This window comes from Schistocerca americana, chromosome 11, assembly GCF_021461395.2.
Source record: "Schistocerca americana isolate TAMUIC-IGC-003095 chromosome 11, iqSchAmer2.1, whole genome shotgun sequence".
NCBI classification, from domain to species: domain Eukaryota; kingdom Metazoa; phylum Arthropoda; class Insecta; order Orthoptera; family Acrididae; genus Schistocerca; species Schistocerca americana.
In genome coordinates this window covers 131,120,698-131,192,786 of record NC_060129.1, presented here as the reverse complement: position 1 = coordinate 131,192,786, position 72,089 = coordinate 131,120,698, and the positions used below count along the sequence as shown (strand labels likewise).

The 72,089-nt window shown below is 41.7% G+C and overlaps 1 protein-coding gene across 3 annotated transcripts; it reads left to right on the top strand.

Annotated features, from left to right (window-relative positions):
- Window positions 1-22,066: 22,066 nt before the first annotated feature.
- On the top strand, window positions 22,067-69,446 carry LOC124553687 (THAP domain-containing protein 2-like). 3 transcript variants are annotated; one of them, XM_047127585.1, is made up of 9 exons: window positions 22,067-22,256; window positions 22,350-22,448; window positions 22,744-23,013; window positions 23,364-23,592; window positions 34,303-34,368; window positions 36,330-36,395; window positions 52,361-52,453; window positions 67,444-67,536; window positions 68,209-69,446. In XM_047127585.1, exons 1-9 carry the CDS (start codon window positions 22,234-22,236, stop codon window positions 68,305-68,307), a joined length of 1,038 nt encoding a protein of 345 aa, XP_046983541.1. In that variant the 5' UTR covers window positions 22,067-22,233; the 3' UTR covers window positions 68,308-69,446. The 3 variants fall into 3 exon arrangements, with proteins under 3 accessions (XP_046983541.1, XP_046983542.1, XP_046983543.1); XM_047127586.1 differs by lacking the exon at window positions 52,361-52,453; XM_047127587.1 differs by lacking the exons at window positions 22,067-22,256; window positions 22,350-22,448 and adding an exon at window positions 22,493-22,575.
- Window positions 69,447-72,089: the final 2,643 nt, after the last annotated feature.

The following is a 72,089-nucleotide window of genomic DNA, read 5'->3' as shown; positions in this document are numbered from 1 at the left end:
ACCGACACTGCATTCTGCAGTTATTGGTGGACCTTCTGTAAACTGAAAAAAACGAAAACAATAAATCATCGTCAGTTCAGATGGTTACATACATTTACATTTACCATTGGCTTTTCTAACAGTCACAATTTGCAACAGGTGTGTGGTACTTCTTATGTTTTGAGTTACGTGCTGGTGCATTTAGCCCAAATATGGGCTGCACAGGTAATGTTTAATGCTCTGCCCAACAACTACAGGAAGCATCACTTGAAAAAAAAAATGATGTTTATTGTTAGTTCCAGCTGAGCCTGAACAAAAATGTGTCCTTCCAGAAAGGAACAGGTATGCCTGCTGTCGTGTGCAAGGTTGTACTACTGTCTCGACACAACAGGTGAAATTGAAAATTCTTCAGGTTTCACTGTAAACAGCGATGGCTATCCTCAAACTGAAAATTGTAGCATACTGATCACATTTGGGTGAACTGCACCAACACATAACAAAAAACATATTACATATATTGCAAAAAACCTGAGGAAATATAAAACACCTATTAGGCAAGAGACATTAGACATTGTTTAAGGAGGGAATCACTCAGAGAGAGAGAGAGAGAGAGAGAGAGAGAGAGAGAGAGAGAGAGAGAGAGAGAGACCTCATGCACGCTTTAGAGAACTTTACATTATATCAAACTAAAAAAAATACAATACTTTCCTTTATTATTATTAATTTAGTAATATGAAGTAGGTCACTCACTCATTCACACTCTCTCATGTCTTTTAAGCAATTGCCTCAATATTTCTGTGGCTTAATGCAAAAGCAACCAACATCAATTTTTCATACATTACCTAATCAGCTAAGAAAGTTACCATGTCCAATATGTAAGAATAACCAAAGTCTAACTTTAAAGGCAATGATGGAATGCGACTTCTGGAAAGTCAATGTCATTTCATGAACTTGGAAGTACTTCATGCAACAATAACAGATGAATATATTGGCGCAGGGTCTTCCTCATTTTTCACTGCTACAACAGCCGATGTCAACTTTGGTTAATGACATTATAACTGACTCATATGTGTTTATTCTTTGACTTCAACTTTTTATTGTTTCATCTCTGACTGATATAATAATAATTGTGAATGTTTGTAAACATGTTTTTATTGAGAGGAAGATGTATTGCAGAGGTTAGCAGACATTCTGTAGGCAAACAATGTTTTCAGTTTTTCCTATGAAGAAAATTCTGTGTGTTATGAGTTAGATTAAATTAATCTCAAAATATGAGAGTTAGTTTGATTAAGTTTTACTAGATTCTGGTTTGAAAGTGACTTCAGACAAAGGTGTTTATTTTTCCAGTGATGGTTTTTATGAACACTCCAAACATCAAACTATTTCTGCAGACTTGCCTGCACCCTCTATGTCTGAAACTGATGCAACTAATCTAACAAAAGAAAAGGAATTAATCCCCGTGTCCAATGCAAAATATTTGCATGACATAACTGCATCTGAAACTGCCAGTTCTATGGTTAATTTTTTTCAGACATTGCGTCTGAAAACATCCCAACAGCAAGTTTCAATTCTTTTGATTTTGCCATTTTAACATGCAACAATAAACTAAAAGAAAATAATGGCAATGCTGAGATACATTGCCAGCTGACAGAACAGCAGGACAAAATTTTCCAAAGAACAAGCACACAAGAAAGACAACATCTCATCCAGAAAAATGGGTTCATAATGTAAAAAAACAGGCAGGATACAAGGGAAACAATACATTTTGACAACAGGAGTACAACAGCCAGTTAAGAGAGAAACCAACTGTGTAAATGTTGTTGAAAATGCTTTGATATCAGAGAAGGAAAGTTGCTACTCACAGTATAGTGGAGATGCTGAGTTGTGATAGGCACGATTAAAAGATTCACACAATTGTGGCTTTCAGCCATAAAGGCCTTTGTCAGCAGTAGACACACATGCACACACAGACTCATGCAAACACAATTTGCACACACGTCTGCAGTCTCAGAGAACTGAAACCACACTGCGAGCAGCAGCACCAGTGCACGATGGGGGTGGCGGCTGGGTGGGGGTAAGGAGGAGGCTGGGGTGGAGAGGGGGAGGGACAGTATGGTGGGAGTGGTGGACAGTCAAGTGTTGCAGTTTAGACGGAGGGCAGGACAGAAGGTGCGGAGGGGGTAAGTAATGGAAAGGAGAGAAATAAAAAGAAAGCGTGTGGGGGTGAAATGGCGGCTGTGTAATGCTGGGATGGGAACAGGGAGGGGGCTACATGGGTGAGGACAGCAACTAACAAAGGTCGAGGCCAGGAGGGTTACGGAAACGTAGGATGTATTGCAAGGGAAGTTCCCACGTGCGCAATTCAGAAAAGCTGATGTTGGTGGGAAGGATCCATATGGCACAGGCTGTGAGACAGTCATTGAGATGACGGATATCATGTTTGGCAGCATGTTCAGCAACAGGGTGGTCTGCTTGTTTTTTGACGACAGTTTGTCGGTGGCCATTCATACGGACAGACAGCTGGTTGGTTGTCACGCCTCCCGCCTCCACACCTTCTCTCCTGCCCTGCATCTAAACTGCAATACTTCACTGTCCACCACTCCCACCATACTATCCCTCCCCCTCCCCACCACAGCCTTCCTTATCCCCACCCAGTCACCATTCCCATCATGCACTGGTGCTGCTGCTCGCAGTGTGGTTTCAGTTCTCTGAGACTGCAGACGTGTGTGCAAATTGTGTTTGCGTGAGTCTATGTGTGCGTGTGTGTATGTGTGTCCACTTCTGATGAAGGCCTTTATGGCCAAAAGCTATAATTGTGTGAATCTTTTCGTTGTGCCTATCGCGGCTCAGCATCTCTGCCATATAGTGAGTAGCAACTTTCCTTCTCTGGTATTGTTACTTTCCATCCGGGATTTTCCATTGTTTGAAAATGATTTGAGAAATTTAATGAACAAGAACGGGATCATACTTTCATCAAATTTTACAAACTACTGGATGAGGCGCAAAATCAACAAATATTATGCACTATACAGGAAAACCCTAAGAAAACTGTTTGCTTAAGAGAAAAGGATATAGTAGATAGCAGTAGAGGCCACTTTTCAACAAAATATGCTTCTTGTAAAAACCTGGCATGGAAACAATCAAGGCATGCCAGACAACATACCAGGTGGTTATAATTAAAGTGCAGCTACTCACCGAGGTCCGTGTGCAAATCTGGCATTATGCAGCATCTTGTCAACATCTGCAGTGTTCATATTGAACAAACTGTTTAAGCAGTGCTTAAGAATGAAATCAACATTACGCCTTTCTCTCTTGTTTGACCTGTTCCGCATATGTGCCAGTCCTAATGCATTATACAGGGTGCTTCACAAGTGATGTTCAGTATTCAGGGATATGACAGGAAAGATCGTTCAAACCAAAAATGTCAAGTAAACGAGCACTCTAAAACGCATACCTTGAGAGCTACGAGCAATCCTCGATCTTCGACACTGTGAAACAAATTTCTTCCACTGCAAGGTCTTTGCTGTCCGTATGTTGGGAAGTGGTAACATGGACCAAAACAAGAAAAAATGTCCAGTAAACATATGCTCTAAAATGCGTACCGTCAAATGGGGTGATTTCGGACACCGGGGCGAATTCGGACAGTATGGCTTATTTGCTTTCTGCCAATGCATAGAAACAAAGAGTTACTTATTTTAACACCTGTGTGACAGTTATTTTGAACACAAGATTGCATTTTTAGTCGAATTAAGTCGGGTGATGCTGAGGGAATTAGATTAGGAAATGAGACACTTAAAGTAGTAAAGGAGTTTTGCTATTTGGGGAGCAAAATAACTGATGATGGTCGAAGTAGAGAGGATATAAAATGTAGACTGGCAATGGCAAGGAAAGCGTTTCTGAAGAAGAGGAATTTGTTAACATTGAGTATAGATTTAAGTGTCAGGAAGTCGTTTCTGAAAGTATTTGTATGGAGTGTAGCCACGTATGGAAGTGAAACATGGACGATAACTAGCTTGGACAAGAAGAGAATAGAAGCATTCGAAATGTGGTGCTACAGAAGAATGCTGAAGATTAGATGGGTAGATCACGTAACTAATGAGGAAGTATTGAATAGGATTGGGGAGAAGAGAAGTTTGTGGCACAACTTGACCAGAAGACGGGACCGGTTGGTAGGACATGTTCTGAGGCATCAAGGGATCACCAATTTAGTATCGGAGGGCAGCGCGGAGGGTAAAAATCGTAGAGGGAGACCAAGATATGAATACACTAAGCAGATTCAGAAGGATGTAGGCTGCAGTAGGTACTGGGAGATGACGAAGCTTGCACAGGATAGAGTAGCATGGAGAGCTGCATCAAACCAGTCTCAGGACTGAAGACCACAACAACAACAACAACAACAACAACAAGATTGCATTTATCATTTTCCACAACTTTTATTTTGCATCAATTGTTTCCCTAGGTGAATAATTGATGAATAGTCTCCTTGTTAAAAATCCATGCATCATCATAGTGGAAACTTTGTATTGTTGCACCGAGCGGGAAGTTATTGTAACCATAATTGTTGACGTGCTCAGTAGCTACCAGCATTGAGACAATTTCTGTACAAATTTGTCAAGTTTCTCGTGCAAGGTTATAAAACAATGACAATTTTTGTAAACCTGTGTACTGGGGTGATTTCGGACAATGCCAAGAGCGTATAAGTGCAGGAGAGGTGCTACAGTATGGTGTAATTATGACCCAGAACTTTTACATAAAGCTGTTAATGATATACAGAGTGGTAAATTATTGTATAGAAAAGTGTGTGATTTGTATGGTATACCTAAATCATGTGCGGAAAGCACATCCGAAAAAAATGGGAAGACAGCCAGTGCTAAGTAAAGAAGAAGAAGAAATGTTGAAGCAAGGCATCTTGAGGGCTGCACTTTGGGGATTTCCCTTCACTAAATTGGATATTAGATATTTAGTTAAAGGCTACCTTGATAAATCTGGCCGAAAAGAGAAGAAATTTCATAATAATTTGCCAGAAGAAGAATGGGTGCATTTATTCCTCAAACGACAGTCAGTAGATCTTTCCGTTCGCTTAAGTGAAAATATTAAACGAGCTTGTGCAGAACTTATCCGTAATATATCAAATTCATTATATCATTCCGTATCACTTATTTGTAACATAAGGCTACCTTAAAATGTGTAAAATGACACCAAAATCAAATAAAAAGCATGTCGAATTTGAGAAAAAAAAGGCAGTAACTGTCCAAATTCGCCCTCTATATACTGTAACTTCGGCAGAGATTTTAAAAACACACGTGTCCGAAATCACCCCAATCCATAGAGTGACTTCGGACACTGCCTCAGATAAATGTACCTACACATACACTTTCTGGTTCTGGGATATTTTATTCGTTACACATATACCCCACCACCTCCATAACATTCAATTTAATCTAACAATGTATACAAAAGTTACAATCAAAATAACGACAAAACTGTTCGAAATCACCCCGTTTGACGGTACCTTAGTAGTTATGATCAGTTGTTCATGTTTGCTAATTTGAAACAACTCTTCCAATGAACAAGTGGTCATAATTTTTAAAGTATGTGTTTTAAAGTACATGACTTTCTCGTTTTGGTCCGTACTACCACTTCCCAAAATATGGAAAGCAAAGAGCTTGCAGTAGAAGAGGTTTTTTTCAACAGTATCAAAGATCGAGAATTGCTCATAGCTCTGGAGGTAGGCATTTGAGACCCCATGTCCACTTGACTTTTTTGTTCCAAATGATGATGCCTGTCATATCCCTGAATACTGACCATCACTTCTGAAACAGACTGTATACAGAAAAATTTCTATACACGTTTCTTGCATTCACAGCACCAGATTAGCACACGGTGGGCAACAATGCTACAAATATTTTTCCAGTGTAAACCAGTTCTGCATTAATGAATTAGAATACCACCAAATTCTGCTGCCATACAATAATTACAGCCCACATTCGGCCTGTCAGTAGCTGCTCCCCATACAGCCATGCTTCTTGGTTACTGTACTCGTCATTCAGGATAACATGCAGAAAATAAATACTTAAATTCTGACTTATCTATGTCAGAGATATACAGGTTACATTAAGACATGTTATGAAGAACAGTGTTTACATTTTGAGTCAGAGATTATTTACCATGAACTACTTGCCTAAAATTTTAACTTTTACATCCATCAGCCATGTATGAACTCGAGCAACAACAACTGATAATGAGTAAGAAAAACAATCAAAGTATAAAAAGAGGAGAAGGTTCATTTAAATTTAGCAGAATCTAGCTACGAGTGAAAGTACGTCAACAAAGATGAAAGTAAGGAAAATCAAAGCATTTTTTCTCTATCCTTTCATTTTCAAAAGTGGTTACCAGAACCAATTACACACAAAGGGATAGTTTTCTATAAACACTTGCTCTTGACTCTGTGCACTGTGGAAGCAACAATCACAAATCCATTCAGTTTAATATTATCTTTGACCTCTTCCATTTGGTCCGTGTTTGCATAGAAATACAGTAATATCGGAAATTGAGTCCGCCTTGATGCAAAACACCTCGTTATTCATTTATTTATTTATTATCCCAAACTAGTTTCGGCGACAAATATCACCATCATCAGTGGGTTTTTTTAATCTAAAACATGCAGAAAATGGCATGGTTGTACAAACACAGTAAAACATTATTACATTTTTACAAATCGTATTTTGAAATAGAGTTTTATTTCGATACTTTCATACTACTTTATTTATTGTATGTTACAGCATTTTTTAAGCAATTATTGGTGCTGTTAGCGACATATTTTCTGTGCTGGCGAGGTGGCGCAGTGGCTAGCACACTGGACTCGCATTCAGGACAACGACGGTTCTATCCCACGTCCGGCCTTCCTGATTTAGGTTTTCCGTGATTTCCTTAAATCACTCCAGGCAAATGCCGGGATGGTTCCTTTGAAAGGGCACAGCCGACTTCCTTCCCCGTCCTTCCCTAATCCGATGAGACTGGTGACCTCACTGTCTGGTCTCCCTCCCCAAACAACCCAACCTGTCTTAGTAAGGCTGGGGCTTGACAGTCAGCATTATCAGAAGAGAGTGTTAATTGTATGAACTAGGAGGGAACATTAAAACTCTTGAGGAACAATGGAACTCAAGTTATACGAGTTTAAACAAGTGCATCACGCTAACAACAGAAATTTGAATGGAGAAAAAAAATCTGTATAAATAAGTTTTAGATACACTTACAAATTTGATGCACATAGTTCTCTGTAAAATACATATTATTAATCCAAAATTACAAAACATAGGCAATAACTCTTTCTTTTTGGGTTCATTAATTGATGTCTGGTCTGAAATGGATGGAACAGGACCCATGTCAATGGTGGTGTACAAGGAATGTCACCATCTCCTGCTAATACTGATATTTTTCTAAACTTCTGGCTCCTCAGATGTGAGATGCACATTTATGAAGCTGAAATCAGTTTTTGACATCCTGATCTGAGAGATGGTGGTGAGCTAAGGGAAGGTTTCTCAATAGTGCCATACTCTGTCACAAAGAATAAAAGAGTATCTGGACACCAGAATTTAAAACCATCTGTTTCAAAGTTGTTATAAACCACAACCTCATGGAGCTAGTTGTAACGCTTTATTTATACCCATGGAACAAATACTAGGCTCAGGGTGTGTAAAAAGAGTCAAGTATAGCAAAACTTGCCATCACAGACTTTTTATGACCCATGTGTTTACAAATGTATCTCAGTACTTTAAACAGCCTATGGTTGAAACTGTGTAAGAGGGTGCAAGCATGCGCATTTGTTTGTGTGAAAACAACTAAGGTCATACATGCCCAAGTCAGAACCTTAGAATACTAATATGAAAAAGGAGTTAAAAATGACCACATGTTAAGCCCAATCAATGAAAGGAAAGACAGCTAAGAAGGACTTCCTCTTGGAGGAAGAGCCACAAAATATGCCTTAGGAACGACTGTGCCGCTAAAGCGGAGTTATTGAACGCAGTTTTCCGAAATTCCTTAACCAGGGAAGACAAATGGAATATTTCAGAATTTGAAACACGAACAGCTGCTAGCATGAGTTTCTTAGAAGTAGATACCTTAGGGGTTGCGAAGCAACTCAAATCGCTTGATACGGGCAAGTCTTCAGGTCCAGATTGTATACCGATTAGGTTCCTTTCAGATTATGCTGATACAATAGCTCCCTACTTAGCAATCATATACAACCGCTCGCTCACCGATAGATCTGTACCTACAGATTGGAAAATTGCGCAGGTCGCACCAGTGTTTAAGAAGGGTAGTAGGAGTAATCCATCGAACTACAGACCTATATCATTGATGTCGATTTGCAGTAGGGTTTTGGAGCATATACTGTATTCAAACATTATGAATCACCTCAAAGGGAACGATCTATTGATACGTAATCAGCATGGTTTTAGAAAACATCGTTCTTGTGCAATGCAGCTAGCTCTTTATTCGCACAAAGTAATGGCCGCTATCGACAGGGGATCTCAAGTTGATTCTGTATTTCTAGATTTCCGAAAAGCTTTAGACACTGTGCCTCACAAGCGACTTCTAATCAAGCTGCGGGCCTATGCAGTATCATCTCAGTTGTGCGACTGGATTTGTGATTTCCTATCAGGAAGGTTGCAGTTCGTAGTAATAGACGGCAAATCATCAAGTAAAACTGAAGTGCTATCAGGTGTTACCCAGGGAAGCGTCCTGGGACCTCTGCTGTTCCTGATCTATACAAATGACCTCGGTGACAATCTGAGCAGTTCTCTTAGGTTGTTTGCAGATGATGCTGTAATTTACCGTCTAGTAAGGTCATCTGAAGACCAGTATCAGTTGCAAAGCGATTTAGAAAAGATTGCTGTATGGTGTGGCAGGTGGCAGTTGACGCTAAATAACGAAAAGTGTGAGGTGATCCACACGAGTTCCAAAAGAAATCCGTGGGAATTCAATTACTCGATAAATAGCACAATTCTCAAGGCTGTCAATTCAACTAAGTACCTGGGTGTTAAAATTACGAACAACTTCACTTGGAAAGACCACATAGATAATATTGTGGGAAAGGCGAGCCAAAGATTGCGTTCCATTGGCAGGACACTTAGAAGATGCAACAAGTCCGCTAAAGAGACAGCTTACACTACACTCGTTCGTCCTCTGTTAGAATATTGCTGCGCGGTGTGGGATCCTTACCAGGTGGGATTGACGGAGGACATCGAAAGGGTGCAAAAAAGGGCAGCTCATTTTGTATTATCATGTAATAGGGAGAGAGTGTGGCAGATATGATACGCGAGTTGGGATGGAAGTCATTAAAGCAAACACGTTTTTCATCGCGGCAAGATCTATTTATGAAATTTCAGTCACCAACTTTCTCTTCCGCATGCGAAAATATTTTGTTGAGCCCAACCTACATAGGTAGGAAAGATCATCAAAATAAAATAAGTGAAATCAGAGCTCGAACAGAAAGGTTTAGGTGTTCGTTTTTCCCGGGCGCTGTTCAGGAGTGGAATGGTACGGAGATAGTATGATTGTGGTTCAATGAACCCTCTGCCAAGCACTTAAATGTGAATTGCAGAGTAATCATGTAGATGTATATGTAGATGTAGGAACAATGTCCTTTGCCATACTACTACAATGGATAAAAAATAAATCTGGTTGACAGCCCAGGCATCATTTGCTAAAATGGCTGATAACTCAGACTGCAAACATACATTAGAATGTAAGTGGCTGAAAAAGGGCATTCAGTCATGCAATGGCAATCCGTCAAAGGTTTACGACAGTGAGCACGAAATGGTAAGGGATCACCACCTAACAAACGGCTAAAACAACAGTACGCAATATGCAACCTACCTAAAATGAGCTGCTCACAGCGAGACAACCGTGAGGAAGACGACTAAGTCACTGGGAGAGGTTTAATGCTCTGGAGCTTGTTTCCCTGTAGGGAAAACCAGTGATGATGTCAAAGTGATACCACCTGCTCACAGATGGCAACACGGAGATAATCGGAAGGAACGGAAGAACTAGAAGGACCGAGGCTTCGGCAGCAGCGTCAGTAGCCACGTTTCTCATCAGACCGACAAAAGGGACCCACATAAACACCGCGGTGGCTCCATCAAGAATGAGCAGGAGGAAACTTTCTTGAACCCATCACACTAAGGGATGGACGGTGTACAGCACAGACAGTCAACTAAAGGCCATCAGTGTACACAAAGATACCTTCGCTGAGCTCCAACTGAAGGTCGAGAATCTTAAAGTGATAGATCGAATCTGGGGTAGTTTCTTTAGGAAGCAAATGGAGTCCAAGGTGAGCACGAGCCACCACATGAATCCAAGGTTGTTGCAACCAAAACCAACTGCGAGAACGCCTTGGGCTGCAGATCGGAGCTGCCAGGGGGGGGAAGCCGCCGGTGGTGGAGCACGCACCACCCCGTAAACACAAGGACGAGTCGGACGACAGACCAACGACAACTGACAACAACCGACCATGACTGACTATGACTGACTCAACAAGGAAGAGATAAACAACGGAGGCTTGTGGAAACCACAACACCAAACACCAACAGTAAATCCACTCGGAACCAGAGCCAGGCAAATGTCACAACGAACAACGACCTGAATGCAGTACCGCCGAGATAGAAACGAAATCCAGAGTGAGTACCAGACTGGCTGGACTAGGGTAGAGCAGGTCCCTATATACGAAACTGGAGGGAGCGGCTATTGGCCGCTGTCTGCTCGTGGCGTAACGGTGGTGTCCTCGCTGCGCGAGAGCCATTGTGCGGAATAGCCACCGCGGCGGCAGAGCCCTCTATGGGCTGACCACGTCCATTTGTTCTGGCGCGTGTTCGACTTCCGCAGCAGAAGGTACTAGAAAGGTGGTGAAGGGTTCACACCCATTGGGGAAACTGGCAGGTAGTGTGAAATTAAGCTGCCAGAGCAAATGACGAAAGCGAACTCCAGGGGGTTACAGAGAAGAGGGAGGTGTCCCCACCCTGACAGTCACAGGAGTCATGAAGGAGGAGGCATAGGATGGGCGGCCAGGCACGGCAGACAAACGGCACGCGTATCTGCTGGTAGAACATCACACCAGTATGACAGCGGTAGTTCGGCAGCTTCTGCATAGAGATTTTCAACCGGGCTAGTGTAAAAGGTGCCAGTGGTCGAACGGGCATCACGACGAAGAACTGTATTTAGACGGCAGAAAATGGATGGATGTGCAAATGTATAAAAGAAAAACTCATAGTGTAGTTTCGGATGGACAAGGGATCAGTGCAAATGGAGGAAGGTGGTCCAATCTGCTCCCCTGGAAGTACCACTTAGGACACATAGAAGATTGAGGGGCCAGGTACAGAGAGCAGCCAGGTAAGACATGTGAGACGACCAAAAAAGTTTCCTATCAATCACGAGTCCCAGAAATTTTGCAGTTTCAGTGAGCGGAACAGCAAAGGCACAATATGTAAAGACGGTGGAAGAAAACCTATGTACTTACAGAAATTCATACAAACAGTTACATCAGAGGAAAAGCGCTAGCCACTGTCTATGCTCCACAAGTAAAGACAATTGAGACATCGCTGAAGACACCACTGACGGAGACAAGTCCACAGAGAACTGCAATGGATCGTAAAATTGTAGACAAAAAGAGAGCCAGAGATGCCCAGCAGGGCACTGGCCATAACAGGATTACTGGCTAAAGCAAAAAGGACAAAGCCCTGAGGACCCCATTTTCCTAGATAAAGGTGTCCGAGAAGGCACAACCCACATATACCTTGAAAATTCTGTCTTCTAAAACTTCCTGAAGGAGATGGAGCAGGCGTCCTCAGAATACCTCATGTAGAGAGTACGGAGGATACCAGTCCTCCAGCAGGTGCCAAAGGCTTTCTTGAAATCAAAACATGTGGCCACAGTCTGGTATTTCTGCAGAAACCATTCATGACACGGGTTGACAAAGTGACAAGATCGCCAACTACAGAATGGTGCACTCGAAATCCACATTGTGCAGTGGTTAATAAATTGTGAGACTCGTGCCACCATATCATCTGGGCACGAATCACACACTCCATCACTTTGCACACACAGCTGGTGAGAGAAATGGGGTGACAGCTAGAAGGAACATATTTGTCGTTACCGGGCTCGGGTAGGGGAACGTGTGCTCTGCCCAGATGTGACTGTACGTACGAAGGAGAAACTGCTTGCCCACAAGAGGAAGGTGCTGCAACACCCGAATATGAACATAGACTGGCCCTGGGGAAGAGGATCGGGACGAAGTGAGAACATGACGTAGCTCCCTCACAGTAAAAGCAACATCGTAGCACTGACGATTCTGATAGAATAGCTATTTTGTGGAGATTTTGGGCTACACCCACTATCACTCTGCCTTCCTCCATCAGAAATGAGTGGAGGCAGCTCGGGTAATACACTCGGGTAATACCTATCACCCGAGCCGAGAGTGACGGTGTAGCTTAAAATCAGTGCAAATTAGCAAGCCGAGGTGTTGGAGATAGCAACAGGGCCCACTGTGACATCATCTGCTACGGTCAGGCTGGAAACCGAGAAACAGACCTCGGTCACAGAGACCCGGCGGAGGTCGGCCCACACGATAGAAGTGGGAGTGGGACTGTTAACAGGAATAGTAAAGGAAATCCAGCTAGGTTTTTGCTATCCTGAAAAAATGACGGCATTGTGCAGGCAACTGTTTACAATGAATGCAGTTCACAATCTTAGGACGACAGTTAAAAATGTGGAGAGCACGTCTCTGCACACGAATTGCGTCGTGGCGTGCCCGAGTTCCCAGAGGGACCGGGACGTAGCACAGTAAAGGTGAAGTGTGAGGAACAGAACATTCTGTGACAATAAGGATAACATTTCGAAAGTATTCTATGTGGTCACCACAACTGGGGAAATGGTGTCCGGTGAAGGTTGCCAGGGAGGAGTAAAGTCTCCAGTCGGCTTTAGAAAGCTGCCATTTGGGTTTACACATAGGTGGGAAGGAGTCAGCAAAAAGACAGCACATGGGAAACGGTCGCCAGAGTATGTACCAGAGAGAATGGGGCACTCGACATGATGGGCAAGCTGGGCAGAGCAGGAGAGGGCCAAATGGGAACATGTGTGTGTGTGTGGAATCTGAAAGGAACATGGGTGCTCCAGTGTTAAGGTGGATGGGGTTTAGTTAATTGTGCCAAAAGGGCACCTCTCTGACAAGTTCTGGAAGAAGCTCAAAGGGGATGGTGAACATTAAAGTCACCAAGCAGCAAAAAGAAGTGAAGGAGTTGCCCAATAAGTTGGAATGCCAGAGGGATGTAGATGGTACAAAGAGAAAAGGTGAAGTGAGGAAGGAAAATGAAGACTGCAACAGTTTGTAGCCAGGTGTTCACTGAGATGTTCTGACTGTAAATAATATCCCGGATGAGCAGCATGACAGTCCCATGAGACATAATGGCATCCTCAGGGGGAAGGTCGAAGCAGACTGGAAAGAAATGCCAGATGTCCAGACTGGAAAGAAATGCAAGAGGTCAAAGAGGTCATGAGGATGCAATTTTATTTGCTGGAGGCAAAGAACAAGTGGACACTGTGATTCCATGAAGAGCTATAATTCCTCCTCATTGCATCTAAGGTTGCGAATGTTCCATTGGAGCAGAGTCATGTTGGGAAAAGAGGACGAGGGAAAAAATGAAGGGATGTCACCTTGGCAGGTGCCAAGTGCCAGCCTTTGAAGACACTCTGCTACGGAGTGCAGATGCTGGAAGATCCTGTCAGTGGAATCCAGGGCAGAAAAATGGTTGGCAGTGCACATCATTGACACAAAGGTTGGGCGGGTAAGGGTATCGCATCGTGACACCGTTTAAGAGGTTCTCGAAATCATTGAAGGAGAACACCGTTCACCTTTGTTTGATTTCTTGGATACTTTGTGGTTGGCAGATGGAGATTCAGATGTTTGTTGGCTGGAGAGATGTAAACAGTCTTCATGGGACTATTCCTCCCAGCCTGTCTCACCTGCTGATTGCTTGGCAGGTGATTTTGCCGTGTGAGGCAAAAATTTCGTGGCTTGTTGCACAGCCAGAGGGGGAGACGGGGATGGTACCGTGACAGTGAGAGATTTTACAACTGAGGTTCTGAATTTGAGGCTGCGAGTCTGCATGGCTAGGTCCTTCATGGAACAAGATATAGCAAGAACAGTACTGTAAGTGCCAGATGGTAAAATGCAGGGCTTCCAACTAGCCAACAAATTGCGAGCAACATGGTACAGCACTTTTTTCTTTCACCCAGATCTCATGGACAGCCTGATCATTGAGATACACAGGATATTCTCAGGAGGAGGTTGCATAGTCGTCATTGTAATTGATATAGTGGGAAGGAGGAGGCAGGCAAATGCCATCATGAGCATCCTTACCACAGATAACACATTTGGCCATGTGTCGACAGGACATTTGAGTGTGGTTCCAATGATAACACTGGTAGCAGCGCATTGGGGTTAGAATGTACATTCGGACTGTGATGACTTCATAGCCTGCTTTGATCTTCAACAAAAGCACTACTCTGTCAAACGTCGGAAAAAGAGTGCATGTGGGCACCAATGATGCATCTACCTTTTTCATCACTTGACTGACTGCTGCGATGTCTGATCTGAAAGGTAAGTTTCAATTTCTGCCTCAGTCAGACCATCAAGCAGCCTAGTGTAAATAACACCACGCAAAGAATTCAGCGCTCGTCGGGACTCCACATGAGCAGAATAGCCATGCACGAGCAACACTGCAAGCATTTGTTGTGCTCGAGAATCAGAATGAGTCTCCTAAAGCAAACTGCCCTTGTGTAAACAACAGCTGGATTTTACAGGGCCAGCAATTGCATCAACGCCATCCTGAACAATAAATGGTGTAACCGTAACAAAGGGCTGACTGTCTTCAGTATATGAAACCACGAGGAATTGTGGTGCAGCTGGGAGGGTCTTTGAATTGTTAATCTCATTCCATTTACATAGAGTGTGAAGAAGATGATTGGCTCACTGTGAGAAAATTCCTCATGATTGCAAGCATCTCTGATGGCACGCTTCTTCCAACTCGGGGCCCTCCATCAAGGGGGGAACCATCTGCCTCAGTTGATTGTTCAAACCTGCCAAATACCTGAGAGACATACCAATCAGCGTTTTGGGAAGATAACAGCTCAGGCAATCACCCCTCCCTAGGCCTGGCCTGTACCAAGGGGTACACGCAGACCCTACCTGTCGACCTGCGGCAGCAAAGAACGCATTACTCAGTCACCTGTTACGTGTCGGACACACGGACTGGCCTCCAGCAGCATACAGGCGGGAAGAAGGAAAAGAGGAAACTAAAATGCCACAGCACAGGAAGTGTAGCAAAGGGGGCAATGAAAAACATGCAAAAATGGTGTAGGGACTGTTCTGATGTCAGGCTACTGAAAATGTAGGTCATATTCCCAAAAATATCCCAGACATGCTCCCCAAGGGAGGGCAAAAAGAATAACAGGAAGACAGACATGCAGCACAGAAAGGAAAAGTGCTGCAAAGGCTGGGGCCCTGTGGCAGCCAAGCACGAACTCACCAGAGAATTGTCAGCCCCCCGGGGGTACACTCCCGCTCAGGTTGCTAACACGTGCTTGGTAGGTGGACCTCTCTCAGAACAGGCAATTCAACTGCTGAAGAGGTAAAGAATGATCAGTAGACACCAAACACTAGTCCAATAAGAACTGTAGGGTAAGCTCCCACTACCAAATGTGTTCTCAATACTAAAAGGATTACCTTACTTACCAGCACCATGGCATCTGAGATGACTTAATACTTCCCGAAACAATGTTTGAAAGGAAAAAAAATACTTGCAGAACCAAGCTGGAAACTTCAAACAAAAAGACAGAAATGAAGCAAACATACAACACAAAGTGTCTAAGCAAGAAAATAAAAAAAGAACCGACCACATGTATATATGAACTTCTCTCCTTCTTTTAAGTCATCTATCCATCCTTGGGAGGTTTACATTAGTGAACACCATGTGTATGTCCATACAGTACCAAATGACTGCTGCTGTGTACAAAGTATGGCAGAAATCATACAATTCACAGGGCTCCAAATGGTATGGACGAAAAACTGTGTTCCACCAGCACAAAAATCCAAAACACTTTCAAACTGTTTTAGACTGCTCTTGCACATGCAAACTATGAGTAATTCACTGCTGGAACATACCCGGAGAAACAGCTCCTTATACACCCTGGTTGACTGTAATCATAATTCTGTAAATTACCCACTGCAGTAAAAGCAGTGATTAATGACATTAAATATAGGAAATATATGGTAGTGATATCAACTGAAACATTACCTCATTCTCATAATCCTCTGGCTCCTGTCACATATTCATAATGAATGTGTGAGGACGCAAATCAACCTATAACATAAAATTTACAGTCAATATTGGGCACTGTCTATACGGAAGCAGCTATGAACTACAGGACAAATAAGTTTTAACATGCCAGTATATGCCAATAAAATTGAAAATCACACAGGTAAACAAAAAAGAATATTGCTCAAGCTACTGGGCTTTCCGATCCAAAAATTTAATGGGTGCTTGCAGTATAAGTCCTTTCCTTCACTAGCATTCAGTCCCACCATTTTTTCTCGTCATGACTGGCCACTGTAGTCCACTGTACATCCATTTGCTCTTTAAATATAACACAATATAAATTGAATATAATAGAGGGAAACATTCCACGTAGGAAATATATATCTAAAAACAAAGATGATGTGACTTACCAAATGAAAGTGCTGGCAGGTCGACAGACACACAAACAAACACAAACATACACACAAAATTCAAGCTTTCGCAACAAACTGTTGCCTCATCAGGAAAGAGGGAAGGAGAGGGAAAGACGAAAGGATGTGGGTTTTAAGGGAGAGGGTAAGGAGTCATTCCAATCCCGGGAGCGGAAAGACTTACCTTAGGGGGAAAAAAGGACGGGTATACACTCGCACACACACACATATCCATCCACACATATACAGACACAAGCAGTTGTGGATGGATATGTGTGTGTGTGCGAGTGTATACCCGTCCTTTTTTCCCCCTACGGTAAGTCTTTCCGCTCCCGGGATTGGAATGACTCCTTACCCTCTCCCTTAAAACCCACATCCTTTCGTCTTTCCCTCTCCTTCCCTCTTTCCTGATGAGGCAACAGTTTGTTGCGAAAGCTTGAATTTTGTGTGTATGTTTGTGTTTGTTTGTGTGTCTGTCAACCTGCAAGCACTTTCATTTGGTAAGTCACATCATCTTTGTTTTTAGATATACACAATATAAATTCTAAGATAAGAACAATAAACAATACCACTAGTAGAATGGTGTGCTGTGTAGCATACACAATCTTTTACCCACACCAAGAAATTACTATGTTTTATGCCACAACTGTAACTACATGGACATGTGGAAAAAATACACACACGCACGCACACACTGCTTGAAAGAAAGTACGGAAATATTGTTCTGTGCAATGTATTCTGTAAACACAGTCACCTTCAACTGGTATGCAAATTATACATACAAATTTAAGAACTACATTCAGAATAAATACATAGAGCATATACACATGCTGGTTTAAAACATTTCGAAAAAACATTTTTGGCCACTGCATTCACAAATTATTTTTCAATTTTGGTTTCGGTTTATCAGCCTGTTGTCTAACATGACTGACTAAGACGTAAGATGATGATGTCCAAAAAGTTACAAATATGAACAACAAATAACTGCTAATGCTGGATATGTGAAATAATACAGTCATAATCATTAGTAACTAAATGGTAAATCGATCCAAAAAAAATTGGATGGGGTAATCTGCAGGTGTGATAGCATCACTGAGTGAGGAATAGCAAGAGATTCTGCTCGTTCAGTACCTGTTCAGGGTCATCCTTGTAGTGCCTTTAGATCTGTAGTACTTCAGGCAGAGGCAGTTTCTGGCCTTTGTACTCAGACTGCCATATTTCTACCCCTACTACACAACTGTGTCTGGTCTTCAGACAAAGCCTTCAGCTTTTGTTGTGTTCTCCAACTATGGTGGACACTGCTTCACCTGTTCTCCTCATGCAGTATGAGCTACGCCTTATCAAAATGATCTTGTAAGCGCCACATTGGTGGATTTTTTATCTTTTTATTCAGAATACTGTCAGTAAAAGTGGGCTGGTAACTCTCTGAGACTTGAGAGAGAAAGTAGAATAGTGGTTTAGTAGTGACAAAAGTGGACGAGGATACTTTTAGAAAAAACAGATTATTTGAAAAAGAGGGAAGATTTCCTTAACACTGAGAAACTGCAGAACCTGAGTAACAATACCACAAAGGCATTTAGGGAACCAGTGCGAAATATTATTAATAAATGCACCAGTACTTTTTGAGAGACTGAAATATGATCCGCAATAAAGGTGAATGCTTCTGCACCATTATTTTAAATTTAATTAATCTTTCAGAATACAGCTTTCCAGTTCTACCAGTGTCTGCAGCAATCCGTGCTCAATATGGGAAGAAAAGCTCAAGTTGAGATACAAAACCAATGAACCTGAAAGCATAACACAGTATTAGGAACAGTATACTTTTACTAAATAAGTTTTGCAATATTCCAGTTAATGATTGGTTTGCAGAAAAAGCATATTAATCCAACAAAACAGGCATACTTTATGGATTTTGTGGAGCTATACAGGGAAAAAATGTTTTTGTTTCCAAAATGCATTCTACCAAGAAACAGATGAGTTAGTTGTTAGCTACCTGTTACCTCCACTGCTAGCAGAAATTTCCATGAACAGTTTCAAGACTACTACTTAAACTGGAACCGCTAGTCAAATGTGAGATACACTGCTACTGGTACATATGTAGAAAGGAACAATCAGAATACTGCAAACTTTTCTGAGAAATACGAATGAGGACTGCAAGAACATACAAATAAATAGGAAGTATATCCATCAACAACCGAGACATTAATATTGACAACAACACACAAAGCTGCCAATTAAAAACTTACAGTGGACGCACAAATACACACAGGTCACCAACATTCCAGCTTTGTCAGTGTCCTGAACTTGCCTCCCCCCCCCCTCCCCCCTCAAAAAATAAACAAATAAATGCTGCTTTCCATGTCATGATTCACTGTTTACTTTCTATTCCACTGAGTCTGAACAAATAGACACAATCAAGACAATAGTTGTAAGCAATGGTTACCAACCATCTGCCATTATAGCTGTGTGGTCAGTGCTGCAGAATTCCACGCGAGGGGCTCAGGTTCGATTCCCGGTCAGGTCAGAGATTTTTTCTGCTCGTGACTGGGTGTCGTGTTGTCTTGAACTTCATTTCATCCTCACTGACACTCAAATTGCCAAAGTGGCGTCAACTGAAAATACTTGCACAAGACTGCCAGTCTACCTTACAGGATAGCCTAGCCACATGCACATTTACATTTACCAACCTGCTCTTACTAACTGTATTCTTATCAAAAGGTTACAAAAAATAGACAAAAACACTAGTGCATTGTAGTCTCACAAAATGTAAAATGTGAGGCTTTATGACCCGCTTCAAACACATATGGCAAGTGAAGGAAATTTTTGTTTGTATCCTTCTTCTTATTATTATTTGTTTAGCATGAGAACTGGTTTCTGGTGCTACGTTTTAAATCCCACAATCACTATACAAAATTACACCCATCTGGAGCAACCTGCAGCCAAGCCACAGAACTGGTCATTGGGCAACTGGGTGGCACAAGTCTGCAGTCACAAGAAGAAAGGCTTTGGCAGACACAATATTATGAGACAGGGGCTTGTACGAATACTATAGAAGGGATGTGGGGGGCTGTTAAGTCAGTTCTTGGGAGCGGGAAGAGGCACTCTTCCAACCTTCAGTCTCATTTAGACGAGTATTTCTTTTTTTAAGGGCTATTAGTAAGATGTACAAACCGAAGGTGGTTAGTTAGGGTGTTTTGGGGGGGGGGGGAGGGGGGGAGGGAGGGCTGTGGCTCAGTGGGGGGGCGGGTCATTTGTGGGTACTGTTTGTGGGGGGTGGGGAGGGGAGTGTGTTGGTTTGTGATTTAGTTGTGGAGGATCTATTTTGTTGCAGTTTTTGTTGAGTTGTAGTGTGTGATTGAGGGGTTGGGCCTTTCTTTTGGTTGTGTATTTTTTCGTTGGTTTGTGATCTGTGTGTGTGTGTGTGTGTGTGTGTGTGTGTGTGTGTGTGTGTGTGTGTTGGGGTCGAGGGAAATGTTCCATTTCAATGTGTGGTTGTGGCTGTTGTATCGGGAGTTTCTGTTGAGCTATATAGGTCAAGGGAAGTGTTAGATTCCAATTTGTGGTATTGGGACTGCTGTTGAGCTATATAGGTCAAGGGAAGTGTCTGATTCCAGAGGATATTGTGTTTAGTGGAACTTGGGGAGTTTTGTGTTGTCTGTTGTTTTCGTCATTTCATGTGGTTTAGTATGGGTGTGTGTGTCTATATTTGTTTATATTTATAATTGTGTAGGCTTTTCAAACTGATAAAAAGTTGATAACTTTCATACACATTGTTCTAGCATATGAACTGAGTTCAAAATGTTAATTGCAAGGTGCTTGAGGAATCATTGTACTATCTCTGATAATCAAAGAAGACAGTATTTATTTTTGTACTGAGTTTACAGTCATGATATAAATTTTCAAGGAAAACATTTGTGCTGCCGACAGTTGCCTTTACTTAAATATTGCCTACACATTTATGTATGCATACAGGCTATTGACAACTCTTATTGAAAGTTTGTATAAATACTGATGGGGTTTATTGTATGGCAGGATTTGTATTGTATTTATTTGGTCCAGAAAAACTTACATCCACAGTACAGCATATCAAATGTTGGACAGGTCAGTGCCAATATATCTTCATGTTTACATTAATGAACACATTTTTTTCAGCTTTGACTTATAATTAAACTATTTTAGCTAGAAAATTACAACTGGAACTAATGTTAATGATTACAATCTACATGCTGCAAGTAGTCATATTTGCACAATATTTTTGTAAGTGATAAAGAATGTGTTTTATATAACTAACTTTAACTTTCTTAGTCTGAACAGTCCTTGAAGGCACAACTGGCCATGATGTCATTCTCAGCTCTTAGGCATCACCAGATGCGGATACAGAGGGGCATGTGGTCAGCACACCACTCTCCCACCCATTGTCAGTTTTTGTGACCAGAGCCATTACTTTTCAATCAAGTACCTCCTCAATTTGCCTCACAAGGGCTGAGTGCACCTCACTTTCCAACAACACTCAGCAGACCCAATTGGTGGTCCATTCAAGTGCTAGCCAAGCCCAACATTGCTTAACTGTGGTGACCTCATGGGAAACCGTGTTACCCCCACCGCAATGATGTTGGCATCTCAGATAGTATAGTCGGTAACACTTCTTGGTGACTTCCCACTGATCCTGCAGTGCTGAGTTCCATCCTATTTTTGATATATGTAATTGGCCTAGCATTAACCAAACAGTGTCATAGCACTACTATCCAGTTTGCAGATGACACAAGCATTTTAGTCAGTGGGAAGACACCAGAAATATTACAGATAACATTATCTGAGACATTAGCTAGTGTTATGAAATGGTTCAGCCAAAACAAACTAATAATAAATAGCGTTATTTCCCTCTCTACTTGAAGAAATTTAAAAGCAAGGCGACAGCTTGTTGTTCGGGGCGACTCCTAAATGAAAGTTAGGGAACATTCTGACTTATAATATTCGCCTCCGTTCGACCACGGATATTATTTTGTTCAGCACCCCTAAAAATTTTTGAGCGCTGTGTTTCATCTTGCATTGCAGCAGTTAGAGCGAAGACAGTAATATTACTTCAGTGTCCCGCACAGTTTATCCGGTCGAATTACTCGCGAAAAACTAGCAAATGAAGGAAATACCTTGTTCACTACAGGTTCAATTAGAAAGGGGAAAGCACAAACCTCTACCAAATTTATTCCTAGCATTCGTCACGTTTTCCGAATATTTACTGCGCCTCGTTCAGTTCGTATTTTACGGTACAGCCCATGGTACAACCTGCAAAGTGCAATGAACAAAATAACAAATGAAGGTGACGTCTGTGGGTTTTATTTTCTCTTAATTAAGGGAAGTTCTGTCATAAAATTCATTTTCTTTTTGTAATAACCCAAAAGAATCGCAGTATTTGTGGTATAAACTAATAAATATGAACAAGTGAAAATATATCATGTACGCCAAACTTGCGGTAAATGACGCCATTACAGGTAGTCAGGTAATATGGAAACCAATGTCTCAATCAGCTGACGGATGGATTACAGTTGCCGGCGAATAATAGACAGATTGTATTTTTTTTCCTTTGCTTTAGTGTTACCTGTCAACGTTCTTGTATTATAATGGTGAACTCCTGTGCAGCGTTGGGTTGCACGGAAAAATACGTTAAAGGAGCTGACCTTTCATTTCACAGGTAAAGTTATTTTGACAACAAAATTTTGCAAACGCATTCTTCGAGACAAAGTGTATGAAATACAGAACGCAAAAAGTAACATCTTTACCGAGCAGAAGCGAATGGTCTTCCAGGAGTATTTATTTGTGTATATATACTATTAATTAATTCATAATGTTCGTTACACATGTCTCGAAAAACACGAACGGATATTTGCGATATAATAATTACATTATCTTCTGTCAGTTTTCTTCCCATGATGCGAACTTCAGAAATGTGTTTTTACTTAATCTAAGTTCTCTATGTTTGTTAATAGTTTCCCCGCAGATGAAGTACGGAGGAATGTTTGGACCCTTGCACTGAAAAGGAAGAATTTTAAAGCAAGCAAGTACACAAAAATATGCAGTAAACATTTTTCATCAGACTGTTTCGACACTGAGTCCTTTGGTTTCGGAAGAAAACTGAAGCGTGATGCTGTTCCATCAATTTTTAATTGTCCTCTGCATTCAGCATCGAAAGGAAGAAATAAATTGCCACAGTTTGAAAGAAACACGGAAAAAGTTTCGTCTGCAACGGACAATGAAATGTAGGGTACATTTTATTTGTACTTTTGCCGACATGACTGTTTAAAGCATGTTGTCATGCATGAGTTTCAATCTCTAAAGCTATCAGTTTCATTATTTGATACATAAAATTACATTCAGCAGAAGTTTGGTTTAGTAGTTATCAAAATCTGTGCGAATTTCAATGACTATTTTTAAAATTCAAAGCTAATGTTACCATAGCATTAACAGGAGGAACTAGCAGAATGTAGTGTTAGCAGAAAAAATTTTCTTAATACATATGCTACCTATTCAGAAATATTGTAGTGTGTTGTATTCAGTATATGTTATTGAGAGATGTTCACAGTGAGTACATAAAATGACAAATTTTTAGGTGTTCCACAAATAATCAGCCCCTAAAACAGAGAAAGTCTAGAAAAGCTTGTATGTGTGACTATCATAAGGAAGTTGCTAAAGATGGTCTTGAAAGTACCATAAAGAAGAAACTTGTACACAGACAAAAATCTCAGCGTGAAGTGAAAAAAGGTTGTACTGCTCAAGCTTTGTTGTCAGATTTGAAACAGAAGCAAATAATTACTGAAAGTATTGGCGAAATGTTAGAGGTAAACCAATACATCTAAATACGTTTTCTCTTATTGTCTAAGTAAAACTTCTGTCCTTATTTTTTATTTTCTCATCATAATGTTTTACATCATTACTCTGGAGGAACATTGACTCCTCACAAAAAATTAGAGGTTTCTTGTGAATGTTTTCTGAATATTTTTGTTCAAGGGACAATTTGTCTCCAGTGGCTCATTATAGAGTAATTGCAGTTAGTTTGGTTTTTTACCCCCCCCCCCCCCCCCCGATATTTTCTTCAAATCTGTAATCTACTTCTACAGCCATACCCCGCAAACCACCACAAAGTACGTAGCAGAGTGTACGTCCCATAGCACCAGTTCTTAAGGTTTCTTCCTGTTCCGTTCATGTAAGAAGCATGGGAAGAACGATTGTTTGAATGCCTCTGTGTGGGCTGTAATTACTCTAATCTTTTCCTCATGAAAATTTATTAGTAGACTTTCTGGGGCTAGTTTACATCTATCTTCAGAGCCTGGCAACTCAGTTTCTATGTCACTGTAACACAGTCCCACAGGTCAAACAAACCTGCAACTGTTTGTTTCTCAGTGTACATTCAATATCCCCCGTTAGTCCTAGTCTATATGAGTCGTGCCTTGATCAATATTCTGGAACTGCTTGCATGAGTGATTTGTAAGCTATCTTCTTTGTTGACTGATTGCAGTTCCCCAGTATTCTACTGAAACCAAAGTCTACGACCTGTTTTACGCACAGTTGAGTGTATGCAGTCATTCCAGTTTGGATCCTTACAAAGTGTTAATCTAGTCGTTTTATGAATTGGCCGATTCCATCTGTGACTCGCAGATATTATAGTGATAGTGTGAAGTGCACAGTTTTGCATTTCTGAACATTTAAAGCAAGCTGCCAATCTTTGCACCACTCTGAAATATTATCAAGATTTGAGTGAAAATTTATGCAGCTTCTTTCAGACACAGACAGTACTGCGTTATAGATAACTGTATCATTTGCAAAAAGTCTGAGGTTACTGTTAATGTTTTCAGTGAGGCCATTAACATACAGCATGAACAGCAAGGGTCCCAACAGATTTCCCTGGGGCACACCTGAAGTTACTTCTATATCTGACAGTTGGAAATACAGTAGCGTCCGATTCGACCCATCTGCTTTGACCCATGGCGTCACAAATATGGCGGAAACGACCATACATCACAAATTCAATATGGCGCTTTTGACGTCATTATGTAAACATGATAACAAACACGAAAATACATCTAAATGCCAACACACACACACACACACATTCCACAAAAATCTAATGACACTAATGGGACAAGGGTGGGAAATTGCGGGTTTTTGGGTGGGGACAAACTAAATATAAACAATCAACATAAAACTTTTCTGGGTATGGTACTGCGTCATAATGTAAAAACTATTGCTGCTGGAGAAAAACCAACATTTCAGCCACGATTGCAGTGGCCTTCCTCTGGGTCTTACCCCTCCCAAGAACTGACTTAACGGCCCCCTAAATCCAATCTATGGTATTCGTACAAGCCCCCGTCTCATAGTTTTTAAATTCTAAACTATGGTTAACAACTAAATGCTTGTACCCCCTCTCACCCAACCCCCTATAAGAGGAAAAAGCATCTGAAACTACAGTGGAACCCGGTTCTATAAACTCCTCAATTAACCCCTTTAATTCCACCCCTCCACAACCCTGAAAACACATTCCGAACACGCTCCCCCCTCCCCAGTACAACAGCCCCCCACACCCAGAGACCAGCCACAGACTTACCCTTCCCATACTTCCTTTTCCCAAACTGCGACTCATCCAACTCCACCACAACCTCAGGCCCACCCAACTTACCCCTGTACTTAATAAACTCAGAACATACTTCACAACAAAACGAAAACCAGTCAAGCACATTCCTCTCACTCACCATGCCAGTCTCATGTGCGCAAAAACGCTGTGAGTATCTATAATAAAAGTAATTCGTCATCAATACAATCTCACACATGCCGCCCCTCCCTGCCAGGCGAAACGTCTCTTACTAATCAAGTGTAACCCCCAAATGTTTGCGTGATAGAGTAATTACGGTGTATGCGTATGTGGAGACGGTGTTTACGAAGCAATCGCTGACATAGTGTAACTGAGGTGGGATAAGGAGAAGCAGCCCACATTTGCCAAGGCAGATGGAAAATTGCCTTGAAACCCATCCACAGGGTGGCCGGCACACTGGACGTCAACACTAATCTGCTTGACAGATTCGTGCCAGGGACCGGCACGCCTTCCCACTCTGGAAGCAGCGTGTTAGACCGCGTGGTTAGCAAGGTGGGCTCATGGTGGTAGTACATGCAAAAAATTATTCACTTACATGGGCAACACTATATACAGCGTGATTCAAAAAGAAAGAACAGATGTCTGTTGTTTATTATAGACAAACTAAGAAACACATTTTGCATGTCACTGGATAGAGGAAGGTTCAAAGTTTTTTGTTCACACAGACACTACACCACACACTCAACATGAGCACCATTCGTTGATCAACAAAAAGCAAAATGGTGGTCCATTTCATTCCTCACACAAATCAACAGGTTCCTGTTTTGAATTGACAACTTAAACAGTTCGTTTTCTCAGATCGTGAAGAGTTGCTGTCAGAGGTGCAGACAGATTTTGTTGCTTATGTACTCCCAGAGGGGGGGGGGGGGGGGGGGGGGAATCACAAGGCATGAGGTGTGGTGATGTGGGTGGCCAAAAGCTATGAACAATATCTCGTTATCTAGCCCTTCCAGTCTAATGGTGTGAGATGATGGTGATAATGCCTCACCTCAGGGTGAAAGTGAGGTGGGGGAGTAGTCGTGCATAAAAAATGAAATCATTGGAATCTTTATGAACTTGAGGAAATGACCAACTGTGCACCATATCCAGTTATGAAATTCCTGTCAGTTTCCTCTGCAAAATAGAAAAGTCCATAAACTTTGTCAACAGAAATAGTATAAAACATGTTCAGTTTCGGTGAGTCTTTCATGTTAGATGACGACGTCAGGATTTTGTGACCTCCAAATTTGTACCGAATAGATGAAACGTTGATTTGTCTGAAAAGGTGAGCCATTTGAAGAAGTGTCCTCTGCCATATCCTGGAGAATGGAAATGCAAAATTCGTATCTTTTGTTATGGTCGCCAGGACCCAATTGCTGGCAGTAACTGCAACTTGTAAGGCTTCATATACAGGTGTCTCTTTCAGAAAGCACCACACTGTTGTTTGAGGAAACCCATCTCGTGGACTTCCGAAGGCTCCGTGTGAACGCATCTCACATATGCTCGACATTTTCATCAGCTGAACGTGGCCGACTAATGCTCTTCCCTTTGGATATGTGACAAGCTTCTGGGAATTGTGTATGCCTGTACAGATGTGGCTTCTTGCTGAGTCAATGATGGAATGCACGTTGCACTTGAACAGTGGATTGAATTCATGAAAATTTCAACACAGAGAAGACTTCTCTTGTGGTATGGTTGTAATGGTGCTACATACAAACAACTCTGTAGCTGTACCTAATCTTTGAACCTTCCCCTATCCAGTGACATGCGGAATGCATCTCTATCTTTTATGGCTTGTAATAAACCACTTAAATTTGTTCTTTCTTTTTGCATTGCCTAGTATAGGCAATAAAAATAGGTGAGGTAGTGGTGGAATTCTACTCCCTATAGCATATCTCTAGTGCTCATAAGGATAATAAAACATGACACAAAAATGTATTTAAAAGCCAAGGGTGGCAAAATCGGAAGCTAGCTCTAGTGTTAACAAGAATATCATGCATTCACACTAGATTATTAAACCTGCCGTAACCTGTTAATGGTCAAACATAAAGGATGAACTAGGATTACACGGACACTTTCAGCGGTTGAATCAAAATAAGAAATAAGAAAAAAAAATATTGAGTAAACATGAGCTATAAAATACATTATGTTAAGGGGGGAAACCACATTAGGAGGCTGTTTGACACTGTTTTTTTTTTTTTTTTTTTTTCATATTCAGGAACACTTCTTGTCAATTTTTTTGAATAATTTCAGCCAGAACTAACGAAGTTACGCTGTGATGTCCGATGAAGGTTGTGAGTATATTACTCCAATTGCATGCAGTATAGCCATTCAGATTTTTATTTGAAATCAAAAAGGTTTTGATTTTACATTAATAACTTATTTTCAAAGAATATGAACCTCAGTGCAGGTGAAAATAATGAAAATTAAAAATTTTACAGGTGTTGGAACAATTTACTTAGACTTTCACAATTTTTTCCTCTAATTATGCAAAGAAAGATACCCTTACAATCATGATATCATCTCACAAGTTGGTCATATAATTTGTAATTTTATAAAGAATCATACTATCTGTTTTCATAATGATCCGTTCTATACTTTTTAAGTTAGACTGCACGCAAATGTGAAAAAAGTCATTTTGAAATAAATGCATTTGAAAAATAAATTCTTGGAAACTAGAAATTCAAGTAAGTTAACAACAATGCAAAATGCTTATTGATTAGTCTGTGTTTCCAGCACCATATAATAATCCTCCTCGTTCCTCATAGGATTCGTTTTGCACATGGAGTGGTGCTTTCTGACCTTCTTTCAATTAAAATGAATTACGTCAATATTGCCAGCTCACTTGCTGGTTATCCATTTGTTCAGCATAATTGAAGCTTTGCGTGCCTACTAAATTCCTGCCTCATTAATGACCATCAGAAGGGATGAATTTCTTTCATCGATTAAGCCCGCTGCTAAATATGATGCCCATTCAACAACTTTTAGTCCGGAGTACAAGTGTTTAGGAGCTAATCGCCAAATAGTGGAATTAAAACTTTTGTTTGCATTTCGTGTGAGGTTGAACCAGTCAAGCCGACATGTATTCTTGTATAGTTAAGCTACCGATTTAGGTTTTTATTTTATTTTAAAATATATGGTTTCCCCCCTGAAGAGCAATGATCAACTTGACAAACTATGAGAGTAAGAAGCCATTAAGTTCGGTTTTAACTGTTCTGACTACTAAAGATAATGCTGTATTCTAGCATGCCCTCCCCTCCTCGTTGCAATGTGTAGCACCTGACAGTGGAGTTCAAAACTAGTCATGCTATTAAAATCTCATTTACAGCTTAAGTGGACTTCTGTCTTTTCAGTACAACTCTCAGTTGTAGTTGTTCTCAAATCAAATTTTTGTCTGCTGTGTTTGTGGTATACTTAGTAACTGAATATTTTTTCTTTAAAAATATTGCATATTGTGGTAGATTGCCTACTAGCTAATGGTAGCCCAGGAATTACTGGAAGTGTTTGGGGCTCTGTTGGTGAATACTGCAGTGTTGCACACACCCTGTGTTGGTTTTGTAAGATTTTAATTCTCACAGTCCATCAATATATCAGCCCTGTCTTGACACTGTAGTCTGCATTTGCTGGTTTTTTTATTTGAATAGGCAGCATTTCTTTCACTTCTCAGTAAAACAACATCGCTTTACATGTAGATCAATCAAATATTCTTGCCGATAAGTTTCATTAAAAACAGTTGTTTGTTTCAGTTAAAATCAGGTCAGGTAACATGAAAAAGTTCATCGAGTTGTGTGTCTCATAAAAACCGCAGAGTTTATGCTGTGGTCCATGATAAAATTTCGAGAAGTTTCAGAAAGTCAGAGATGACACTGCTTATACAGATCCATTGAAACACGCTTTATATTGTTGCACTATTTTACTTCAGTAATCTCAAAAATTAGTAACTGTTCTTGCCAGGTTCCTATGAGCTTTTAATGAGTGAATATATAAGGCTATTTCACGAATTAACACTTCTGAACTCTGAGATGTGGTTAGTGTTGAAAATTCAACCAAACCTGTTAATATCTGTGCTGTAAAATTTTACATAGTAAAATATTTTGTTTTTCAACACACAAAGTGCAGTTGATGCCAATCCACTTCTGTTAACAGAAATCCAGTCAATCTGATTCCAGTAGATACTTCGTGCACTAGTCACTCAACTTTAATAAATAAGAAAAAAGAGTTATTTTGTAATAAATTGCTAATACACAGTTTGTAAAATAATGGTACTGTCATAAACACACTTTACATAATTTTGTACAAATTTGAGCCATAAAATACGAGGGTATTTCGGAAAGTAAAGATACACCATACGCTAGAGGAACAGAAGAGTTTTGGCGAGCAAGTTGGCAACACTGGTCTTAACCTTGAACCGTTAGCTTTCTCCTCGCGCTCGTTCAGCAGTTGAATGTTGCTTCTGGTTGGAGTAGGTCGTGTTCAAATGGCTGGTTCAGAATCCTGCCAAATGCAAAGTGCACTCCGTCATACGTTTTCTTCATGCAAAAGGTCAGCTACCAGCGGATATTCACAAAGAAATCGTTTCTGTTTATGGGAACATTATGAATCGACAAAATGTAATGAAATGGTGTCGTCATTTCCCTGAAGGTAGGACCAATGTTCATGACGAACAAAGAACAGGTCGGCCATCTGTGATCTCTGATGCCCTTCTTCGGAGAACGGAGGAAACAATTCGTGCGAATAGACGTCTCACATTGAAAGAATTGCATCAGATCATACTGGACGTGTGAATGACGACTCTTTGACGTTGTGACTGTCATGTTTGGGTACACGAAATTGTGTGCATGCTGGGTTCCAAAACTGTTAAAGGAAGAACACAAAAAGAAAAGGATGGGTTTTGCACTCGACTTCATCACACGCTATGCTGAAGCGGGTGATGAGTTCCTTGATCACAATGTGACAGGTGACGAGACGTGGGTTTATCACCATACACCTGAATCCGAGCAACAATCGATGCAATGGCGCCATTCGAATTCACCAAAAGCCAAGAAATGCAAAATGTCGGTTTCAGCGAAGAAAATCATGGCTTCTGTTTTTTGGGACAGACAAGGGATTCTTCCGTTGGAATTTATGCCTCCTGGAACGACAATCAATGCTGCTGCATATTGCTAGACTTTGAAATGCCTTCAAAGGGCAATTCAAAACAAATGCAGGGGAACACTGACAAGTGGAGTCCGCTTGCTTCACGACAACGCCTGGCCTCACACAGCGCTCATTACCAAAGCACTATTCAAACAATTCAAACGGGATGTAATGGACCATCCGCCATACAGCCCGGACCTTGCGCTCACCGACTTCCGCGTCTTCCATTACCTGAAGTCACATCTCGGTGGAAAATCATTCCACGACGATGAAGAGATGGAAGATGAAGTTGAAATGTGGTTCCGACAACTGGCGGCAACCTTCTATGACTGTGGGATACAAAAGCTTGTGCACCGAATTAACAAATGTTTGGATAACAGGAGTGATTATGTCAAAAAATAACAAATAATCCAGTTAATAAGATGTAACTGACGTTTTCTAAATAAATGTTTTATTTAAGGACTGCGAGCCATTGTATCTTTACTTTTCGAAATGCCCTCGTACATGACGTAAGCTCAAGAGCATCTTTAAAGTAACTAACATATTTCATTTCAGCATCTTTAAAGTAACTAACATGTTTCATTTCAGTTTTTATGGTCTTTACAATTTTTTTGTCGTAACAATTTCTGCTAGTAATGCTGTCTGCCAAAGCCTTTCGTCTTGTGACTGCAGACTTGTGGCACCCAGTTGCCCAACGACCAGTTGTGTGGCTTGGCTGCAGGTTGCTCCAGATGGATGTAATTTTGTACAGTGACTGTGGGACTTAAAACATAGCACCAGAAATCAGTTCTCATGCTAAACAAATAATAAGAAGAAGAATACAAACAAAAATTTCCTTCACTCGCCACATGTGTTTGAAGCAGGTCATAAAGCCTCACATTTTACATTTTGAGAGACTACAATGCACTAGTGTTTTTGTAACCTTTTGTTAAGAATACAGTTAGTAAGAGCGGGTTGGTAAATGTAAATGTGCATGCGGCTAGGCTGTCCTATAAGATAGACTGACAGTCTTGTGCAAGTATTTTTAGTTGACACCACTTTGGCAATTTGTGTGTCAGTGAGGATGAAATGAAGATCAAGACAACACGACACCCAGCTCCGAGCAGAAAAAAATCTCTTGCCTGGCTGAGAATCGAACCCGGGCCCCTTGCATGGAATTCTGCATCACTGACCACACAGCTATAATGGCAGATGGTTCGTAACCATTGCTTACAACTATTGTTTTGATTGTGTCTATTTGTTCAAACTCAGTGGAGTTGAAAGCAAACAGTGAATCATGCATGACGTGGAAAGAAGCATTTACTTGTTTATTTTTTGAGGGGGAGGGGGGGGGGGGGAGGGAGGAGGCAAGTTCAGGACACTGACAAAGCTGGAATGTTGGGGACCTGTGTGTATTTGTGTGTCCTCTGTATGTTCTTAATCGGAAGCTTTGTGTGTTGTCAATATTAATGTCTCGGTTGTTGATGGATATACTTCCTATTTCTGTGTATGTTCTTGCAGTCCTCATTCATATTTCTCAGAAAAATTTGCGGTATTCTGATTGTTCCTTTCTACATATGTACCAGTAGCAGGGTATCTCACATTTGACTAGCGGTTACAGTTTTAGTAGTAGTCTTGAAACTGTTCATGGAAATTTCTGCTAGCAGTGGAGGCAACAGCTAACTCATCTGCCTTGGCAGAATGCGTTTTGGAAACAAAAATATTTTTTCTTGTATAGCTCCATAAAGTTTACGTGTTTTGTTGGATTAATATGCTTTTTCTGCAAATCTACTCTTTAAGTGGAATATTGCAAAACTTATTTAGTAAAAGTATACTGTTCTTAATACTTTGTTGTGCTTTCAGGTTCACTGGTTTTGTATCTCAACTTGAGCTTTTCTTCCCATATTGAGCACGGATTGCTGCAGACACTGGTAGAACTGGAAAGCTGTATTCTGAAAGATTAATTAAATCTAAAATAATGGCACAGAAGCATTCATCTGTATTGTGGATCATATTTCAGTCTCTCAAAAAGTACTGGTGCATTTATTAAAAATATTTTGCACTGGTTCCCTAAATGCCTTTGTGGTATTGTTACTCATGTTCTACAGTTTCTCAGTGTTACGGAAATCTTCCCTCTTTTTAAAATAATCTGTTTTGTCTAAAAGCATCCTTGTCCACTTTCGTCACTACTAAACCACTATTCTACTTTCTCTCTCAAGTCTTAGAGAGTTACCAGCCCACTTTTACTGACAGTATTCTGAATAAAAAGATAAAAAATCCAACAATGTGGCGCTTACAAGGTCATTTTGATAAAGGGTAGCTCATACTGCATGAGGAGAACAGGTGAAGCAGTGTCCACCATAGTTGGAGAACACAACAAAAGTTGGAGGCTTTGTCTGAAGACCAGACACAGTTGTGTAGTAGGGGTAGAAATATGGCAGTCTGAGTACAAAGGCCAGAAACTGCCTCTGCCTGAAGTACTACAGATCTAAAGGCACTACAAGGACGACCCTGAACAGGTACTGAACGAGCAGACTCTCTTGCTATTCCTCACTCAGTGATGCTATCACACCTGCAGATTACCCCATCCAATTTTTTTTGGATCAATTTACCATTTAGTTACTAATGGTTTTGACTGTATTATTTCACATATCCAGCATTAGCAGTTATTTGTTGTTCATATTTGTACCTTTTTGGACATCATCATCTTAGTCAGTAATGTTAGACAACAGGCTGATAAACCGAAACCCAAATTGAAAAAATAATTAGTGAATGCAGTGGCCAAAAATGTTTTTTCCAAAATGTTTTAAACCAGCATGTGTATGTGCTGTATGTATTTATTCTGAAAGTAGTTCTTAAATTTCTATGTATAATTTGCATACCAGTTGAAGGTGACTGTGCTTACAGAATACATTGCACAGAACAATATTTCCGTACTTTCTTTCTAGCAGTGTGTGCGTACCTGTGTATATTTTTTCTACATGTCCCTGTAGTTACAGTTGTGGCATAAAACATAGTAATTTCTTGGTGTGGGTAAAATATTGGGTATGCCACACAGCACATCATTCTACTAGTGGTCAGTGGCTACATCTCCTTGGTATTGTTTATTGTTCTTATCTTAGAATTTATATTGTGTAAAAAAGAAGATGATGTGACTTACCAAACAAAAGTGCTGGCAGGTCGATAGACACACAAACTTACACAAACATACACACAAAATTCAAGCTTTCGCAACCCAAGGTTGCTTCGTCAGAGGAAAGAGGGAAGGAGAGGGAAAGACGAAAGGATGTGGTTTTTAAGGGAGAGGGTAAGGAGTCATTCCAATCCCGGGAGCTGAAAGACTTACCTTAGGAGGAAAAAAGGACAGGTATACACTGATGCGCGCGCGCGCCCACACACACACACACACACACACACACACACACACACACACACACACACACATCCGCACATACACAGACACAAGCAGACATTTCATTTCCCACGTGGAATGTTTCCCTCTATTATATTCAATTTATATTGTGTTATATTTAAAGAGCAAATGGATGTACAGTGGACTACAGTGGCCAGTCATGACAAGGAATTTGTGGGACTGAATGCTAGTGAAGGAAAGGACTTATACTGCCAGCACCCATTAAATTTTTGGATTGGAAAGCCCAGTAGCTTGAGCAATATTCTTTTTTAGTTTACCTGTGTAATTTTCAATTTTATTGGCATATACTGGCATGTTAACACTTATTTGTCCTGTAGATCATAGCTGCTGCCGTATAGACAATGCCCGATATTGACTGTAAATTTTATGTTATAGGTTGATCTGTGTCCTCACACATTCATTATGAATATGAGACAGGAGCCAGAGGATTATGAGAATGAGGTAATGTTTCGGTTGATATCACTACAATATATTTCCTATATTTAATGTCATTAATCACTGCTTTTACTTCAGTGGGTAATTTGCAGAATTATGATTACAGTTTACTTTTTTGGCCGGCTGGGTTTATCTTCTTGCAGTAGACAAGAGATTCAGAGTGTGGCATATCTGATTCCAGAGTATCAAGTAAAATAACACAGCTTGTATCCACTTCACCCCATCTACACTATGTGATCAAAAGTATCCAGACTCCCCCAAAAATATACATTTGTCAAGTTAGGTCCATTGTGCTGCCACCTACTGCCAGATACTCCATATCAGCAACCGCAGTAGTCATTAGACATCCTGAGAGAGTAGAATGGAGCACTCTGCGGAACTCATGGCCTTCAAACGAGGTCAGGTGATTTGGAGTCACTTGTCATACGTCTGTACCTGGGATTTCCACACTCATAAACAGTGATAGTTAAGTGGGCATTCAAGGGACATGTACAGCACAAAAGCGTACAGGCCGACCTCGTCTGTTGGCCGACACAGATCCCTGACAGTTGAAGAGTGTCGTAATGTGTAATAGGCAGACATCTATCCAGACCATCACACACGAATTGCAAACTGCATCAGGATCCACTGCAAGTGCTATGACAGTTAAGCGGGAGGTGAGAAAACTTGGATTTCGTGGTTGAGCAGCTGCTCATAAGCGACACATCCTGCCGGCAAATGCCAAATGATGCCCCGCTTGGTGTAAGGAGCGTAAACATTGGACGATTGAACAGTGGAAAAATGTTGTGTTATTGACGAATGATTGTACACAATGTGGTGATCTGATGGCAGCGTCTGGGTATGGCAAATGCTCGGTAAACATCATCTGCCAGCGTGTGTAGTGCTAACATGTTTTTCATGGAGGGGGCTTGCACCCATTGTTGTTTTGTGTGGCACTATCACAGCACAGGCCTACATTGATGTTTTAAGCACCATTTTACTTCCCACTGTTGAAGACTAATTCAGGGGTGGCGATCGCCTCTTTCAACACGATCGAGCACCTGTTCATAATCCACGGCCTGTCGCAGAGTGGTTACATGACAATAACGTTGCTGTAATGGTCTGGTCTGCACAGAGTCCTGACCTGAATCCCGTAGACCGCCTTCGGGATGTTTTGGAATGCCGACTTCGGACTTTGTGCCAGGCCTCACCGAACAATGTAGATATCTCTCCTCAGTGCAGCACTCCGTGAAGAATGAGCTGCCATTCCCCAATAAACCTTCCAGCACCTGATTGAATGTATACCTGCGAGAGTGGAAGCTGTCATCAAGGCTAAGTGTGAGCCAACACCATACTGAATTGTAGCATTATTGATGGAGGGTTCCATGATCATCTGTCATTTTCAGCCATCTGTCCGGATACATTTGTATGTATAATTTGCATACCAGTTGAAGGTGACTGTGCTTACAGAATACATTGCACAGAACAATATTTCCTTACTTTCTTTCAAGCAGTGTGTGCGTGCGTGCCTGCGTATATTTTTTTCCACATGCCCCTGTAGTTACAGTTGTGGCATAAAACATAGCAATTTCTTGGTGCGGGTAAAATATTGGGTATGCCACACATCATATCATTCTACTAGTGGTCAGTGGCTACATCTCCTCGGTATTGTTTATTGTTCTTATCTTAGAATTTATAGTGCGTTATATTTAAAGAGAAAATGGATGTGCAGTGGACCACAGTGGCCAGTCATGACAAGGAAAAATGGTGGGACTGAATGATAGTGAAGGAAAGGACTTATACTGCCAGCACCCATTAAATTTTTGGATTGGAAAGCCCAGTAGCTTGAGCAATATTCTTTTTTGTTCACCAGTGTGATTTTCAATTTTATTGGCATATCCTGGCATGTTAACACTTATTTGTCCTGTAGATCATAGCTGCTGCTATTTAGACAATGCCCAATATTGACTGTAAATTTTATGTTATAGGTTGATCTGTATCCTCACACTTTCATTATGAATATCAAACAGGAGCCAAAGGATTATGAGAACAAGGTAATGTTTCATTTGATATCACTACAATATATTTCCTATATTCAATGTCATTAATCACTGCTTTTACTTCAGTGGGTAATTTACAGAATTATGATTACAGTCAACCAGGGTGTATAAGGAGCTGTTTCTCCGGGTATGTTCCAGCAGTGAATTACTCATAGTTTGCATGTGCAAGAGCAGTCTAAAACAGTTTGAAAGTGTTTTGGATTTTTGTGCTGGTGGAACACAGTTTTTCGTCCATACCATTTGGAGCACAGTGAATTGTATGATTTCTGCCATACTTTGTACACAGCAGCAGTCATTTGGTACTGCATGGACATGTACGTGGTGTTCATTAATGTAAGGGAAATCTCTCAAGGATGGATAGATGACTTAAAAGAAGGAGAGAAGTTCATATATACATGTGGTCGGTTCTTTTTTTATTTTCTTGCTTAGACACTTTGTGTTGTATGTTTGCTTCATTTCTGTCTTTTTGTTTGAAGTTTCCAGCGTAGTTCTGCAAGTATTTTTTTTTTCCTTTCAAACATTGTTTTGGGAAGAATTAAGTCATCTCAGATGCCATGGTGCTGGTAAATAAGGTAATCCTTTTAGTATTGAGAACACATTTGGTAGTGGGAGCTTACCCTACAGTTCTTTGTTTAGTGTGTACTGATCATTCTTTACCTCTTCAGCAGTTGAATTGCCTGTTCTGAGAGAGTGCCACCTACCAAGCACGTGTTAGCAACCTGAGCGGGAGTGTACCCCCGGGGGGCTGACAATTCTCTGGTGAGTTCGTGTTTGGCTGCCACGGGGCCCCAGCCTTTGCAGCACTTTTCCTTTCTGTGCTGCATGTCTGTCTTCCTGTTATTCTTTTTGCCCTCCCTTGGGGAGCATGTCTGGGATGTTTTTGGGAATATGAACTAAATTTTCAGTAGCCTGACATCAGAACAGTCCCTACACAGTTTTTTCATTTTTTTCATTGCCCCTTTGCTACCCTTCCTGTGCTGTGGCATTTTAGTTTCCTCTTTTCCTTCTTCCTGCCTGTGTGCTGCTGGAGGCCAGCCCATGTGTCCGACACGTAACAGGTGACTGAGCAATGCGTACTTTGCTGCCGCAGGTCGACAGGTAGGGCCTGCGTGTACCCCTTTGTACAGGCCAGGCCTAGGGAGGGGTGATTGCCTGAGCTGTTACCTTCCCAAAACGCTGATTGGCATGTCTCTCAGGTATTTGGCAGGTTTGAACAATCAACTGAGGCAGATGGTTCCCCCCTTGATGGAGGGCCCCGAGTTGGAAGAAGCGTGCCATCAGAGATGCTTGCAATCGTGAGGAATTTTCTCACAGTGAGCCAATCATCTTCTTCACACTCTGTGTAAATGGAATTAGGTTAACAATTCAATGACCATCCCAGCTGCACCGCAGTCCCTCGTGGTTTCACGTACTGAAGACGGTCAGCCCTTTGTTACGGTTACACCATTTATTGTTCAGGAAGGTGTTGATGCAATTTCTGGCCCTGTAAAATCCTGCTGTTGTTTACACAAGGGCAGTTTGCTTTTGGAGACTCATTCTGATTCTCAAGCGCAACAAATGCTTGCAGTGTTGCTCGTCCACAGCTATTCCGCTCGTATCGAGGCCCAACGAATGCTGAATTCTGGTGTTATTTACACTAGGCTGCTTGATGGTCTGACTGAGGCAGAAATTGAAACTTACCTGCCTGATCAGGACGTCACAGCAGTTCGTCAGGTGATGAAAAAGGTAGATGCATCATTGGTGCCCGCATGCACTCTTTTTCTGACGTTTGACAGAGTAGTGCTTCTGTTGAAGATCAAAGCAGGCTATGAAGTCATCACAGTCCGAATGTACATTCTAACCCCAATGCGCTGCTACCAGTGTTATCATTGGAACCACACTCAAATGTCCTGTTGATACCTGGCCAAATGTGTTACCTATGGTGAGGTTGTTCACAACAGCATTTGCCCTGCCTCCTTCTTCCCACTGTATCAATTACAATGGCAACTATGCAACCTCCTCCTGAGAATATCATGTGTATCTCAATGATCAGGCTGTCCATGAGATCCGGGTGAAGGAAAAAAGTGCTGTACCATGCTGCTCGCAATTTGTTGGCTAGTTGGAAGCCCTGCATTTTACCATCTGGCACTGTTCTTGCTATCTTGCTCAAATTCAGCACCTCAGTTGTAAAATCTCTCTGTCACGGTACCATCCCCGTCTCCCCCTCTGGCTGTGCAACAAGCCACGAAATTTTTGCCTCACACGGCAAAATCACCTGCCAAGCAATCAGCAGGTGAGACAGGCTGGGAAGAATACTCCCATGAAGACTGTTCACATCTCTCCAGCCAACAAACATCTGAATCTCCAACTGCCAGCCACAAAGTATCCAAGAAATCAAACAAAGGCGAACGGTGTTCTCCTTCACCGTTTTCAAGAACCTCTTAAATGGTGTCACCATGCGATACCCTTCCCCGCCCAACCTTTGTGTCAGTGGTGTGCACCGCCAACCATTTTGCTACCCTGGAATCCACAGACTGGCTGAGGGAGAATGCCGATGCCTCTCTAGAACTCGTAGCGCAAGATCTTGCAGCCTCTGCACTGTGTAGCAGTGTGTCTTCGTAGGCTGGCACTTGGCAGCTGCCCTTAATTTTTTCCCTCCTCTCCTTTTTCCAACATGACTCTCCTCCAATGGAACATTTGCAGCTTTAGATCTAACGAGAAGGAATTATGGCTCTTCATGGAATCACAGCGTCCACTTGTTCTCTGCCTCCAGGAAATAAAATTGCATCCTCATGACCTCTTTGACCTCTTGCATTTCTTTCCAGTCTGCTTTGAGGGTGGCATTATGTCTCACGGGACTGTCATGCTGCTCATCCAGGATATTATTTACAATCAAACCATCTCAGTGAACACCTGGCTACAAATTGTTGCAGTGTTCATTTTCCTCCCTCACTTCACCTTTTCTCTTTGTACCATCTACAGCCCTCCGTCATTCATTGTCACGGGGGCAGACTTCCTCCAACTTATTGGACAACTCCTTCACCTCTTTTTGCTGCTTGGTGACTTTAATGTTCACCATCCCCTTTGGGCTTCTTCCAGAACTTGTCAGAGAGGTGCCCTTTTGGCACAATTAACTAAACCGCATCTGCCTTAACAATGGAGCACCCATGTTCATTTTCAGACTCCACACACACACATGTTGCCATTTGGCCCTCTCCTGCTCTGCCCAGCTTGCCCATCATGTCAAGTGGCCCATTCTCTCTGGTACATACTCTAGTGACGGTTTCCCATGTGCTGTATGTTTGCCGACTCCTTCCCACCTATGTGTAAACCCAAATGGCAGCTTTCTAAAGCCGACTGGAGAGTTTACTCCTCCTTGCAACCTACACCGGACACCATTTCCCCAGTTGTGGTGACCACATAGAATACTTTCGAAATGTTATCCTTATTGCCACAGAATGTTCTGTTCCTCACACTTCACCTTTACTGCGTTATGTCCCGGTCCCTCGGGGAACTCGGGCACGCCACGATGCAATTGATGTGCAGAGACGTGCTCTCCGCATTTTTAACTGTCGTCCTAAGATTGTGAACTGCATTTATTGTAAACAGTTGCGTGCACAGTGCCGGTTGCGATCTCCAACACCTCGGCTTGCTAATTTGCAGAGATCTTAAGCTACACCGTCACTGTCGGCTCGGGTGATAGGTATTACCCGAGTGTATTACCCGAGCTGCCTCCACTCATTTCTGATGGAGGAAGGCAGGGTGATAGTGGGTGTAGCCCAAAATCTCCACAAAATAGCTATGCTATCAGAATCGTCAGTGCTACGATGCTGCTTTTACTGTGAGGGAGCTACGTCATGTTCTCACTTCGTCCCGATCCTCTTCCCCGGGGCCAGTCGATGTTCGTATTCGTGTGTTGCAGCACCTTGCTCTTGTGGGCAAGCAGTTTCTCCTTCGTACGTACAGTCACATCTGGGCAGAGTACACGTTCCCATACCCGAGCCCAGTAAGGACAAATATGTTCCTTCTAGCTGTCACCCCATTTCTCTCACCGGCTGTGTTCGCAAAGTGACAGAGCGTGCGATTCGTGCCCAGTTGGTATGGTGGCACGAGTCTCATAATTTATTAACCACTGCACAATGTGGATTTCAAGTGCACCATTCTGTAGTTGGCGATCTTGTCACTTTGTCAACCCGTGTCATGAATGGTTTCTGCAGAAATACCAGACTGTGGCCACATGTTTTGATTTCAAGAAAGCCTTTGACACCTGCTGGAGGACTGGTATCCTCTGTACTCTCTACACGAGGTATTCCGAGGATGCCTGCTCCATTTCCTTCAGGAATTTTTAGAAGACAAAGTTTTCAAGTTACATGAGGGTTGTGCCTTCTCGGACACCTTTATCTAGGAAAATGGGATGCCTCTGGGCCCCGTCCTGAGAATCATCCTTTTTGCAGTAGCCAGTAATCCTGTCATGGCCTGTGCCCTACCGGGCATCTCCGGCTCAATTTTATCGACAATTTTGCGATCTATTGTAGTTCGTGGACTTGTCTCAGTGAGTGGTGTCTTCGGCGATGTCTCGATTGTCTTTACTTGCGGAACATAGAGTGGCTAGCACTTTTCCTCTGAAGGTGCATTGGGTTTCTTCCACCATCTTTAGATATTGAGCCTTTGCTCTTCCGCTAAGTGAAACTACAAAATTTCTCGGACTTGTGATTGATAGGGAACTTTTTTGGTCATCTCGCATGTCTTACCTGGCTGCTCTCTGTACCTGGCCCCTCAATCTTCTGTGTCCTAAGCAGTACTTCCAAGGGGAGCGGATTGGACCACCCTCCTCCATTTGCACTGGTCCCTTGCCCAGCCAAAACTACACTACGGGTATTTCTTTTATACATTTGCACATCCATCCATTTTCTGCCGTCTAAATACAGTTCTTCGTCGTGATGCCCGTTCGACCACTGGCACCTTTTACACTAGCCCGGTTGAAAATCTCTATGCAGAAGCTGCCGAACTACTGCTGTCATACAGGTGTGATGTTCTACCAGCAGATACGCGTGCCGTTTGTCTGCCGTGCCTGGCCGCCCATCCTATGCCTCCTCCTTCATGACTCCTGTGACTGTCAGGGTGGGGACACCTCCCTCTTCTCTGTAACCCCCTGGAGTTCGCTTTCGTCATTTGCTCTGGCAGCTTAATTTCACACTACCTGCCAGTTTCCCCAATGGGTGTGAACCCTTCACCATCTTTCTAGTACCTTATGCCGCGGAAGTCGAACACGCGCCAGAACAAATGGACATGGTCAACCCATAGAGGGCTCCGCCGCCGCGGTGGCTATTCCGCACAATGGCTCTCGCGCAGCGAGGACACCACCGTTACGCCACGAGCAGACAGCGGCCAATAGCCGCTCCCTCCGGTTTCGTATATAGGGACCATCTCTGCCCTAGTCCAGTCAGTCTGGTACTCACTCTGGATTTAGTTTCTATCTTGGTGGTTCTGCGTTCTGGTCATTGCTCGTTGTGACATTTGCCTGGCTCTGGTTTCAAGTGGATTTACTGTTGGTGTTTGGTGTTTGGTGTTTGGTGTTGTGGTTTCAACAAGCCTCCGTTGTTTATCTCTTGCTTGTTGTGTCGGTCATAGTCAGTCGTGGTCGGTTGTTGTCAGTTCTCATTGGTCTGTCGTCCGACTCGTCCTTGTGTTTACCCGGTGGTGCATGCTCCACCGCCAGCGGCTTACCCGCCTGGCAGTTCCGATCCGCAGCCAAGGCATTTCCGCAGTTGGTTTTGGTTACAACAACCTTGGATTCACGTGGTGGCTTGTGCTCACCTTGGACTCCATTTGCTTCCTAAAGAAACTACTCCAGATTCGATCTATCGTTTTAAGTTTCTCGACCTTCAGTTGGAGCTCAGCGAAGGTATCTTTGTGTACACTGATGGCCTTTAGTTGACTGTCTGTGCTGTACACCGTCCATCCCTTAGTGTGATGGGTTCAAGAAAGTTTCCTCCTGCTCACTCTTGATGGAGCCACCGTGGTGTTTATGTGGGTCCCTTTTGTCGGTCTGATGAGAAACGTGGCTACTGACGCTGCTGCCGAAGCCTCGGTCCTTCTAGTTCTTCCGTTCCTTCCGATTATCTCCGTGTTGCCATCTGTGAGCAGGTGGTATCACTTTGACATCATCACTGGTTTTCCCTACAGGGAAACAAGCTCCAGAGCATTAAACCTCTCCCAGTGGCTTAGTCGTCTTCCTCACGGCTGTCTCGCTGTGAGCAGCTCATTTTAGGTAGGTTGCATATTGCGTACTGTTGTTTTAGCCGTTTGTTAGGTGGTGATCCCTTACAATTTCGTGCTCACTGTCGTAAACCTTTGACGGTTTGCCATTTCATGACTGAATGCCCTTTTTCAGCCACTTACATACTAATGTATGTTTGCGGTCTGAGTTATCAGCCATTTTAGCAAATGATGCCTGGGCTGTCAACCAGATTTATTTTTTATCCATTGTAGTAGTATGGCAAAGGACATTGTTCCTACATCTACATCTACATCTACATGATTACTCTGCAATTCACATTTAAGTGCTTGGCAGAGGGTTCATCGAACCACAATCATACTATCTCCGTACCATTCCACTCCTGAACAGCGCGCGGGAAAAACGAACACCTAAACCTTTCTGTTCGAGCTCTGATTTCCCTTATTTTATTTTGATGATCATTCCTACCTATGTAGGTTGGGCTCAACAAAATATTTTCGCATTCGGAAGAGAAAGTTGGTGACTGAAATTTCGTAAATAGATCTTGCTGCGACGAAAAACGTGTTTGCTTTAATGACTTCCATCCCAACTCGCGTATCATATCTGCCACACTCTCTCCCTATTACATGATAATACAAAACGAGCTGCCCTTTTTTGCACCCTTTCGATGTCCTCCGTCAATCCCACCTGGTAAGGATCCCACACCGCGCAGCAATATTCTAACAGAGGACGAACGAGTGTAGTGTAAGCTGTCTCTTTAGTGGACTTGTTGCATCTTCTAAGTGTCCTGCCAATGGAACGCAACCATTGGCTCGCCTTTCCCACAATATTATCTGTGTGGTCTTTCCAACTGAAGTTGTTCGTAATTTTAACACCCAGGTACTTAGTTGAATTGACAGCCTTGAGAATTGTGCTATATATCGAGTAATCGAATTCCCATGGATTTCTTTTGGAACTCATGTGGATCACAGCAATCTTTTCTAAATCGCTTTGCAACTGATACTGGTCTTCGGATGACCTTACTAGACGGTAAATTACAGCATCATCTGCGAACAACCTAAGAGAACTGCTCAGATCGTCACCCAGGTCATTTACATAGATCAGGAACAGCAGAGGTCCCAGGGCGCTTCCCTGGGTAACACCTGATATCACTTCAGTTTTACTCGATGATTTGCCGTCTATTACTACGAACTGCGACCTTCCTGACAGGAAATCACGAATCCAGTCGCACAACTGAGATGATACTCCATAGGCCCGCAGCTTGATTAGAAGTCGCTTGTGAGGCACGGTGTCTAAAGCTTTCCGGAAATCTAGAAATACGGAATCAACTTGAGATCCCCTGTCGATAGCGGCCATTACTTTGTGCGAATAAAGAGCTAGCTGCATTGCACAAGAACGATGTTTTCTAAAACCATGCTGATTACGTATCAATAGATCGTTCCCTTTGAGGTGATTCATAATGTTTGAATACAGTATATGCTCCAAAAATCTACTGCAAACCGACGTCAATGATATAGGTCTGTAGTTCGATGGATTACTCCTACTACCCTTCTTAAACACTGGTGCGACCTGTGCAATTTTCCAATCTGTAGGTACAGATCTATCGGTGAGCGAGCGGTTCTATATGATTGCTAAGTAGGGAGCTATTGTATCAGTGTAATCTGCAAGGAACCTAATCGGTATACAATCTGGACCTGAAGACTTGCCCGTATCAAGCGATTTGAGTTGCTTCGCAACCCCTAAAGTATCTACTTCTAAGAAACTCATGCTAGCAGCTGTTCGTGTTTCAAATTCTGAAATATTCCATTTGTCTTCCCTGGTGAAGGAATTTCGGAAAACTGCGTTCAATAACTCCGCTTTAGTGGCACAGTCGTTCCTAAGGCATATTTTGTGGCTCTTCCTCCAAGAGGAAGTCCTTCTTAGCTGTCTTTCCTTTCATTGATTGGGCTTAACATGTGGTCATTTTTAACTCCTTTTTCATATTAATATTCTAAGGTTCTGACATGGGCATGTATGACCTTAGTTGTTTTCACACCCTAAAACAAAACAGATGCGCATGCTTGTACCCTCTTACACAGTTTCAACCATAGGCTGTTTAAAGTACTGAGATACATTTGTAAACACATGGGTCACAAAAAGTCTGTGATGGCAAGTTTTGCTATACTTGACTCTTTTTACACACCCTGAGCCTAGTATTTGTTCCATGGGTATAAATAAAGCGTTACAACTAGCTCCATGAGGTTGTGGTTTATAACAACTTTGAAACAGATAGTTTTAAATTCTGGTGTCGAGATACTCTTTTATTCTTTGTGACAGAGTGTGGCACTATTGCGAAACCTTCCCTTACCTCACCACCATCTCTCAGATCAGGATGTCGAAAACTGATTTCAGCTTCATAAATGTGCACCTCGCATCTGAGGAGCCAGAAGCTTAGAAAAATATCGGTATTAGCAGGAGATAGTGACATTCCTTGTACACCACCATTGACATGGGACCTGTTCCATCCATTTCAGACCAGACAGCAATTAATGAACCTAAAAAGAAAGAGTTATTGCCTATGTTTTGTAATTTTGGATTAATAATATGTATTTTACAGAGAACTATGTGCATCAAATTTGTAAGTGTATCTAAAACTTATTTATACAGATTTTTTTTCTCCATTCAAATTTCTGTTGTTAGCGTGATGCACTTGTTTAAACTCGTATAACTTGAGTTCCATTGTTCCTCAAGAGTTTTAATGTTCCCTCCTAGTTCATACAATTAACACTCTCTTCTGATAATGCTGACTGTCAAGCCCCAGCCTTACTAAGACAGGTTGGGTTGTTTGGGGAGGGAGACCAGACAGTGAGGTCACCAGTCTCATCGGATTAGGGAAGGACGGGGAAGGAAGTCGGCTGTGCCCTTTCAAAGGAACCATCCCGGCATTTGCCTGGAGTGATTTAAGGAAATCACGGAAAACCTAAATCAGGAAGGCCGGACGTGGGATAGAACCGTCGTTGTCCTGAATGCGAGTCCAGTGTGCTAGCCACTGCGCCACCTCGCCAGCACAGAAAATATGTCGCTAACAGCACCAATAATTGCTTAAAAAATGCTGTAACATACAATAAATAAAGTAGTATGAAAGTATCGAAATAAAACTCTATTTCAAAATACGATTTGTAAAAATGTAATAATGTTTTACTGTGTTTGTACAACCATGCCATTTTCTGCATGTTTTAGATTAAAAAAACCCACTGATGATGGTGATATTTGTCGCCGAAACTAGTTTGGGATAATAAATAAATAAATGAATAACGAGGTGTTTTGCATCAAGGCGGACTCAATTTCCGATATTACTGTATTTCTATGCAAACACGGACCAAATGGAAGAGGTCAAAGATAATATTAAACTGAATGGATTTGTGATTGTTGCTTCCACAGTGCACAGAGTCAAGAGCAAGTGTTTATAGAAAACTATCCCTTTGTGTGTAATTGGTTCTGGTAACCACTTTTGAAAATGAAAGGATAGAGAAAAAATGCTTTGATTTTCCTTACTTTCATCTTTGTTGACGTACTTTCACTCGTAGCTAGATTCTGCTAAATTTAAATGAACCTTCTCCTCTTTTTATACTTTGATTGTTTTTCTTACTCATTATCAGTTGTTGTTGCTCGAGTTCATACATGGCTGATGGATGTAAAAGTTAAAATTTTAGGCAAGTAGTTCATGGTAAATAATCTCTGACTCAAAATGTAAACACTGTTCTTCATAACATGTCTTAATGTAACCTGTATATCTCTGACATAGATAAGTCAGAATTTAAGTATTTATTTTCTGCATGTTATCCTGAATGACGAGTACAGTAACCAAGAAGCATGGCTGTATGGGGAGCAGCTACTGACAGGCCGAATGTGGGCTGTAATTATTGTATGGCAGCAGAATTTGGTGGTATTCTAATTCATTAATGCGGAACTGGTTTACACTGGAAAAATATTTGTAGCATTGTTGCCCACCGTGTGCTAATCTGGTGCTGTGAATGCAAGAAACGTGTATAGAAATTTTTCTGTATACAGTCTGTTTCAGAAGTGATGGTCAGTATTCAGGGATATGACAGGCATCATCATTTGGAACAAAAAAGTCAAGTAGACATGGGGTCTCAAATGCCTACCTCCAGAGCTATGAGCAATTCTCGATCTTTGATACTGTTGAAAAAAACCTCTTCTACTGCAAGCTCTTTGCTTTCCATATTTTGGGAAGTGGTAGTACGGACCAAAACGAGAAAGTCATGTACTTTAAAACACATACTTTAAAAATTATGACCACTTGTTCATTGGAAGAGTTGTTTCAAATTAGCAAACATGAACAACTGATCATAACTCCTAAGGTACCGTCAAATGGGGTGATTTCGAACAGTTTTGTCGTTATTTTGATTGTAACTTTTGTATACATTGTTAGATTAAATTGAATGTTATGGAGGTGGTGGGGTATATGTGTAACGAATAAAATATCCCAGAACCAGAAAGTGTATGTGTAGGTACATTTATCTGAGGCAGTGTCCGAAGTCACTCTATGGATTGGGGTGATTTCGGACACGTGTGTTTTTAAAATCTCTGCCGAAGTTACAGTATATAGAGGGCGAATTTGGACAGTTACTGCCTTTTTTTTCTCAAATTCGACATGCTTTTTATTTGATTTTGGTGTCATTTTACACATTTTAAGGTAGCCTTATGTTACAAATAAGTGATACGGAATGATATAATGAATTTGATATATTACGGATAAGTTCTGCACAAGCTCGTTTAATATTTTCACTTAAGCGAACGGAAAGATCTACTGACTGTCGTTTGAGGAATAAATGCACCCATTCTTCTTCTGGCAAATTATTATGAAATTTCTTCTCTTTTCGGCCAGATTTATCAAGGTAGCCTTTAACTAAATATCTAATATCCAATTTAGTGAAGGGAAATCCCCAATGCGCAGCCCTCAAGATGCCTTGCTTCAACATTTCTACTTCTTCTTTACTTAGCACTGGCTGTCTTCCCATTTTTTTCGGATGTGCTTTCTGCACATGATTTAGGTATACCATACAAATCACACACTTTTCTATACAATAATTTACCACTCTGTATATCACGAACAGCTTTATGTAAAAGTTTTGGGTCATAATTACACCATACTGTAGCACCTCTCCTGCACTTATACGCTCTTGGCAATGTCCGAAATCACCCCAGTACACAGGTTTACAAAAATTGTCATTGTTTTATAACCTTGCACGAGAAACTTGACAAATTTGTACAGAAATTGTCTCATTGCTGGTAGCTACTGAGCGCGTCAACAATTATGGTTACAATAACTTCCCGCTCGGTGCAACAATACAAAGTTTCCACTATGATGATGCATGGATTTTTAACAAGGAGACTATTCATCAATTATTCACCTAGGGAAACAATTGATGCAAAATAAAAGTTGTGGAAAATGATAAATGCAATCTTGTTGTTGTTGTTATTGTTGTTGTTGTGGTCTTCAGTCCTGAGACTGGTTTGATGCAGCTCTCCATGCTACTCTATCCTGTGCAAGCTTCGTCATCTCCCAGTACCTACTGCAGCCTACATCCTTCTGAATCTGCTTAGTGTATTCATCTCTTGGTCTCCCTCTACGATTTTTACCCTCCACGCTGCCCTCCGATACTAAATTGGTGATCCGTTGATGCCTCAGAACGTGTCCTACCAACCGATCCCTTCTTCTAGTCAAGTTGTGCCACAAACTCCTCTTCTCCCCAATTCTATTCAATACCTCCTCATTAGTTATGTGATCTACCCATCTAATCTTCAGCATTCTTCTGTAGCACCACATTTCGAAAGCTTCTATTCTCTTCGTGTCCGAACTATTTATCATCCACGTTTCACTTCCATACGTGGCTACACTCCATACAAATACTTTCAGAAACGACTTCCTGACACTTAAATCTATACTCAATGTTAACAAATTCCTCTTCTTCAGAAACGCTTTCCTTGCCATTGCCAGTCTACATTTTATATCCTCTCTACTTCGACCATCATCAGTTATTTTGCTCCCCAAATAGCAAAACTCCTTTACTACTTTAAGTGTCTCATTTCCTAATCTAATTCCCTCAGCATCACCCGACTTAATTCGACTAAAAATGCAATCTTGTGTTTAAAATAACTGTCGCACAGGTGTTAAAATAAGTAACTCTTTGTTTCTATGCATTGGCAAAAAGCAAATAAGCCATACTCTCCGAATTCGCCCCGGTGTCCGAAATCACCCCGTTTGACGGTACGCATTTTAGAGCATATGTTTACTGGACATTTTTTCTTGTTTTGGTCCATGTTACCACTTCCCAACATACGGACAGCAAAGACCTTGCAGTGGAAGAAATTTGTTTCACAGTGTCGAAGATCGAGAATTGCTCGTAGCTCTCAAGGTATGCGTTTTAGAGTGCTCGTTTACTTGACATTTTTGGTTTGAACGATCTTTCCTGTCATATCCCTGAATACTGAACATCACTTCTGAAGCACCCTGTATAATGCATTAGGACTGGCACATATGCGGAACAGGTCAAACAAGAGAGAAAGGCGTAATGTTGATTTCATTCTTAAGCACTGCTTAAACAATTTGTTCAATATGAACACTGCAGATGTTGACAAGATGCTGCATAATGCCAGATTTGCACACGGACCTCGGTGAGTAGCTGCACTTTAATTATAACCACCTGGTATGTTGTCTGGCATGCCTTGATTGTTTCCATGCCAGGTTTTTACAAGAAGCGTATTTTCTTGAAAATTGGCATCTGCTGCTATGACGTACTGTATCCTTTTCTCTTAAGCAAACAGTTTTCTTAGGGTTTTCCTGTATAGTGCATAATATTTGTTGATTTTGCGCCTCATCCAGTAGTTTGTAAAATTTGATGAAAGTATAATCCCGTTCTTGTTCATTAAATTTCTCAAATCATTTTCAAACAATGGAAAATCCCGGATGGAATGTAACAATACCAGAGAAGGAAAGTTGCTACTCACTATATGGCAGAGATGCTGAGCCGCGATAGGCACAACAAAAAGATTCACACAATTATAGCTTTTGGCCATAAAGGCCTTCATCAGAAGTGGACACACATACACACACGCACACATAGACTCACGTAAACACAATTTGCACACACGTCTGCAGTCTCAGAGAACTGAAACCACACTGCGAGCAGCAGCACCAGTGCATGATGGGAGTGTTGACTGGGTGGGGGTAAGGAGAAGGCTGTGGCGGGGAGGGGGAGGGATAGTATGGTGGGAGTGGTGGACAGTCAAGTGTTGCAGTTTAGACGGAGGGCAGGAGAGAAGGTGCGGAGGGGTAAGTAATGGAAAGGAGATAAATAAAAAGAAAGCGTGTGGAGCTGAAATGGTGGCTGTGTAATGCTGGAATGGGAACAGGGAGGGGGCTACATGGGTGAGGACAGCAACTAACGAAGGTGGAGGCCAGGAGGGTTACGGGAACGTAGGATGTATTGCAGGGAAAATTTCCACCTGTGCAATTCAGAAAAACTGGTGTTGGTGGGAAGGATCCATATGGCACAGGCTGTGAAGCAGTCATTGAGATGAGATGACGGATATCATGTTTGGCAGCATGTTCAGCAACAGGGTGGTCCACTTGTTTTTTGGTGACAGTTTGTCGGTGGCCGTTCATGCGGACAGACAGCTGGTTGGTTGTCACGCCTCCCGCCTCCACACCTTCTCTCCTGCCCTCCGTCTAAACTGCAACACTTCACTGTCCGCCACCCCCACCATACTATCCCTCCCCCTCCACGCCCCAGCCTCCTCCTTACCCCCACCCAGTCGCCATTCCCATCATGCACTGGTGCTGCTGCTCGCAGTGTGGTTTCAGTTCTCTGAGACTGCAGACGTGTGTGCAAGTTGTGTTTGCATGAGTCTGTGTGTGCATGTGTGTATGTGTGTCTACTGCTGGCAAAGGCCTTTATGGCTGAAAGCCACAATTGTGTGAATCTTTTAATCGTGCCTATCACAACTCAGCATCTCCATTATATGGTGAGTAGCAACTTTCCTTCTCTGGTATCAAAGCATTTTCATCAACATTTACACAGTTGGTTTCTCCCTTAACTGGCTGTTGTACTCCTGTTGTCAAAATGTATTGTTTCCCTTGTATCCTGCCTGGTTTTAGAAAAGTATTACAAACGCATTTTGCTGGATAAGATGTTGTCTTTCTTGTGTGCTTGTTCTTTGGAAAATTTTGTCCTGCTGTTCTGTCAGCTGGCATTGTATCTCATGATTGCCATTATTTTCTTATAGTTTATTGTTGCATGTTAAAATGGCAAAATCAAAAGAATTGGAACATGCTGTTGGGATGTTTTCAGACGCAATGTCTGAAAAAAATTAACCATAGAACTGGCAGTTTCAGATGCAGTTATGTCATGCAAATATTTTGCATTGGACACGGGGATTAATTCCTTTTCTTTTGTTAGATTAGTTGCATCAGTTTCAGACATAGAGGGTGCAGGCAAGTCTGCAGAAATAGTTTAATGTTTGGAGTGTTCATAAAAACCATCACTAGAAAAATCAACACCTTTGTCTGAAGTCACTTTCAAACCAGAATCTAGTAAAACTTAATCAAACTAACTCTCATATTTTGAGATTAAATTAATCTAACTCATAACACATAATTTTCTTCATAGGAAAAACTGGACATTGTTTCCTAAAGAATGTCTGCTAACCTCTCAATAAAAACATGGTTACAAACATTCACCATTATTATTATATCAGTCAGAGATCAAACAATAAAAAGTCGAAGTCAAAGAATAAACACATATGAGTCAGTTATAATGTCATTAACCAAAGTTGACATCGGCTGTTGTAGCAGTGAAAAATGAGGAAGACCCTGCGCCAATATATTCATCTGTTATTGTTGCATGAAGTACTTCCATGTTCATGAAATGACATTGACTTTCCAGAAATCGCATTCCATCATTGCCTTTAAAGTTAGACTTTGGTTATTCTTCCATATTGGACATGGTAACTTTCTTAGCTGATTAGGTAACGTATTTAAAATTCGTGAAAAATTGATGTTGGTTGCTTTTGCATTAAGCCACAGAAATATTGAGGCAATTGCTTAAAAGACATGAGAGAGTGTGAATGAGTGAGTGACCTACATCATATTACTAAATTAATAATATTAATAATAATATTAAAGGAAAATATAGTATTTTTTTTTTTTTTTTTTTAGTTTGGTATTATGTAAAGTTCTCTAAAGCGTGCATGAGGTCTCTCTCTCTCTCTCTCTCTCTCTCTCTCTCTCTCTCTCTCTCTCTCTCTTCTGAGTGATTGCCTCCTTAAACAATGTCTAATGTGATTAGTATGCTACAATTTTCAGTTTGAGGATAGCCATCGCTGTTTACAGTGAAACCTGAAGAATTTTCAATTTCACCTGTTGTGTCAAGACAGTAGTACAACCTTGCACACCACAGCAGGCATACCTGGTCCTTTCTGGAAGGACAGATTTTTGTTCAGGCTCAGCTGGAACTAACAATAAACATCATATTTTTTTGCAAGTTATGCTTTCTGTAGTTGTTGGGCAGAGCATTAAACATTACCTGTGCAGCCCATGTTTGGGCTAAATGCACCAGCACGTAACTCAAGAAGTACCATACACCTGTGGCAAATTGTGACTGTTAGAAAAGCCAAGGGTAAATGTAAATGTATGGAACCATCTTAACTGACGATGAGTTATTGTTTTCCTTTTTTTCAGTTTACAGGAGGTCCACCAATAACTGCAGAATGCAGTGCCCGTATCAAGGAAGATCCTGAGCTGGATCTGGGTGTGGATGTGATTGAGAATGGTGTAAGTAGGTATTTATATTGTAGAATTACAACTAGGCAGAAAGAAACTGTTACAACTAGGAAAAGGTTTTTCTAGTTTCCAGAAGTTAAGAGCATAATCCCAAAAATGAGGTCTCCAAAGTGCAGGGCCTCAGGAAAATTGTTTGGGTGGCTGTTTGCCACACCGATTTTTCCTTGCTCTCTCCACACTGTACAGAAGCCACCTCACATCTGCAGGTACTTTGTCTCAGCTCGGCAGTCACAGGTAGTGGGCCGTTACTCACCACCGCCAGGTGCAAAGTTCGTGCAGTTATTCTGTTTTTGAGTGAACAGGACATTAAACCAATTGGTTAATCAACAGTTGATGGAAGTGTATGGAGAGTTGTGGATGAATGTCAAAAATGTCTGCGAGTGGTGTAGAGAGTTCGGAGGTTTTGTACTGAAATTCATGGTGAGGTAAGAAGTGGGAGACTACAAATTCTCTAAGAATTTTTCCCCGCTTTCAACACTACCGCTGCTATAAAATCCACCGTTTCTAGTTCACAAACAGTTCCTTTCACCTATTAAAAAACCATTTCAGCTAGTTCTAATAACTTTTGCTTTATTTCCATTTCCGTTTTTCTCACATCACTGATCATTTTTAGCTGCTTCCCACAGGTTTTAACGTCATTATTTCTTCGTCAGACAATTGTTAGTCTCATTTTCACAATCTGCCACCACAAAACCACTCCTGTTAATACATTTACACGTAGTTTTTTCGAAATTTTCCCGAATTTCTCCACCCTTTAACATGTTTTGGTGGCAACACAATCACCCAACCTTTATGCACATCGTTGTCTACCAACCCAAGTTCACCACAGGATCAACATAGCCCAGCTCTAACCAACACTTTTTCGCCTTTTTTTTCACACCAGATCTCCAGTTGCTTTCTAGTTCACCTTTATCTTTCCCCAAATATTTTCATTTTCATTTCAGCCTCATGTTACACTTTCCACCTTCTAATACCATGTCACCCTCACAACACCCCCACAACGACCCCATTAAGTTTTATTTACATTCCCTCCGCAAACATGCCTTCGCCCTAGCCACATTACACTCCCATATTTTATTTACTCAGGCTTGTCTGACATTTGGCATTACCCCCAAAGGCCTCACACTTAAAGTTCCCATCTCTGGCTGTAATCCTTCTTTCCATCAGTCCCTATACCAGTTCCAAACCGCACAATCCATAGCCCTCACCCGCCTAATCCTTCACCTACACATCGACTCAGCCAATGAACACACCCATCAACTCCTATCCCTAATCAAAGTCCTCAATCCTTCCTCTCCCACATCCACACCGGCTGTTCAGAGCATCCTCCTACAGGCCAACCGCAAATTAGAACAGCATGCCACCCTCCACCTTAAAAAAACTATCCAATCTCCTGGTTTCCCACCTCCGGAAAGGCAACTCACTCACTCTTCACAACCTTTCCAGCAAACCTCAACCTCCTCTCATTGCAGACAAACCCAGTCTCTCCCATCTACTCAATCTCCCACTTCCAGCTCCACTCCCTCCAAAACCTCAAAATTCCAATCAAGACAATCTGGAACCACAACACCCTAATTCAGTAGTTAACCTTTCCTCCAAACCTCTCTCCCAATCCGAAACCTCTGTCCTATCCAAAGGCCTCACCTTCAGCCCCACTCCCAGATTTAACCAAACTGCCCTCGTCAAAGATTTACTGTCGTACTCTCTGCTGGAAATACCACTTTGCCACGAAGAAAAATGATCCTAATCCTACTCCTAATGATCCAACTCACCAAGACACTATCCAAATTGAATCCTGCCTGGAACAGTTCTGTCCTCCGTCACAGCGGGACCCACCTCCTCTTCCTCAAAATCACTCCCTCCAAACCTTCCAGGAATTTCTGACTTCCAGCCTTGCCTCTCAATCCTTCTTTAAAAATCTTAATCCTACTCCCAACATCACCACTGCTGAAGCCCAAGCTATCCGTGATCTGAAGGCTGACCGTTCCATCGTCATTCTTCCGGCGGACAAGGGTTCCACGACAGTGGTACTTGATGGTCGAGAGTATGTGGCTGAGGGACTGCGTCAGCTTTCAGACAACACCACATACAAAGTTTGCCAAGGTAATCCCATTCCTGATGTCCAGGCGGAGCTTCAAGGAATCCTCAGAACCTTAGCCCCCTACAAAACCTTTCACCTGACTCCATCAACCTCCTGACCCCACCGACACCCTGCACCGCTACCTTCTACCTTCTTCCTAAAATTCACAAACCCAATCATCCCGGCCGCCCCATTGTAGTTGGTTACCAAGCCCCCACAGAACATATCTCTGCCTACGTAGATCAACACCTTCAACCCATTACATGCAGTCTCCCATCCTTCATCAAAGACACCAACCACTTTCTCGAACGCCTGGACCCGATCTGTTACCCCGGAAACCATCCTTGTAAGCACTGATGCCACTTCCTTATACACAAATATTCCGCACATCCAGGGCCTCGCTGTGATGGAGCACTCCCTTTCACGCCGATCACCTGCCACCCTACCTAAAACCTCTTTCCTCATTACCTTAGCCAGCTTCATCCTGACCCACAACTTCTTCACTTTTGAAGGCCAGACATACCAACAATTAAAGGGAACGGCCATGGGTACCAGGATGGCCCCCTCGTACGCCAACCTATTCATGGGTCACTTAGAGGAACCGTTCTTGGTTACCCAGGCCTGCAAACCCAAAGTTTGGTACAGATTTATTGATGACATCTTCATGATCTGGACTCACAGTGAAGAAGAACTCCAGAATTTCCTCTCCAACCTCAACTCCTTTGGTTCCATCAGATTCACCTGGTCCTACTCCAAATCCCACGCCACTTTCCTTGGCGTTGACCTCCATCTGTCCAATGGCCAGCTTCACACGTCCGTCCACATCAAACCCACCAACAAGCAACAGTACCTCCATTATGACAGCTGCCACCCATTCCACATCAAACGGTCCCTTCCATACAGCCCAGGTCTTCGTAGCAAATGAATCTGCTCCAGTCCAGAATCCCTAAACCATTACACCAACAACCTGAAAACAGCTTTCGCATCCCACAACTACCCTCCCGACCTGGTACAGAAGCAAATAACGAGAGCCACTTCCTCATCCCCTCAAACCCAGAACCTCCCACAGAAGAACCCCAAAAGTGCCCCACTTGTGACAGGATACTTTCCGGGACTGGATCAGACTCTGAATGTGGCTCTCCAGCGGGGATACGACTTCCTCAAATCCTGGCCTGAAATGAGATCGATCCTTCATGAAATCCTCCCCATTCCACCAAGAGTGTCTTTCTGCCGTCCACCTAACCTTCGTAACCTCATAGTTCTTCCCCATGAAATCCCCAAACCACCTTCCCTACCCTCTGGCTCCTACCCTTGTAACCGCCCCCGGTGTAAAACCTGTCCCGTGCACCCTCCCACCACCACCTACTCCAGTCCTGTAACCCAGAAGGTGTACACGATCAAAGGCAGAGCCACGTGTGAAAGCACCCATGTGATTTACCAACTGACCTGCCTACACTGTGACGCTTTCTATGTGGGAATGACCAGCAACGAACTGTCCGTTTGCATGAATGGACACAGGCAGACAGTGTTTGTTGGTAATGAGGATCACCCTGTGGCTAAACATGCCTCGGTGCACGGCCAGCACATCTCAGCACAGTGTTACACCGTCCGGGTTATCTGGATACTTCCCACTAACACCAACCTGTCAGAACTCCGGAGATGGGAACTTGCCCTTCAGTATATCCTCTCTTCTCATTATCCGCCAGGCCTCAACCACCGCTAATTTCAAGTTGCCGCCGCTCATACCTCATCTGTCTTTCAACATCTTTGCCTCTTTACTTCCGCCTCGACTGACATCTCTGCCCAAACTCTTTGCCTTTAGAAATGTCTGCTTGTGTCTGTATATGTGTGGATGGATATATGCGTGTGTGTGCGAGAGTATACCCATCCTTTTTTTCCCCCTAAGGTAAGTCTTTCCGCTCCCGGGATCGGAATGACTCCTTACCCTCTCCCTTAAAACCCACGTCCTTTCGTCTTTCCCTCTCCTTCCCTCTTTCCTGATGAAGCAACCGTTTGTTGCGAAAGCTTGAATTTTGTGTGTATGTTTGTGTTTGTTTGTGTGTCTATCGACCTGCCAGTGCTTTTGTTTGGTAAGTCACATCATCTTTGTTTTTAGATATAATTCTCTAAGAGACATTGACAAACGTTGAGCAAATCGTGCTTAGAGATCACCAGATTACTCTCGACGTGCTCTGCACTGTTGTTCCCAAGTTTCTCGAAGCACTGTTCACTGGACTTTGACTGAAGTGTTGAAATTCCAGAAGGTGTGTGCAAGTTGGGTCCTGAGAATGCTGACAGGAGACCACAAATGGCAGTTTCTTCAGTGCTATGCAGATGAAAAGGATGACCTTTTGGATTCAGTAGCAACAGGTCATGAAAGCTAGGCCTACCACTTCACACCTGAGAGCAAATAAGTCACACGAGTGGCAACATCCGATTCACCCGAGCCGTGACAATTCAGAACAACACAGTCTGTGGGTAAAGTCATGGCAACTGTGTTTTGGGATTGAAAGCGAATAGTGCTGTTCAGCTTCACAGTTCCTGGGACAACAACAAATGCTGACAGGTATTGTCCGACATTGAAAAAAAGAACTAAGCGATTCAGAACCGAGGAAGAGGAATGTTGAGCAAAGGCGTAAGCCTTCTCCGCGACAGTACTCGACCCCACATCACCTGTCAAACTGTGTATCTTCTGCAACAGTTTTGATGCAACATCACCACTCACCCACCCTATAGTTCAGATTTGGCACCCAGTGACTACCACTCGTTTCCCAAATTGAAAGAACATTTGGCTGGAAGGCACTTCAGTGGCAGACGAGGTGACAGATGAGGTCCGATACTTCAGCAGTATGGTGGAGGGAATTTATAACATGGGCACACAAAAACTGCTACAGCATTTACAAAAGTCCGTAGATCGAAATGGCAATGTTGAAGCTTGAAAACTATGTACAATCTATTGTAAATAAACATTTATTTTAAAAAATCAAGAATAATATTACAAACCTCACTTTTGGGATCACTCTCATTTGTGTGTGGTGTTTGTTTTTTTTTTTTTTTTTTTTTTCCTCAGAAATGAAAGAGGGTGATTGATTGTGGGGTGTTGGAAATGAGGGAAGCTGACTTGAACTACAGGTTGAAAGGAACAGATATGTTGTAAGGATGAAAGGGGAGGTGTGAGAGAGAGTAGATGGCCAAAGATAGGGCAGGTAGTTTTGAAATGAATTTTAACAGTTTATATTTACTAATTGGAATATGCTATAAATATGGGCAAATTGCAAAATACCTGTGAAGCCCTAAAGTTTTTGTTATGTTATTTCAAGAACTATGTCACACCATTGCTGCACAGAAAACATTTAGAACATAGAATATAGTTAAAAACATTGCACACTTTCTTTAAAATGAACTGAAGTTAGGTAAAACACAATACATGGTTTTCTATACTGCACAAGGCCTGACCATACCACTGGAAATTGTAGGTAAATTAATAAACAAAACAAAATGTTCAAAATTCTTAGGTGTGTATATTACTAAGAACCTGTCATATGCTACAGAGTGTCTTAAACTGCTTAACCGTACCTATTTGCATTACAGATAATGTCAGATTTTGGGGACGAAAATGTCAAAAAGTTGAATTGTTCTTCCCATTTTCACTGACTAATCTCTTATTGCATCGCATTCTGGACTATCTTGCTATTGAAGTGAAAAACGTTTGTTGCACAGAAGTGCCTTGTAAGGGTGATGTATGCTGTCCACTCTGTAACCTCTTGTAGGCAGCCTTGCAGTGCATTTACTCTCTGATGAATTTTGCTGTCTACAATCAGTCACAAGTTTGAAATCATCAGTAACATTCATAAGTGTAACACTGGAAGGAGAAATGATTTGCATTACCCATCACTCTGGCTTAGCATGAGTGAGGTATTCAGCCATAAACATCTTTGATCAGCTGCCAGTTTCCTACACACATCCCTGCAAGGAAAAGTCATATGGTGTCTTGTCTGAATATCTTGGAGACAAAGAATGTAGGCCAGTGTCTTGGTCTCTTGGGCATCCTATTTGACACTGAGGCAGTGTGAAATTGTCAGACACCGTCTTACTAGCACTGTGGAGCAAAGTTTTGTCGGAATATGAAAACATTAGAGTCCTCCTGAAGGCAGTTTGTTGTTGTCAAAGATGAACGGGCTGTACGCATCTTTGTAAGAAGTGACACAGAACACGTTTAGATGGACCTCTTGCTAGCTTGCCAAAGTGGCTAAAGCAACAGTGAGGCACTGGACTTAGATCTGGGAGGATGGTGGTTCAAATCTCTGCCCAGAAATCCAGATTTAGATTTCCTGTGGTATGCCTAAACCTCTTACGGCAATTGCTGGGGTGTTTCCTTTGAAAAGGCACAACACTTCTCAGTTTGAGCCTGAACTCCACCTCTAATGATGTCGTCTTTTGATGGGATGTTAAATTTTTACTTTCTTTCCTCCTAAAACATGCTCTTCCCTTTCCACTGTTGTGGATGAACGCGCAAGTGTTTTCCTGCTTATCGTTATTGGTCTAGTTGCATTTCCTGCTTGAGTTACTTGTGTAAGTTTAGGTGATCTATTTCAAGTTGGGAAAACCGTTGTACAACCCTCGTAGTCATTCCCGTCAACATCAACTCTTATGAATTAATATATTTGAATATCATTCCATCTGGTGTTACAATTTTACTTTCTACACCCACTGCTCTGGTGTGGAAATAGAAGACACTGGAGCACATTACAAACAGACCATTATTACAGGCCCCCATAAAAATAACATACTAATAGGCACCCCTGGTGTAGAGAGGCAACTGAAAGAGATGAAAGAAAATAAGTTGCCTGGTCCAGATGGAATTCCAGTGTGGTTTTACAAAGATTACTCTATGTCACTGATCCCTTACGTAGCTCACATTTATTATGAATCTCTCACGCCGTGGAAAGTCTCGAGGAACTGGAGAAAAATGCAGGTGAGCCCTGTATATCTTAACATAGGTTTGCTGCAGAATTCTTGATCATATTCTCAGTTCGAATATGATAGATCTCCCTTAAACAGAAAAGCTCCTGTCCACAAATCAGCACAGTATCGGAAAGTATTGCTTGTGTGAAACTCGGCTCACCTTACCTCACATGGTAGACTGTGAACTGTGGATGAAGGTCAATAGGCAGATCCCATATTCCTGGATATCAAAACAGCATTTGACACTGTTTCGCATTGGACAGTGGTCTGAGCACACAGATCACATTCACAGAAGTGTGAGTGGCTCAAAGACGTTTTAAGTAATAGAACCCAGTCCTTGCACTGAGTGTTCGTCAGAGGCAAGGTTTCGTCAGGAGTGGCCCAGTGAAGTGTAGTGGACCACTACTATTCTCTGTACATAAAGGATCTGACTGACGGTGGGGAGCAATCTGCAGTTGTTTGCTGACGATGCTGTGGTGTACAGGAAGGTGTCGTCGTTGAGTGGCTGGAGGAGGTTGCTAAATGACTTAGACAAAATTTCTAGTTTTGGTGATGAATGGCTGCTAGCTCTAAATATAGAAAAATGTAAGTTTATGTGGATGAGTAGGAAAAACAAAACTATAATGTTTGAATACAGCATTAGTAGTGTGCTGCGTGAACAGTCAACTCATTTAAATATCGAGGTGTAATGTTGTGAATTGAAGTGACACGAAATGGAATGAGCGTGTAAGGTTTGTAATAACAAACTTTGGTTTATTGGGAGAAGTATAGGAAAGTGTGATTCATCTGTGAAGAAGACCAGAAATAGAACACTGGTGCCACACCACACATTCCTGAGTACTGCTAGAGTATTTAGGATCTGCATTAGGTCAGCTTAAAGTAAGACAACGAATCAATTGAAAGGTCCTCTGCTTGATTTGTTAATGTGCAAATATTATAGAGGTGCTCGTGAACTCGAATGTGAAGCCCTGGAGGTAAGGTGACACAGTTTTTGAGAAACACTGTTGAGAAAATTTAGGAGACTAGTATGTGAAGCTGACTGCAGAACAATTCTACTGCCGCCAATGTACATCTCGTGTAAGAACCACAAAGATAAGAGAAATTAGGGCTAGTGTGGGTGCATATAGACAGTCATTTTTCCCTTGCTCTCTTTGTGAATGCAACAGGACGGGAAATGACTAATTGTGGTACAGTGCACCATGCAATGGCTTGCAGAGTATGTATGTAATGGTAGCTGCACGCCCAAGGGGTCCAGAGCCCATATGAAGGCACAGTATAGCCCACCTGTTGTTTCGGTAAGAATGGATCTGCACACGGGGATCAGTGGTGGCGCCAACAGTTTTGGTCCAGTGTGTGGATCGATGAAATGCCATTGGAATCAACATTGGCCTAGTCACTTGTCGTGCTTTGACCAAACATCAGAGAGCTCTTGAGCCATATCAATATGATGACCACACACACACACTGGCACCAACATTGCGTGTTTTGGATGCAGTTTTGAAATCTGAGTTTTTTTGCTGCTTGTACTTTCAAGTACATTTTCAAAATTACCGTTTCACGCAAACAGAGGAATAATGGGCAATTTCTTGAATTTTTCAAACTTTATTAGCATTAATATATTTGTGGAGGCCTGTGCCATGAGGAATGGAAAAAATATCAATATCACTGCAGATGCATGACAGTGCATCCAGCAAAAATTCAGCATGGGTTGCATGGTAATTAACTAAAAAAGTTTTTACTGTGAACTTATAACAAGACAAAAGACTCGGTTGGTTTAGGGGCATCAACTGATGAAGTATATTGAAGTATATGGTTTGTCTATGGTCTTAAGGATGACAAGTGTACAGCAGAAAGGAAGAGTAGGCTTATGAATCTGACTACTTCAGCAAGAAATTGAAGATTCTCTGTCGGATGAACTTTTGCAGGTATAGCTTCCCTCCAGAAAGTATATATTTTTTTATTTATTTTGGGTTCAGTCATTTGAAGAAGCTGTACAAAATCTGTGGTTGGCATACAACAAAACTTACCAAACTGTGTTCAAACAGCCTAATAACTGATACATTTTAATTATAGTTATTGGTGAGTTATACCATATTTAAAACTTACTTATTTTGTAATGTGTTTAATGTTATAGCTTACCATCTTCTTTTAAAAGTTTTCTTTTATTTACTTTGCAACGACAAAGTATAATTATTCAGACACCAAGAACCACAAATGCAGCAGCAGTGAACTGTGTGTCAAATATGAAGGCAAATCAGGAGAAAGTATTTGCTCCTATTGTTTTTAGCCAAAATAAGGTATGTACAGGTAATTCCCAATACACATATCAGTCTACACTATTTTTCCACAGAGTGCCCACACAGATTCAGATATTTGTCCCAACACAGTGCTAAATTTGAGGAGTCCCTGTGGTAGAATTCATCCAGCTGACTGTGAAACCACCATTGGACAGTTGTCTTAGCTTCATCATTGAATATGAATCACTGTCCTGCCAGGATGTCTTCAGGGGGCCGAAAACATGGAAATCACTAGGGGTGAGGTCCGGACTGTGTAATGGGCAGTCCAGGTTCTCCCAGAGAAATGACTGGAGCATGTCAGATTTCCCCACCATGCTCTACTGCTTGGATTCCAGTGTGATTTGCAGTATCTACATTATTGGTAACAACGTGGTTCAAACTACTGCCACCCTACTTGGCATGCCTTTGCAGATGGTTCAGTAAAGCAATCATTTGCTTGCCTTTCATTGTCATCCAACTGCTTACACACCCTCTGACATGAAACCTTCTGGTACTTAAGGATCCGTACCAAATGCCAAACTCCTGTAAAATGTCTTTGAGGTGTGCACGCAGATACTTCACCACTGCATCTGTGCAGGAAATGTTATTGTCAGTCGTTGAGGAATGCAACTTACCTGAAAACTCATTGTCGTGCAAGTCTTCACACTTTTCCAAACTTGCAACAGCACCACCTCACACTTCTCAAAGCGAGGTACTTTTCCCCATAAAAGGGCTGCATTCTGCTTTGGATATCAATGGACATTTGTCCTTTGCTCCATAGAAAATGTATCACACTTTGCTGCTTTGTACACCATGCATGTGTGAAGCACAACAGCCATCTTCAACAACTGACAACAGCACCATCTACATCTACGTCTATACTCCGCGAGCCACCTTACGGTGTGTGGCGGAGGGTACTTATTGTACCACTATCTGATCCCCCCTTCCCTGTTCCATTCACGAATTGTGCGTGGGAAGAACGACTGCTTGTAAGTCTCCGTATTTGCTCTAATTTCTCGGATCTTTCCGTTGTGATCATTACGCGAGATATATGTGGGCGGTAGTAATATGTTGCCCATCTCTTCCCGGAATGTGCTCTCTCGTAATTTCGATAATAAACCTCTCCGTATTGCGTAACGCCTTTCTTGAAGTGTCCGCCACTGGAGCTTGTTCAGCATCTCCATAACGCTCTCGCGCTGACTAAATGTCCCCATGACGAATCGCGCTGCTTTTCGCTGGATCATGTCTATCTCTTCTATTAATCCAACCTGGTAAGGGTCCCATACTGATGAGCAATACTCAAGAATCGGACGAACAAGCGTTTTGTAAGCTACTTCTTTCGTCGATGAGTCACATTTTCTTAGAATTCTTCCTATGAATCTCAACCTGGCGCCTGCTTTTCCCACTATTTGTTTTATGTGATCATTCCACTTCAGATCGCTCCGGATAGTAACTCCTAAGTATTTTACGGTCGTTACCGCTTCCAATGATTTACCACCTATGGCATAATCGTACTGGAATGGATTTCTGCCCCTATGTATGCGCATTATATTACATTTATCTACGTTTAGGGAAAGCTGCCAGCTGTCGCACCATGCATTAATCCTCTGCAGGTCCTCCTGGAGTACGTACGAGTCTTCTGATGTTGCTACTTTCTTGTAGACAACCGTGTCATCTGCAAATAGCCTCACGGAGCTACCGATGTTGTCAACTAAGTCATTTACGTATATTGTAAACAATAAAGGTCCTATCACGCTTCCCTGCGGTACTCCCGAAATTACCTCTACATCTGCAGATTTTGAACCGTTAAGAATGACATGTTGTGTTCCATGCGACAGAGCTACTGGCAGATAAGGACAGGACAGTCTGAGAAAGAGCAGAGGTCCTCTGCTTGGAACGGATATGTTGAGTTTGCATTTACATCCATAATTTAGCATAAAAAAAGGGGGACAAAAGCTTTCTGATTCACCTTCATATGTTAATGTTGTCTCTGTAGGAATTCAGCTGAATGTTGGGTTGAATATGTGAATGTTGTCCCATAAACTTTGGTCCATGTGGTGCCAATACTAGCACAATGGACGGATGAAGGCTAAGCAATCAGGAGGAATGGGAGAGAGACTTTGTGACCACTTCCTGGGTGTGCCAGCATAGGGAGACTCGTGAATTATGCTCTGTCGTATTCAGCATCTCGTACAAGGCAGACAGCTGTAGCTCGTGTCAGCCTCCACCTCTCGGCATTATTCCACTTTCGTGCTGACGTATCACCATTCCCTTTGAATACATTCTAATTTATGCCGCTCCTCCGTGTTGGCTGTGAGACTGGTACGCAGTGCAGCTCCATTCTTCCTAGAGGGTTTAATTGTAAACCCTAAGCTGCAGTGAAAGCAGACTTCTTTTTGCTATACTGACTACTTCCGATCACCCCTACACTACCCCTTTTTCTGTTCTGCCCACACCCCACTCAGTGTGTCACTCACTGTGCACTGTGGAACACTCCACAGAGGAGCACGAGAGAGGCCTATGGCTGCACTACCCCAGAAACCTGCTTTGGCAGAGTATAGTCTGGGAAATGGCCACTGAATAAACTGCTATAGTTCAGCATGCCCTGGGTAATGGTCACTGATTAAACATTGGTGGCACCTCTGTCATAGTATCCACTAACAGCTTTCAGGGATAGCATTATCAAAGAAGCTATTAAAATAATCTACATCATACACTGCAATCCAACTAATGGTGTGTGGTGGAGGATACTTTCAGTACCACTATCTCGTCCCTCCAACCCTGTTCCATTCACGAATAGTGGGCGGGAAGAATGATTGTCGGTAATCTTCTGTATTGGTTCTAATTTCTCAAATTTTCTCCTCATGGTCAATACGCAAGAGGTATGTGGAGGGAAGTAATATGTTGTCCGACACCTCCTGAAAAGTGCTGTCCCAAAATTTCAATAGTAAATCTCTCCATGATGCACAACGCCTCTCTTGTAAAGTCTGCCAGTGAAGTTTGTTTAGCATCTTTGTAATGCACTCTCACCAGCTAAACGATCCCATGACAAAACATGCCGCTCTACCTTGGATATTACTTATCTCCTCTATTGGTCCTACCCAATAGGGATCCCAGATAGATGAACAATATTCAAGAATTGGGTGAACAAGCACCTTATAAGCCACTTCTTTTGTGGATGAGTTACATTTCCTTACGATTCTTTTGATGAATCTGAGTCTGGTATCTGCTTTTCCCACTATCTGTTTGATGTGGTCATTCCACTTCGGGTCACTCTTAATAGTTATGCCTAGATATTTTATGGCAGATGCTCTCTCCAGCTGTTTGTCATCAATAGTGTAGCTGTACAGTAGTGGATTTCTTTTTCTACGTATGCACAATACATTACATTTATTTATGTTCAGGGTCAACTGCCAGAGCCTACACCTTTCTCTGCAGGTCATTCTGCAAATTCTTACTATCTTCTGATGTTGCTGCTTTGGTACAGACAACTGCATCATCTGCAAATAGCCTTAAAGAGCATACAATACTTTTCACTAGATCATATATCTGTACTGTAAACAGTTATGGGCAACAGCCTTGACAGAGGTGTTGGCCTACACTCACTACGACTTAGTTCTGGCAATGGCAAGATTGAAGTAGATGCAGGGAATACTCCACAAGGTGATACGGAAGCGAACATCACAGAATGCAGCTAGAGTGGGTGAGTAAATACCGGGAATCAATCGGCATTCAGTCCTCTTGACAATAATGACAGCGCCCTTGGTAGGGAACTTGTGACATTTTGGCCAGTTGATGTGACTGCAAGACTGAGAAAGTTTTATTTAAACTAACCATCATTAGAGACTACATTGTTGCTATGACTGCACTGATCAGATCTTTCCCTTTGCAAATGGTCAGTTCTGAGTTGTGGAAGAAGGTTGTATATGTGTAACAGACCTGGAGACACAAGAGGGTTTCAGATAGCCGTGTAATGGTAAGAGAGACATGTCAATATGAAAACTTGATTTTAAACAGTAAAACATTTACAGGAGCAGATGTTGACTGACCATAATTCAATTGAAGAATCACATACTTTACTGGTTATGAAGTGCTGAAGAATTCCGAAAAATTATGAAACTTGAGTGGTGAGAACTGGATAATAAAAGGAGGAGGGGGGGGGGGGGGGGGGAGAGAGAGAGAGAGAGATATACTGGAGGGGGGGGGGGGGGACAATAGAAGATTCAGGTCTTCTGCAGTTTCTTAGAATCACATCAGTCAAATATCAGGATATTTCCATCCAAGTATCTGTGGCCAATCTTATTCATCTTTGTCTGGTGCCTGTCCCTTGTCTCTAATGACAGCAATGGGTCATATGAGAATACACTTCACTTGAGAATGTTCTCAACTTGAGTAAAAGGGTGGGGGGAATTTGCTCAACACAAAAAGCATTCTCTGATTTTGAGTGAATAAAACCAAAGAAGTTTCTCACAGTCAGAGAACTCTCTCCATTTTTTTGCAGCATACTTGGAACTGAGAAAGTTCCATTGCAGTTAAGTTCTACTGGATTTCCTAGTAAGAATGGCAGATATTATGTTGGTTGGCAGCTGAAAAAAAGATATACATAGTGCAAAGAAATACTGATGAGAGAAACTGTAGTTTATACAGGTTTAACAAGAAAATTTCCTCCCAAGAACTGTGAAGGAAGAAGGGATAACTTTTTAAATGAAGCAAAAGTGAAAACTTCATATACTATTTAGCAAACCAAGGTTTTCAGATTGGTGTATGACAAGACTTATTAGGTATAAGGCAGACAACTGTGTCACTATTGTTTTCAGATGTTCTTCATGTTTTGTCACAGCATAAATCTTATATTTTGTTACATTAAAACTGTGTAGGAGAATCAGAAAAATTAATATCTGATTTATTACAAACATAGCAATCTGTTTCTAATAAAGAAATTACACAGATGACCACTTAAGTACTTGACGCATGAGTGGACCATTATGTGTCATATTTAACCTAAATTATCTTACGTTAGAAAACTGACAGAAATCCAGTTTGGAGTAGATGAAAATGTGATGTATTGTTAAGGCTTCATTCACATAATTTGTTCACCTTACTTCAATAACAAAAATGTTTCCTTCATGTCAAAAATTTGGTAACATTGTCAAAAAAGGCATTTTCGTGAACTTTCCATAATTGTCTTAATACTTTGTATTAGCACCTAAACTTAAATCAAAACATAGTGTAGCTCCTCCAGATCTGTTAATTGAATAGTTTGCCTGTTTGAGGGAGTTTAATGAAAAGTAAGATTACACATGTGTTTGGTGTGAGACGAACACACTCAGAGAATCCCCTCAAGATGGAGGAGCTATAATGAGAAAGAACTCCCTTATCAGTGAGTATGCTTAGAATTTTTTATTCATACTAAATTGAAAACTTTCTTAGGGAATGTTCTTTTGCTCTGAGAAACTTCTTTGGAGAATATTCCCTTTTCTATTCATACAACCTTTTGTCGGCTTGAGAGTAATTCAAATTTTGTTGCTTACCACAGTCCTTCCCCTTCTCTCTGTGATGTCTAAAAGCGGCCACATTTTGGCACTCAAAATACTAAGTCTTCTGTTGGATTTATGAGCTACTTTTATGTCATTTTAACTCTTTTTTTTTTTTTCCTTCAGGTTCTCAAAGAGCATTTTCAAACATCAGTGTGTACTGACAACATCAAGAAAGAGCCTGAATTGACATTTGAAGTGGCTGAATTGGAGGATAGTGTAAGTATCATGGTGTTGTATCTACATCTGAAAATGTTCTCCACAAGCCACTGTACAGGGCACAGCAGAGGTTACTTTGTACCAATACTATTGATTTATTTCCTATGCCATTCAAATATTGAGCAAAAGAAAAATTACTATCTGTATGCCTCGGAACATTTCCTAATCTCCTGGCATCCCTATGCAAGGACACTAAATTTTAAGCCATTCGCTTTCACAACTTCTTTGCGAACATATCTTATCTGTCATGCCACTTGTGTCTGGACAATTTCTTTCTTCTTTTTGGGTTCTCCAGCAGGGATGCCACACTGCAGTATCACAATATGGTTAAATTTTTAGAATAATTTGCTATTTTAGTAAACATCCTATGATTTAATTTTATAATGTAAAAGAGGGGATCGGTTGGTATTACATGCATTTTAACAATTCATAATATTTGGCAGTGAAACAGGGAGTGTGGATCTGATACTACGGTATTTGGTGGTTGTGGTGAATTGATTACCAGAGTTTCTGAAAACTTACTTCTCCAGTCTTATGTTCTAACTCGTATTTCTTTGCCAAAATAGATTCATTAGTGTGTTCATTTACTTCCCATACAGTGGTATTAATGAAAATGCTAAAGTTAATTTTTGCCAGAGATGAGCTGGTTTATTTATTTTTTCTTTGTTATAGATTGATGCATCTGCAGAACATTTTGTTCCTGGGTATTGTTCATCAAGCATTAAGAAGGAAGAGGAGTGTGATTATCTTGTGTTGTTGATAGTCACATAAATACAAGCAACGGATCATTTTTAAAACTGGATACAAATGTAAGAAAATTACCCCACTTTCAAACTATCCATCATTCCCTGTTTAGCTTTCACTCTGGTTGCAGTGTGTCCATTACAAATTCCAGACCAATGTATCTCCTTTACTCCTCAGTGCCAGTCTTCAAACTGGTTAGCAAACTAGTTAACTTCAGCTTTCAAAAGTATGGCCTTTTAAGGAAAAAAGAGAGGTTGTTATCATGTTTACTTAATAGTCAGGTGTTAGAATGTTCACATTATATTTTCCTTGAGTCAGACAAGATTGTGATGATGGCTAGCACTGACAAATGACAAAACTTGAAGTTCGTGTCGGCAACCTTCGGCAGCAGCAGAAGCGGGGAAAGGTGTAGCAGTGACGGATATTTGGCTACACTGGAACAGCGGAGATTATTGCAGTAAGTGCGTCGTACCAAAACAGTTGAGAGTTTGGTGAGAGTTTTGGTGCTCCTGTGAGATGTAGCTCTGTGGTCCAAGTCTGTTATGACACAAAGTGACAACAGAAATTTGGAATTTTAGGCACACTGCTTCAGCTTCAAGGGGCATGTACGTACCACTGAGGACACAGACACTGTGCAAGCTGCCATCAAAAGTAGTCTTAATTATTTGATGTCTTGCCATCACACCTCAGTCATCATAGCATTCGACTACTACTAAATCGGCTTGTTTCGTCTCTACAATCCTAATATTGTATGAGCGTCACACTGAAATTTGTGAGCAACCCATTGTTACAATTCTAATTCAAACAATGTAAGGAAAAAGAACTGCAGGATCGTAATCTTCAGACTTTACTCCACATATGCCCGTATTGTGACATAGCATCTCTTATGTAACCACAAGCAGCACTTCGATGATCGATGTCAGTGTTCCATTTTGACAGCGTGTTCTTATTGAATTCCTTGTTAAAGAGGGAAAAATGTGCTCTGTTGAAATCCACCTCAGACTTCATGCCTACAGAGATGTCTGAATGGTCACTAGTAGTGTTAAGAGGTGGATGACACAGTTTAAAGACAATATCAAACAATGGAAAATCCAGGATGGATTCAGCAGCCAGAGACTGTGATCATGTGTGTCCAAGTCTGTGTGTGTGTGTGTGTGTGTGTGTGTGTGTGTGTGTGTGTGTGTGTGTGTCTGTCTGTCTGTCTGTGTGTGTGTGTGTGTGTGTGTGTGTGTGTGTGTGTGTGTGTGTGTGTGTAACCTTGACCACCCTTCACCAAGCAATCAATCAAAACGACCAGGCAATCTCATCTGTGGAGTCATTCTGCCCCATGACAATGCAAAGCCTCATATGGCCAACACAGTCGTGACACTTCTGCAGAAATTCAAATGGGAGGTTCTTAGCCACCCTCCACAGAGTCCAGACATCTCTCCCTGTGATTAAGCCATTTTTGGCGCCCTTAAAAAGGCTCCGAGGGGCAAACTATTCACTTCAGATGACGACGTCCAGCTGTACGGTTGGAACTAGTTAACATTGCAGCTCCGGGAATTTTATGAGACAGCCATTCACCACCTTCTGTCACAGTGGGACAAGTGTCTCAACAGCCAGGGTCAGTACTTCTAACATACGGGTACTGGTTTCTGTAATTATGCCTCTGGCTCGTTTCTTTTTGAACACCCCTTATATATGATCTAAGTAAAGCATCGATTGCATTCCTTTTAACATATTTCTAACAAAACTGGAGTATTATGGTGTTCAAAGGTCTACATTAGTATTAAGATGACCAATGTAGGAAAAGAAAGATACCTACTTACCATAAAGAAGGCAAGTTAAGTTGCCAACAGGTGCAATTAAAAACTCTTACATAAAGCTTGTGGCCACAGCCCTCATCAGTAAAAGAGACAAGCACACCTCGTGCACACCACACAACTACCAAGTCCAGCATCTCAGGTCTGTCTGCAGCTAGACATGCCTTTTTTACAGCGAGTAGCAATCTGCTTTTTCCTAAATTGTTGATACTCCCACCTGTTGTTTCCATTGTTTGATTACATTGGTAGTAATTTCTTCCTGCCCTGAACAGAAGACATTATGTCTCAGTTAGAAATACTGTCTCTATCTTAAGGTTCAGGTATTCCACAGGGCTCTGTCCTTGGCCCCTTCTTTTACATTGTGGCTTATCAGTGATCTGCCCCATTGTGTACCACAGTCTGTTAGCTTCTAAGCTGATATACAACTTTACTTACTTTGCATCATGACATCCCAGCTCTTGATAAGATTATGCAAGAAACTCTTAACTCTGCATTAAGTTGATTTGCAGCCAATTAACTCGTTTGTAATCCAAGCAGAACCAAAAAGCTCATGTTAGGACTGCCAAAGAATGTTGCTAAGTGTGTCAAACCCTTAGGAATACATATTGGTGCCAAACTAAGTTGGGAAGAGCATATAACATGTAGAAACTGAGAGATAAGGTCAGTAATAATTATCTCCATATGACATATTTCACATTCTTTTGATCACGTATATCGTATGTCCTACTCATATCAGGAGAATCTCCTCCTGACAGTAACATTTGAAAAGTAAAAGAAAAAAATTGTCTGTAATATGTAAGGCTGGTCCTAAAGAGCACTGTTGCTCTCTTTTTTACAAGGCTTAGGATATTAGCAGTGGTGAATCAGTGTACCTATGAGTCTCCACTCGTTCTTCACAACATATGTCATTAGGGAAGCAATGCATGAACATGACACTAGAAATAAGGCAAACATTGTCATCCAAAAGTACAGGCTAGCAATAGCAAGAAACTTGCATAAATTGAGTGTCTTCAACATTTTAATGTTTTTTCTCTCACTGCTTGATCCTTACCATTTTAAAATTAAAATTATAAGACTAGCTGACAAAAATCCATGTTGCAATATAACAGAGTTATATGATATGAACAGTAGTGATATTAATATTTAAGATTATAGTTCTATATATGGTACTTAATTTGTACTTGTAATGAGCATTAATTTTAATACTTTGATTGCAGCTGTAACTTTCTGTCTCTGAAAGAACCTGTTCTACTGTATGCTTTCAATGGCAAATAAAGAAACTGAATCTGAACTATGTAGTGCATCAATGTATAATTGTTCCTTTGAAGAGGACAGTGCCCTCATCTCAGCTGACACATTTTGTTTGAGTAATAAGAGAGGAGTCTTTGTCATTTGTACAGAATGCTTCAGCAGGAATAATACATATTTGAAGGGGCGGTAGCATAGAAAAATTTAAACAAGTAATTAAACATAACAGTTTTTGTTGGTCACGGAGGTAAGTTTGTATTTTCACTTGTTGGTGATCCAGTTGCCATGGGGTTATTTATAAACTCGATGGAAAGTCCAGTTTGGACTACCAACAGTATTATGAAAATGACAAGTCATATACCAGCTATTACGTAAACACTGTTCGACCTTCTACATCGGCATGATTACTGCCAAATTATCAATTAGAATGAATGGGGCATAGGCAGAGGGTGTATACTGGCAACTCACTATGTCCTGTTGCAGAGCATGCTCTACAACATTACATTTGTGACCTCGGTGCCTGTTTCACCCCGTGCGCCATGGATTCTTCCCCCAGATGCCAGTTTCTGAGAACTCCGTAGGTGGGAACTAGCACTACAACATGTCCTCAGTTCTCTCCATCCACCTGGCCTTAACTTATGTTAATTTCTTCTGTCTCTGCATTTCTTCACTGTAACTACTCTTTGCCCCACTCCATTTTAGTTTTCTACATCTTTCACTGTCTTTCCTGTTTATTTATCACCACCCCCCTCCCAC

Excerpts from the sequence above, each read along its gene's own strand:
- LOC124553687 (XM_047127585.1), top strand. The coding sequence starts at position 22,234 with ATGACGCCATTACAGGTAGTCAG. Across the intron at positions 22,449-22,743 it reads GCTGACCTTTCATTTCACAG|TTTCCCCGCAGATGAAGTAC; the intron begins GTAAAGTTATTT and ends GTTTGTTAATAG. Across the intron at positions 36,396-52,360 it reads CAAAGGATTATGAGAACAAG|TTTACAGGAGGTCCACCAAT; the intron begins GTAATGTTTCAT and ends CCTTTTTTTCAG.